Source organism: Telmatherina bonti (genome assembly GCF_933228915.1).
Source record: "Telmatherina bonti genome assembly, chromosome: 16".
Lineage (NCBI taxonomy): Eukaryota > Metazoa > Chordata > Actinopteri > Atheriniformes > Telmatherinidae > Telmatherina > Telmatherina bonti.
Window position 1 is genome coordinate 26,422,378 of NC_136614.1, and position 67,435 is coordinate 26,489,812.

A 67,435-nucleotide genomic window follows, 5' to 3' on the forward strand; every position below is an offset into this window, starting at 1 on the left:
ACAGCAATAAGAATGATAGTAATAATAATGAATGTAATAAAAACAAAAGCAACAACAAAAATCTTAAAACAAATTAATGAAAAAAAAACCCGAATAAAATAGTTTAGATTTGATCATTTTCTTTTGGGTCAAGGACAGAGGGGAGGATCAGGCTGACAGACAAGTGTTAATAAAATCTGAGTAATCAGTGCGAGAGTGCGCCTCATTCACGTCTTTCAGTAGAAACAAACAAATAAACAAATAAAATTACACAGACACATCTGGGTTGTTACAGCAACGTTGCAGCGTTGCTTCAACACCACAGTTGAACACAATGAGTAGATGTCACAGTTTGGGCCTCTCTTCCTGACTTCTCCTCTTCTTAAGGCCCACAGCAGCTGCTGCAGGAGCAATGGTTTGAAAAAAGTGGTTCATGTCTCCGAGTTGCTCTTTTAGATTATGTCGTGCTGACTCGACTGAGTTCATGTCTAAGGGCTGTGAGGAGAAAAACATGGGAGAAAGCTGGGTTGAAAATGAAGGCTGGGACACAATTTCCCAGCTAAATACAAAGAACAACATCACCCACAGTAAATTTCTGAGATATGATCATAACACCTTGCTATAAATAAATAGTTAAATATTTAATTACATTTCTATGAAATTAAACAACAGTTCATCAATACATGAAGAGAAATTGTATTAAATTTTTTATAATTATCCTTTTGTTTACTTTTGCTCTAGTTAAACACATTTAAACATATCTAGGATGTTTATATGTTTGTGATTTCTAAAGAATAAAAAATGATCATTACTGTTGATATTTTACAGCTTTTCATTCCAGTGTTGAATAGAACAATAGATCAATTATATTGCTGCATTTCATAATTAAAGTCTAGAGATCTATTTATAAGGCAGGTATAACATCATTTCTAATAATCATCCCTCCCTCCATCTATCTATCCATCTGCCTGTCCATCTATCTATCTATCTATCTATCTATCTATCTATCTATCTATCTATCTATCTATCTATCTATCTATCTATCCGTCCGTCCGTCCGTCCGTCTGTCCATCTATCTATCTATCTATCTATCTATCTATCTATCTATCTATCTATCTATCTATCTATCTATCTATCTATCTACTGGAGCCACATATACCAGCTCATGTTTAATATGTTATGTGTGCATGTTATGTATGCAGTTATATCTATTATGAGTGTGTTCAAATGTTAACGATAAAATTAGATTTTTATTTTAAGTTTTATGAAAAACTGCATCATTTTCCACTCCTTCCAAATGAAGGAAGGAGAAAAATTTCCACTCCTTTTAGCAACATTTTTCACAAACCTTGAAAAGAAAACAAACATAAATGCTACCTTATTTGACAAAATGATGATTAATTGCTATATATTTACTAAACTTGAAAGCATTGGAGGATGAAACTGTTCAGTTTTCCAAAAATCTAGTGCAACCTAGTGGTTACAGCTGCACATTACTACCAGACTCAGATGACCCACCACTGATTACACTATTTATCCACTTGAATATTCACAGTGCTCATAAATGCTGACTCTGTACACCTCAGTGTTTAAGAGAAAGACCAAAACCTACCATCAAGGATTTCATCCTTCACTTTGTGCAATTCACGGAAAACCTCGTCCAAAATTTCCTGTTGAAGTACAAATAATAATAATAAATAAAATGAGTCTACATTAGAAAAATCTGTTCACAGGAAGAGTTAAAAGGTAATATCTACTCTCTCAACTAATGAAATACAAATAATTTTTGTGGTAAAATGCCAAATAAAAGAGCTGACTGCATTTTGCTTTGATAATTTAAAGATTTGTCATACAGTGTTTTATGTTACCTGTTTCATCCTGTCGAGGTCTAACGAGTCTGTGTCGCTACAACTTCCTGCAGGTCGTGCCCTGTAAGATGATGACAATATATAATAATAATAATAATAATAATAATAATAATAATAATAATAATAATAATAATAAAAATCTCTGTTTCATGGCTGTTGTTTCTCAGCTTAAGAAAAAATCTGCTCTCACCTTGAAACCATTGACCTGTCTGCAGAATTAGCTCGGTCCCAAGGCTTCTTTGCACCATCTACAATAACAGCAAAACACAGTAGGAGGGAAAAAATGGATTAAACTTCAGAGCAGTGCCATAAATGAACAGATAAACAGTGATAGGAGAGTTAAATCATATAAAGAGTAACTGGGATTTTTAGAGGACAAAGTAAGTATGCTAGGGTATTAACACACGTGGTCTCAGCAACATACATATTTTTAAATGTAGCTGAGTGTTTTGTTTTTAGTTTCGATAAACATGAACACTATAGTGTTTGTTTATGTTGTCATCAGGTAAACGTGTTTCTCTGTATTGCTGTAAGTTTCTACACCTGATCACATCCTGTTTGTCAATATTTTCTTATCTGTCTCACAATCTTCTGAAGTTTTTCCTTTTTTCTGTCAGAAACAACATCAACACTCATTTACATTAATTAATGTTAACTCAGCCATCACATGCTTACATGTTTATAGGTGTACATAACTTATTATATGAAATACAATGTGTGTAAAAAGGTTTTAGCAATGACTTTCTCAGCTTCCTTTGTGGGGAATCTTGTGGGGAATGTCTGTGTGTGTATTTGTGTGTTTACGGAATTTTTCTACCTGTGGAATTCTGTCCACTCCGAGTGCCGGGTGATGGATTGTTTGGGTCATCCTGAATAAATAATATAACAGGAAAGAATAAGAATCACTAAAACGTATTCCATTGTTTAATGTCTCCTGCATTAAACCAGCACAGTCACATTAAACACATTTTATTTTAAGAGCTGAAAATGTTGGTTTCATTAAACTGAGCTGGAAAAAGGTTTTAAAAATGTGGAAAAATAGGTGGAATACCATCATCTCATTGATGAAAACCAATCATCTTCATCAATCACAGTTCAACTTTTTCATCCAGCAGTTAACAAATTTACCCTCTTCCCCCCTTCCTTGCCACGATCTGTGTGTTTTAGTTCTGTTTCTGGTTTAGTTCTTGTTTTGTTGTTGTGAACTTTGTCTTCTGTCTTCTACCAAGCTTTCACTTCTTGCTCCCACAACACACCTGGTTTTCAGCTGCTGGTTTGCACACCTGCTCCTCATTTGTCATTAGACTCTCAGTTTATCTTCTGCCTGGTTTCCTTCGTTCTTTGTCTAGTCATGGTTTGCCATGCTTGTCATTAGTCAGTTGGTTTTGTCAGTCAGCCCAGAGTTCTCCTCTCAGTTTAGTGTTTCCTGTGTAGTTTCCTGAACATTCATTCATTCATTCATTTTCTTATCAGTTTAGTGTCACTGGGTAACTGGAGCCTATCTCAGCAATCTCTGGGCGAGAGGCTTGGTACACCCTGGATAGGTCAGCAGTCCTGAGCAGGGGTTTTCTGGACATCTTCCCTTTATTATCAACGACCATGGAAATGTATTTGTTTTCTTCAGGCAATCACCCTGCTAGGCAGAGGTGGCAATTCCAGGTCCAGAAAGTACTGCCTGTCCAGCAGATGTTCCGACCAGTCACCAAGCAAGCTGAATTTCATGAGCAGAGTTTATTTGCCAGGTAAACGAGCCTGTTAATGAAAACACCTGTTCTAAATGTACAGGTAGATCCAAAAACATTTATTGCCACCTCTGCTTCTAGGTACCATTGGATGTGCACCACAAACTCAGAACATTTTGCTGTTTAAATTATTGTATCATATCAAATTCTTTTTTTCAGAAAACAGCTGAATGAACATCACGCAGGAATGATTGTGCAGTTTTTTTTTCACAATTAATCACTCAATAATACTAATAATACTAATACTATTAATAATAAGAATATTAGTAATAATTAAAACACAGTCATGCAGATGTAATCACTGTCAACATTTTCTAAATCTATACCTGAATCATAAACCTAATTATGTCCATAATCAGATGAATATCAACCAATGCTTGTTTTCAGTTCACTCACATTTTGGCTGTCCTCAGGCCTCTCTGAAGCTGCTTTCCTTCTGGGAGAAAACAGAACCTCAAATAAGTACAAGAAATTTAATTCCAGAATTAAACACTGATCAAAGGCTTCAGGAACGAGTTACACCTAGTTCAGCTGCAGTATGTTGACATAAAAGACATTTGTGGGACTTTTTGTAGGTGCATTTTTCTAACCTTCTTGCCAACAGAGCATTCATCTCCTCCATCAATCCTCCACTCCCCCCACTTGTTCGGTTGGCATCATTTTTGGCGCCTGAAGAGCTGTCCTCAGGCTGTGGAGCAGAGTACAGAGCAATGTCAAGTGCATCAGTGAAGTTCAGATGAGATAATACAGTAATATCCTGCATGACAAACATATTTTCCATCAAATCATGAAAAACAAAAACAAAGAAAGTTGGACCTTACTCTTTGGACACGACGCAATTTGGCTCCAGCAATCATGGCGGCAAGACCAGTCGGTGCAGGTGAGTCATCCCCCTGACCACCTCCTATGGGCAGCGGAGGAGGGAGGGGAGGCTGGGGTGCTCCTGCAGACGGCGGTGGAGGGCCTGGTGGCGGTGGAGGGGGCGGAGGGCCGCCCATGTTTACTGGTGGAGGTACTACGGGTGGGGCCACGGAGAGCACAGCAGGGTGGCCTTGGAAAGGAGAACCTGGACAGAAGACCATGCAATGAAGAACATAAACCTGAATTTTACTTGCACTTGAGAGGAGATTTTACTTGAATAATGCAAGCATTTTTTATGTGCAGATGAGGGAATGACCTGAAACCTGGTGTGTACCTGAGTTGGAGGACCGTCGCTCCCGCTCCATGTGTGCCTGCATCTGCTGCTGCTGTTCCATCATTTGCCTGAAAGAGACAAAAAAGTGGTTTGTTTTTAAATATGTAAATACAAAATACAGTGATTTGTAAATAATCGTGTAACCATTTTGAATGTGAAACTGTAAAAACAACACATTACTTGCTGAAACTCAATTTTTATGCTTTCATTTAAAAATGTGCTCATTTAAGTCTTTTAAAAAGTAAGTTAGAAAAACCTGCATGGACAGATTTTTAGGTATAAGAATAATGTTTTTCAGTGTAACATGGCAAATAGATTTCCTCGTCTATGAGGTGGAATAACTTTTAAAAGAAGACACCAATTCAAAGCCACGAACAAATCACCACAACTTTTAAGTGGCACTGATTTTAAAGACAGATACATTGCTGTAATGGTAAACTTTGCACAGACTCAGGAACAAGTCTGAATATCTCTTTTTTTTTTTTCCCAAAAATGTAATTTTAAATTATATGATGCAAAGAAAAAAGATAATCTAAATAAAATACAAAGATCCTCCTAAACTGATGAGTTTAAGTTCAGTTAAAATAGACTGGATGAAGTGCGAAACTACAAACATCATGGATGCCATTTCCTCTGCTGCAATCACTGATAAGATGATCAATTTAATTCTTGTTTCATATATTTTTCCTAGACAGTCTTAACAGCATAGTTAGTCTGCTTCAAGAATATTGAAACTCCTCAAAAGAGCTTCTCCTTCGATAAAAGGAGAAAAAGTCTAATCAAAATCAAATCCAAAATTAAGTAACCTGACCTTGTCTTGTTCAGTAAATTCACTTTGCTGCCCCTCTGGCTACTGCTAAGACCTAGGTTACTAAAACGGTTATCTAAAATCTTTTTCTTTTTTACATTTGCTGTTGAACGCTGACAGCAGCAAATATCTTAAATAACTTCTTTATGACCCCTTGAACTTTGAAGGGGAAAATGGTATCCTGGTAGTTTCTGAGGACTCATGTTGAAGTCCCTGGTGTGCAAGAGGGAGCAGAAAGGGCCTCTGTGCAAGGCCGGTAACCCTCCAACTGCACCCTGGGTGTCGACCTATGGCAGCCTAAAGCTCTCTGTTGTCTAATTGAGATGGATAAAATGCAGAAACTAATTTCCTAATCGGGATTACAAAGTAAAATGATTTTTACTCTTAAACTGAAGCATGTTTAAACTCATTCACGTCTCTAATATTTGTGATCCATGGCAATATCACTTGTTTGTTCTGTGACTAGTTATGAGTTTTGATGTGTTTCTGTCAGATTTTCACATCTATGAAGGCTACATGCATTCAAAATGGGTGTGTATATGTGATAAACAATATATGTGCATAGGCAGGTATATATAAGAGAGTATATTGATAGGTGTATGACTACCAATAGAGGTATAATTTTTTTTTTTGTCTTTGTGAGTGTATGTGGGTATGCATGTGTGTATGTGTGTACATGTGTACATATTTATGTAGATGTGTACATGGTATGGTTGTCTATAAGTCTATATTCATTAATTAGTTTTTGGTATTTAGTTATTTTTGTCTTGAAAAAAATAAAATAAACTGACAATTAAGGGATGAATTTAACAAATGCAAGGAAGAAAAGAACGTGGTTGTAAAGGGGGCAGGAATAAAGCATTACTTCATCCTACTCCTTTTCAGACTATAAAAAATGTTACTTTAGTTTAACCTGTTGATTAAATTGTGGTATTTTTTTTGTCAAAAATAAAGAAATATCAATATCAAATACTGTACAGGATTTGAACTTTGAATATGCTTATATTCATATTAAACCTTATATAGTTTAACAATACAAAGCCGGAGCATGCCTCATGTATAATGGCACAGTAAAAAAGTTACAGTTACGTCAACTCGATAATTCACAAAGTAGTTAAGAGGTTATGCAGTGCAGCAGAAAGGTATCTCCTTAGTTTTTTGTGACGTTAGAAGGGAATACATTCACATACACAATCTGGAAAATCTAGTATTTGAATGATTTGCAGATTTGTGCCATAGTTTTAAGATATGCATGCAATAAAAAAATGGAAACGCTTCACAAAATTTTAAAGTTTTAAAATTGCATTTTGATGCCATGATTTCATGCAAAGCTGTATTTGAATTCAGGCTGATGTCTTCACATCAGTGAGTTTTCTAAAATTCCCACAGAACAATTTAAAAGTCCCTTTATCTCATCCATCTCTGCTTAGCGCCTTACCATCTCTCTTTCTTATTTTCATCAAACTTTTTTTTCTTTTCTTCCCTCTCATGTCTGCTTTTGACAGGAGAAGCATATGTATGTCACAGCCCAGGAGAGAAGGGAGGGAGACAGCTCGTGGCGAGGAAATGGATTGTCTGACTGTGAGTTGGACAGGGGAAGTGCTGAGACAGCAGCGTCCCTGATGTGACAGCAGCACACACAGCAGGAGGAGCAGAGTTGCTGAGCAATGCCACCTCGCCACTACTGGAGATGGTTCAGTTGAATCATTAGTGCCTGTGCACACAGATCTGAAACGTGCGGCGTACGCAGACGATCTTCTGTCACAGGCCATAATCCTAGAAACAGTTCATTCGACATGGGATCAGACTGAGCCATAACTCTCATCATATTTGTTCTCTTGCCCTAAATGCCCTGGCATTTAGCATTTGGATGAGCCAATAGGCTGAGTGGAAATAGGTTTAAAAACAGCAGCAAAGACCTAGTTGTGCCTAGATGAGAGCAGAACAGCAGCTACAGTACAAATAATGAAAATAATTCCAAGCACACTCATTTTTTCATAGGATTGCTCAATGTGCAGATGCAATGGAAGGAAAAAAATGGGGATTTCTCATGCTTTAGCTATTTTTATAAAAGAAATTAGTGGATATTAACGTGACAGGCAGCATTGCTTATCTCAGTGGCCTTCATTCATATTTGCTATGTGGCAGGTTGTCAGACACATGGGATTGTATTTAATGCCTTAATCCGAACCACGGGTCCCATCTGCACAGAGGTTCCTAAAAGTTTATCCCTCGGATATAATTCACTGAAATATCTGGAACAAAAGTCATCATGCATGTAGTAAAGTACAAGAGCTCTCGGTGGTAAGCAGTAAATGTCACATCACTGCTGGGGACCTCTAAGTATAGCTTTAAAGTCTGTTTTCTTTTACAAACATCCAGTCTCTGGAGTGTCTGCTTCTATTCCAGTGCTAATTTACATAGTTTGTAACCTGCAGTTGGTATTTTCAGAAAAGTCCAAAAATGCGGTCGGATGACATGTCAATATGATGCAGATACATGACAATGTTGCTCTCATTCATTTCTGTTAAATCAGTATCTATGGCTAATATGCCAGTCAGAGCTGGAATGCGCTTATTTTTTCTTTAAACCACAGTCAGAAACCACTGTGAGCATTTTAACATCTTTCAGCTCATTGTTTGGTTTTTACAGTCCACAGCGGCTGTACTGACTTAGCTCTCATACAGTTACTGTTAGATCAGTAAAACCCTCCATAAATTAACTGCACTCTTCCCACCAAGCAGATTAAATGTAAATGGGATCACATAATCAGATTTGAAAATTAATCGACTTTACTCTGGATTATATCTGAAAAGATAATAAGTGTATTTTTATTTAGATTGTTCAGGATTACTTTATTAGATTTCCATTCAGTGTTAAGACTTTGTTCTTTACCAAAGCACATGGTGAAAACTCCTGCTAATGGAGACATTATGGGCTCCATGGACCAGAACTCAGAAAGGCTTTGAGTTGTGATCAGTAAAAACGATTTTTACCTTGCTCTTTGAGCTTCTATCTCATCTGTAGTTGGGCCATTTTGGACTTGTCGTTGGAGAGCTGGACCTAAAGATAAAAGGAAGAATTAAAAAATGATCACAGATAAAAACAAAGCTGGCCTTAATGATCCTTTTAGCAGAAATGAAATGTTAATTAGAATTAGTGCCAGTCAAGACAATTAACTACCAAATGACAGGGAATTAAACAGGAGTTCATTATGTCACCTTTTTATTATAATTGAGTAATGTATGATGAAAAGCATATTAATCCTTTAAGTAAATGACTGTAAATTGATTCATCCACTTGTTCTGTTGAGGAGAAGAAGAAGCTCTCCAGCTCGTCAGCTAATAGAGACACTATCTGATTCTTAATGCTGTGAGAACAAAACACACATCTGCCACTCTGGGCTGCTGCCTGTTCAGCTAGGAAATTCAAACAAAAGTCGAAGAGAGCACAAACACTCAGAGACACATAGATAAATATCAGCCATAGACCAACGAGGCCTGGATTATGTTTGGATTATGTCTCTGCTGTCTGCTTTTTTTTTCCAAAGCAGACAGATCCAAACTAGAAATTTTGTTTTTGGGGTAAAAGCTCAGACTCTTTTGTTGAAAACGTCCCTAGATTCAACTTCTTTCCTGATTTCAGTGAAATCAACAGGGACATGTTCGCGATAAAAGACCTGTAGTCAGTTTATTTTGCAAAGAGAGCTCAAGAGACTGTAAAATATAAGTATGTGTACTATCTGTTTCTTAAGATATGAGCTACAAGGCTTCTGCAGTGTAATCCGTTTAACAGCATTAGTGTGATCTGCAGATGGAGAGGCAGATAAGGAGTGTGATTAGAAGTGACACGATGAGATGAGTGAAACTCAGTGATTATGATCAAATCAGCGGGAATGATCAATTCATGACCAAATTCTTCTGGGTAAAATTAAACTTCATTGTTCTTCCCAAGAACCACAGAGAACATTTTCAGATTTATGACTGAATTCCTAAACCAAAGCAGAAACAAAATTTGCTCTTTATTTTCTGACCATCTCCTGATCTATTTAATGAAAAGTAGGCTTTATGTAATGGTTTTACAGCTCTGCAGTTAGGCTGTGTTCAGGGTCAATTCACAGTGACGATACTCTCCACTGCTCACATCTCTGATGGAAGCAGCTTTTTGCCATTGTGTTAATGGCTGCCATTGATCAAGTAACAGAGTTCCAAAAATAACTCGGGATAACAAAGAGCATGACTCCTGGCAACTAACAGATAACTTATCCTTAACACACAGTTACTATGTGGGCAGTGTCTAACCTGCAATTACATTTATTCATCATAAAATTATGACACACATGACATGTTTTATGAAAAAGATTTGTCAAAAGTTTTCCATCCAACTAATGAAATAAAAAATGTTTTCCATGGGATTATTGGATTTTTTTCACATTACAGTGCCTAAAAACTATTCTGACTGAAAAGAGAAGCCTAAAACACATAACCCCCCTGTTTAGACGGGCAATTTCTAGACAGATTTAGGAAATATTCAGAGCAGAACTTAACTTGCAAATTAACAAAACATATAACAGCAGCTTTTTAGATGTGTGCCCTACTGGTCTAAGATCACATTTAATTTTGTATCTTTGAAAATTCCACTCAAAATGTGCAGTTTTTGTTGACACAAGTATGTATGGATTATAGGACAAAATATACACACTGATGTCTATTAGAGTAGGAAAATGGAACAGGATGAGTAGGGTCTAATCTATAAAATACCCTCCAGTCAAATGGGCACTGTGATCTTTAATGGACAAACTAACAACTTTAAAGATTTGTGCACATGTTTTCACACAGATACATTCTTAAATGTCTTATTATTTAAATCAAAAGTTATTCTGTTCATCTTTTTACTTTTTCTTTTTAGCCAATAACTTAATTTATAATGCTTTTTTTTTCATTGTAACCTTTTACATTATTTCTGAGTGAGCTTGTCAGTATAAACATACAAAATTATTATAATTATGCAAATAAAACTTTGCATATGCACACACAAATTCAAAAATGCACGTCATGCAAGATGTAAGCATACAAACCCACACTCAACAAGCATTTTCTACCTACATGACATACTGAAGAAGAGAAACCGACTGTAGCAGACACAGAGGCACTGACAGACCCACTCTCTCCTGACCATTTCTTGCCTTTAGCTACGCTTCCTCCTCCTCCTGGTCTTCCCCATCCATCACCCCATCTCACTGTTTGCCTCTCGTCTCACCTGCCTACCTCCCTCCCCTCCTCTGCATCCTCTAGTTCAGCCCCAGTATCAGCTGTCATCTTCGCGTAACCTACACCAGCAGCGGCGGCAGCAGCGCAGCGAGCATCTCTGGATAATGTTTCAAAAGGTCTCATTTGTCTTCAGGCTGCTCAGCCCTTACGCCACTCAGCCAAACAACTATGACAGTGAGACGTTCCATGTATTGCTGGTTTTACACTGAGACTCACGCATGGGGGCTGTTAGCAAGTCTCATCAAAAATGTAATTCTCTGGTGTATTTAGACAGAACGAAACAAAGAATTAAATCTAAAATAATATTATGAAAATGGAAAGTATTGGTTAGTTAGAATAAGAACAGCAAACATCTTCTTTATATTTACTGCACATTTGTGTAATATATTTTTTTAGACATCCAATTAATGACAAAACAAAAATCATACCTGGAATGAGGCTCTCTTCAGCAATCTAACAGAATTTAATCTAGATAGTCCCTGATTTTGAGACAAAATGTGATTTTTAAAGTGACATTTTGCAGTTTCAGTAAACAGTTTTCTTCACTGTAACCCAGTGAATTTAGGGTTGTGATGCTGTATTTATTCTCCATTCTCTAAGTGTAAAAGCAATGTGTAGAAAAGGTTTCAACCTCCTTACCACTAGAGGGTGTCACTTTGACAGCAACGAAACACACACACTGTGGTGAATTTAGGCATGCTGACTGTGTATATCGACTTACGTAATGAGCAAGAGTGCACAGATATACTTAAATCATGCCCTTCTCCTTGTGTTTTCTGCAGTGCATGTGTGCAGCTGTGCATGAAAGCTGCATCTCTTGGTGCAGCTGGGGTCACTGCTCTGCTGCAGATAGACAGCAGCATGATTTATCTGTGGAATGTGTGCATCCTTATGTTTGGTCACTGTCACTCGAGCCTCTATGTCTCATGTTATTAGGAAGATGAAAAGGCCCGCTCGGTTGCATGAAACCCGGGGGGAGATCTTCTCAGTGACTCATTCTAATTAGGAGACTGGAGGGCGCTGCAAGGAGGGGGAGACACTCTACTGCTGCTGCTGCTGTTGTTGCTACTAGAATGAGTGGCATGCTGGGAAAGTCACTCTGCCTCAGTCTCATTCTGTCATTCCCCAGTTTATATTTGTCTATCTCTTTGTGACACACATAGAGCTCTTTGAACCCATTGCTTGTCTCATATATGCATTCACGGCTGAAAGAAGTCTTCAAAAGGGCCATCAAACATTCTGACTTGAAACAGGACAACACTAACAGGAGAAATAAAATTAACAGCTCTGTCGATGTGACCTAGGAAGTCACAGCGTGAGCCCAATTAAATTAATCCGTTATTGTTATTAACTCCACTTATGGACATAGCTAATGATGATAGACATGACTAGTTAGAGTAACTCTGATCCGCTACAGCTACACCTTGACAGCTACTTTCACACTTGTAGGTGTGAGAATCAAGATGATCTATTTTACATTTAGAGACTTGACAGCTCAAAGGAATAAATGGAAAAATTAAAAGGATGGAAAGATTAAACTGAATAAACACACTCCCTGTTCAGAGATGTCTATTAGCTGCAAAAAATGAAAGTTGTAGCTACTGTTCAAATCCTTATTTGCTCATATCTGTAAGTGTGTAAAGCCATACCTCCATCCTGAGCGCTGAGGACATTGAGAGCAAAGAGCATAGCATTGGAGAAGGTGGTGGCCTCCTCCTTGCTGGCAAAGTTAAGACCATAGACCTGCCTGGCGTCCCTCCACTGGTGGAAGGTTGGGGTGGCTTGGTTGTACTTGAGGCCCTTTACTATTGAGTAGTTGATGACCACCTAATGGAGAGGAGGAAAATCAGGTAACATAAGAGGCAGAGTGGTAAAAGCAAAAAGAAAAGGTAAAAGATTTTCACTGCAGAGCACCATTTTCAAACACTCATTCATCTTCTTTGCTACATTTGCTGAAAACAGCACAGGGATATAAATACAACGCTAACGCTGCTCTCATGATTCTGCTTGTGTGCTGAAAAAGACCTTTAAATGTCAGAGAATTCATTGCTCCGAGTGTGACAGGGTTTGGGGATTTTGAATCAATTCTGTTCCCACAGGAAAGATAAAACAGCCATATTTTGTTGTAGCTTTTATTGGCAGTACGGCCTGAAACAGTCTTTGGATTTGTTGCTGTAACAGGCTTTATGTAGCTTACATCATGGACTGTAACTTAGAGCAAAAAATACTATACACAGTTATTAGTTTTGATTTAACATTCAGCCACACAGCATTCAGTCGATGTGTAGCATCTGCTCTGCTGGCTCTTGTTAGTATTCTTGGAGAATGTTTGTCTGTTTGTGCTAAATAAAAAGTCTAATCTGTGGCCTCTGAGAGTTATGTAACGGATATGCACACAAGTCTAAAAATCTTTTTTCAATGTGTCCGACTTGGACTGAAGACACTGAACATCACCAGAAAGTCCTGACTTTAAAGACCACCTCAGCATGACGTTACCAAAGAACACATGCTGCAATGTCATCAGTGGAGTCTCAGCTTCCTTAATAACAAAGATGCCTTTGTCCGGTCCTTGATAGTTACATGTCTAGATTCATCCCATTTCCAACACATTGGAATCAAATGCATGGCTCATGAGCAGGCCTCTGCAGATGACTTGCAGAAGAGCGAAGGGATGCATCTAAGTTGCAGGGTAGAAACTCTTGAGGACGGGACTTGGCCACCCCTGCTTTAGAGCATCACGTATGTTTTACTATCCCCTTCTTTTGCCAGTTATGCCGTTTGCTAAGATGTAGCTGGCACAACCTGGTTGCCCGTTGAAGGTCATCTTTGAAGTGTGTTCAGATACTATTGTCTTTCTTCAGATTTTGGCAGTGTGAGAACACATTTACATTTACTGCACTGAGATGCACAGCAGTACTGTGGTTTTAAGGTCTCGTCTCGTCTCTCGTCTTCGTGCCGCTTATCCAGGGTCGGGTCGCGGGGCAGCAGCCTAAGCAGGGAAGCCCAGACTTCCCTCTCCCCAGCCACATTTGCCAACTCTGCGGGGGGATCCCGAGGCGTTCCCAGGCCAGCCGAGAGATGTAATCCGTCCAGCGTGTCCTGGGTCTTCCCCGGGGTCTCCTCCCAGAGGGACGTGCCTAGAACACCTCACCAGGGAGGCGTCCAGGAGGCATCCTGACCAGATGCCCGAGCCACCTCAACTGGTTCCTCTTGATGCGGAGGGCAGCAGCTCTACTCTGAGCCCCTCCTGGATGACCGAGCTCCTCACCCTATCTCTAAGGGAGAGCCCAGCCACCCTGCGGAGGAGACTCATTTCAGCTGCCTGAATACGAGATCTTGTTCTTTCAGTCACGACCCACAACTCATGACCATAGGTGAGGGTAGGAACGTAGATCGACTGGTAAATCGAGAGCTTCGCCTTCTGGCTCAGCTCCTTCTTCACCACGACAGACCGACACAGAGTCCGCATTACTACAGACGCCACACCGATCCATCTGTCGATCTCGCGCTCCATCCTTCCCTCACTCGTGAACAAGACCCCGAGATATTTAAACTCCTCCACTTGAGGCAGGACCTGACTCCCGACCCGGAGAGGGCAATCCACCCTATTCCGGCTGAGGACCATGGTCTCAGATTTGGAGGTGCTGATTCCCATCCAGGCCTCTTCACACTCGGCAGCAAATCGCTCAAGTGAGAGCTGGAGATCATGACCAGATGAAGCCAACAGGACCACCTCATCTGCAAAAAAGCAGGGACCCAATCCTGAGGCCACCAAGCTGGATCCCCTCAACACCTCGGCTGCGCCTAGAAATTCTGTCCATATAAGTTATGAACAGAATCGGTGATAAAGGGCAGCCTTGGCGGAGTCCAACCCTCACCGGAAACGAATCCGACTTACTACCGGCAATGCGAACCAAGCTCTGACACCTGTCGTACAGGGACCGGACAGCTCGCACAAGGGGGTCCGGTTTTAAGGTCTGACTTTCAATTAGCCACTAACACATAAATGATCCCCTTAACCAGAATAAAATCACATTTTTGTTTTGACATATGTCAATAATACCAAACTTCACATTATGCAGACTTATGTACACCTTTATTGCAGTATACCAGTTTATTAGAGATTTCACTGCATTTCATGATAAACACTGATGTTCTGTGAGAGCATAAGATAAATGAACAATACTGATAGTGTTTGAAGGGCTCTGGATATTAAGTCTCCGCAATGTATTGTCAGCTGTCCAGCCAATCCATGTCTGCTAAATTTTTAAAACTGTTTTACAATCAGTTTGAAAGTTTTAAGCGGATTCAAACTTAGGAGTTTTGGCTTCATAATCGGGATCATTTTATTTTGTTCTGTAAAATTATGTAAATCCTAAATTTGGCCTCCGCTATTTGGTCTGAAGTGCTTTGTCAGGAACCCTTTTCCCAATCTGAGCTGAGTTCGTAACAATACCATTATGCTTTCTTCGTCACTTCACACACCTGCACACACTTATATCAAAGATCTCACTGTTAATAAGTTGTTACATTTGGAGAATTTAACAGAAGAGCAACATTTTACTTGAACTAACAACAGAATTGTCCAGTTAAAGATCTTAAAGGGGTGCTATTATGGTATTTCAAGTTTTCTGAGCTTTCTACAGTGTTACAGTGTTGAATCCTCATCAGACATGTGAACAGCACTCTTTTCTAATCACCTAAGCGCATGTTTGAGTTTGAGTTCCAGCACTCTCTCCGTTCGGTTTCCATGGAGACGAAAATTGCGCCGTTTTAGAGAGTTTTTTCTACTTGGAAATCCTTGTGACGTCCAGGGGTATAAGGTTCGGGTATTGGTTACCTTCTACTGGTTAACAAGGACATGTACAAATACATCAGGCGGGTGGAAAACGTCGGATAAAGTTATTTCCAACGATGGCTGGTGAGTTTACCAAAGAGAGACATCCTGCTGCATTCCTTGCTGTGGGTTGGTGTTTTCCACTTCGTTTTCAGGGTCTGATTCAGGTTCCAACATGTAGGGCTGTATGCTATGTGTTGACATTATATATATATTTTTTTTTAATTGAGTTCATATTAGCCTAATCCTTCTGTTTATGAGATGTTACAATGACTGCGAAAGCAGGTGCGGTGTGCGCTCCCGATGTAGTGCAGTGGCGGGAGGCGGGGCTTAATGTGGAAGAGTCTCAATCCACTCATTTTGCCCACAGGCTGATCTGACAGCCTACGGAGAGGGTCAGTCTGAAGTAAATAAAGCGATTTGTGACAATAACTAGATCAATCCCAGCCCTTCTGGTCTCAGAAATAAAAATAAATTAGCCTGAAATGCACATAATAGTTCCACTTTAAATAATCATTTCAAGCACACATAAACACATGAGCTGAATTTGCCTAAATCTACTTCTTCTAGAAGTTTCTTCAAAATTTTGCTCTTAGACACCAAGACAGCTTAAAATAATGAATTCTAACTCATCTGTCTTTAAATGTCTATAGAGCTTATTGCCAAGGTGTGTTACCTGCTGGTCCTGCAGTTTGACGCCCACCACTCTGAAGGTATTGTTGGCAGTGTTGTGGTAGATGTTGATGCGACTGAATCCCTGCTGCCCAGGCTTGATGGGCACCCACTTCTTACTGCTGTCATCATAGACCATGACTGAGGCCCGAGCCTGGCAGATACTCTGCTCACTGGGGAGGACATGAGGAGGAAGAGACAAAGAAGAGGTTTGATCGTCAACATACAGTTCAGGAAATGTCTGCCTAATTGCTTAGTTTGATTTTTTCAATGAAATATTAGTCAAATGGTCAAGTTCACAGGTCAAGATTGAATCTGTTTATTGTCCTTGATGAGAAACTTGATTTATGGACAAGTTCTTCAGAAATCACACAATAAATCCAGTCACTCACAATAAAATAATAAATAAATAATTACAATTTTAAATAAAAGAAATGCTTCAAAGGGATAAAAACACTCCGAGAGATAGTAAAAAAAAAAAAAAAGAAATATTACATTAACATAACATATTTCTTCATATAAATTAAAGATTAAGTAAATCAGTCCTAAATTAAGTGACATATTTAAGTTAGCTATTGTGTTAGTGTTGGTCACTGAAATCCCAAAGGAAAACTGGTTTATAATCTGTTCAGTTTGTCTAAAAAAAATCATGAATGATATGAAAGGGGCACAGTGAAAGAGTTTGTGCACCAAAAGACATTTAAATTATTTGATGAAATTACTGAAGTATTTACAAAGAATGGTTGTATAGTGCAAATTTCAGAGCCTCGTGTCTTATTACTTATATCTTAAATTTAGTAACATGGTTTACTCAAGATAATACCTGGAGGAAGGAAAACTAAAAGAATCTCTATAAAGCTATAAAAATAATACGAATTTAGCAAAGTGTGTTTAGGGCTGTAAACTCTGTTAATGTTATATTTCAAAAGCTGCAGTGAAAGTAATGGATGTTAGAGAGTTTGTGTGTAATACTTGTGAGCATTTCATGCATGAGTCAAAGCACTTTGAGCCTGGAGGATTCCTGAAAGGTAAGTTAAAGCTAAGAGCTTTTTTTTTTTTTTTTTAACATTTGGTAACTTAATTAAAACAAATTAAATTAACTTTTAACTTTAGCAAGAATTATATTGAGGATTTTTACACTGTCACATCTGCAACATACAGTTACACTGACTGGGTTTATGGAACACTGTCCATGTTGCACAGTTTTACAGATTGCTAACCAAATTGCTACACAAATGCTGAGAACAATTGATGACAAAATTAAAACTATCGATTTTTTAAAAAAAAAATCTATCAAAATAATAATAAAAAAAGAATGCTCTGACTGTTATCAGCTGCATATTAGACAATGTACCTTTTCACACATCGTTTATCAGAAAATAAAAGACATCCTTGTAAATCTGATGCAGTTCCTGTATTCATATGTACCAAATAGAGGCAACCCAGCGCCACATCAGTGTATGCTTCCACACATTAAACCGGCCATGTCATATCAGCTGTGATGAGACCACAGTTGGTTAGACTTAGGAGTTTCAAAATGTAAAAAATAAAGCTGGTAACGTCTCTAGAAAATTCAAGAGGACAAGTTTCCAAATTAGCCTCTAAACATGCCTGATGCATTTTGGGAAAACACTTTTCTTTTTTTCTCTGCACTGAAACCAAAGAAATACATGAAAAGAAAACTTTGGACATCTGTCATGGAAATGGATCAATCGTATTTCAGACTTATGCTACAATTATTGGCACAGGGATATTTCTAAATTTCTAAATACCCCAAATAAGTAAGCATCAGATCAACTAGAGCTGAAGATGAAAGTAAGTGCCAACAACAGGACAGTAATTCTGAACACAGTTCAAAATACACATCCATACACTCCTTTTATCAGTAGTAAAAATAGTTAGAAACATTTTGAATAGGTCACATATTCTTTTAACTGTAAGATTACAGACTACGGCATGTGTGTATGTGGGGATATAAATGAGAAAATTATAGTGAATAAGGCAACAATTCAGTCTTCTAATCCTCCGTTTTAGTAATGGTCTAATCCAAATGTAATCAAGCGCTTTTCCAGCATCTGTTGATGTTCTTAATGAAGTGCAATTGTAATGTTTGTGTGTGTCATGAATGTGCGTAATGTGTCTATGTAGATGTGCATGGCCTTCAGTGCATGGTTTGACTGCTCCCCCATCTGACAGCATTTATCACAACCCACTAAGGCTGCTGCGATTCTTTTCATCACAATAACACACACACACACACACACACACACACACACACACACACACATACACTAATATCCTGTAAGTGGTACTGTCCATAATCAGAGCAATGAATCATTACCTTGATTGTGTGTTTTACTGACAAAAAGGTCATGCTGAATATATGCCCAGTAAACAGAGGGAGAAAATCCTGAAGGTTGGTTTAAAATATATAACAAGGACATTTAAAAAACAAAACAGAACCAAAAACAAACAGATTTGACTTTCAAATGAGATTAACAGGAGCAAGCCCCATCTGTGTCTATTTCTCCTTGCCAGTCTAAAATGAGTGGATCAGGCCTTAAGGCATAGTGAAAGAGCTGTGTCACAGAAGGAAAGAAAAGAGGGAAAGGGGAACATTCTTGGCTTGTCAAGTGTGCGAGTGTAGCATACTGTACAATGTGAAAGCAGTTCACATAGGCTACATGACTCATGATAATGAGATACTTATTGTTTTATATATAAAAAAAAAAACAAATAGCCTAAAATTTTGTTTCAAGTTTCATCATTTTCTGAACTGCTTAGTCCAATTAAGGGTTGTGGGGAAGCTGGAGCTTATCATGGCAATCATTGAGCAAGAGGCAGGGTACACCCTGGACAGGTCACAGGTCCATTGCAGGGCCACATAGAGAGACAAACAGTGCTAACCACTATGCTGCAATGCAGCTCTGTTTCTAGTTTGTAAGTATACAATAAAACAGACACAAATTTCATGTTTGCATGCTGAAAATAAGTTACAACCAAAAGAGCTTTCCCCAATATGTTGGGATGTAGTTTCACTGCTCAGAAAAATAAAATCTACAACAAACGGAGCATTTCATTGAGCATGTTTATATTACTTTAAAAAAAAAAAACAATCATTTCGTCAGACTTGATGGGTCAAGTCTGACGAAAACCATTATAAAGAGTATTTGAGTTTATAATCTACTATTCTGATATATTTAATCCATTTTAAAGTGGCTCGTTGGGACTTAGCCAACAGCTCCAATTTCTTTTATTCACCTCCAGGCCACCTCTATGCATGCAGCACAGTTTAGCAAAACATGTTAAGCAATTCCGCTTATAAATCTTAGTTATATAGCGCAAATACTTAGCATGAAAATATTGAACTTATTGAATGGAGCTCTATGTGACTGAAATGACTTAAAAGGCCTTTACAAAAAACTACTTCAATGATCCCAGAGTATAGTTAACAGTAGCTACAAGCTAATGAGCTTAAGTAGCTTGATTTGAGCACAATTAGGAAAAAATAGACGCTTTTGTTGATCTATTGTGATAAAATATTCATGAAAAGAAGATGCAAGGCTAAGAAAAAAATCTCTTCAAAGTGGAAAAGCAACAGCTGAGATGTGCAGGAACTGACTCAAACGTAACAAAATCCTCACACTTAACTGCATTTTGTGCAAAAGATTTAAACTAATTTCGTCCCACTTGTGCCTAACTATTCACACTTATACCACATTAGTCATTTAGAAGTGCACTTGAAATAAACCAGCAGGGCAATAATGTGTTTATTTTAGTTAACTTGTCGAGTCAAGTTAATTTTTAAAACCGTGTTCTTGGCAGCAAGCTAAAAGTGGCATTGAAAGCCCACAAGCATGAATAAATGAGGTCCTTGTGCTAAAAGAGACCCAAGCAGACAGGCAGAAGGAGATCAGGTGGATGAGGGGAAAGGAGATAAAGCAAAAAAGTAAAATAAATTTTACACTGACTGACAGTTATGGAACACACACTTGCCCAAACACAAACATGCAAATAAATTCAGTAATACTGTGGAGCGCCCTGCGATGGACTGGCGAGCTGTCCAGGGTGTACCCTGCCTGTCGCCCAAAGCCAGCTGGGATAGGCTCCAGCTTCCCCGCGACCCTGAATTGGAATAAGAGGTTCGGAAAATGAATGAATGAATGAATACTGTGGAGCTTGCGTCATAGCATACATTGAAAAATGAGCAATTACTGCGCAGGGCATAAATAAATGAGATATTTCTGAATTTATCATGATGGCACACATTTGTGCATTCTTATATGAAAGCACACACACAGACAAAGGCACACTTAAAATGTCACTATCCATGCTCTGTAGATGACTAGCATTTTTAGGGGTAAATCAAGCCAACAATGACTGACAGAAATCTCAGAAAGCAGAAATTACTACAAAAACATCTCAATAGCAATGCAACATAATGTTATTTTTCAATAATTGTGAACTATATAAACAAGTAAATAAATAACTTGAGGATGCAGACAAAAATGGGTACATTTATAGGCAGCACAGCCACTGAGAGCAACAACATTCAGAATTTATGGCTGCTGTTCTTCTTCTTCGAGGTTGAATCACTTTTAGCTCTGTGACTGCTGCTGCAGTGAATTTTCTCTACACTAAAAACAAGCCTATCAGGCTCAAACCACTGAACTTAAACATGGCACGCTGTAGATATTCTTCATGAAATCATTTAAAGAAATAAGAAAGCTAATAAAGAAAACGACTAAATGATTTTTTATTCCTAACTTAACTAACATCAGAATCTCTGTATAATTAGCTTTTACATCTAGTTTTTTGTCTCATTCCGACTGATTTAAAATGAATGAGGGTCTCCAGTGATAAACACATAAATGATTCATGCATAAAGCTAAATTTATGTAGGATAAAAAAAAAAAAAAACTCAACTAATTATTGCTCAAAACACACACTAGTGATCTCCATAGTCATCTCTTGAAAATGAACATGCACAAAGAAGACTGTAGACACAACATATCCATTAAACTCTTCTCTTGGGTTAGTTCAGTCGATTAAATTATGTTTTCCTGAAATCCTTTCCCTTCTATCTCATGAGACCCTTTTCACACGCAATTTGTTTCTTAAAGTCCTTCACTGCGGGGCACAGGGAGCAGGTTTCATAAGCATCCTTCTGTTCTTTAACCTCACTAATATGGTCATAACACTCTGCTTGCACCTGGTCCCGTCACATTCATTCTCTCTAACTTGCAGTGCCAAAGCATTAAATTTCTCCTCTCTATTTTAGGTGCCAAACTTCCTGTCTGCTTCCAGTAAATTTACTCTTCTAGCATCACTCCCCTGATCCAAAATGAGCAGCGCAACCACAAGCTGTCAGAGGTAAGGGATACACTGTTGACTCACAGAAGAATCACAGGAAGGGGAAAAAACATTCACAGGAGACAGAGTTATTTCAGGAATTATACAATAAAATAAATATAAAATTTAAAAAAAAGTGAAAAAGACCCTGAAGCGTGAAGCATAATTAGAACTTTGATCTTCTCCTCTGCTGATGACTTGCTTGAACAGAGGAAGGATTAATTTAAACACACAATAACTGCTTGGTAATGGCATTTTTGTGTAAGTGTGTAGGCTGAATTTTCACATTTCCAGTTAGTTTACTGTCATCATTTGAGTTGGTACTTAACTTTGATCCCTTTCAAACTGAGAGTTACCGCTGATCAATTTTCACTCATGTTCTCTGTTTTTAATGAATCAGCATCAGCCAGAGGGTGAGGCATCTCATGAAGAACTACCTATAACTATATATACAGCTCTTGTATCCCATATTTTTACACTCAAGCTTTAGTGCCGCTGTGTAAACTGTTGTTAGTGTCCGTAGCTCTGAGCATTTGCCTGTGCCAGTCCTAGTCACGTCTCCAACAGTAATCTATGCTGTCCGAGGGTTTTGTGTTTATGTCTGTGCATTACCCTGCAGAGATTACAACATCAAAGATATTGTGCTGCTCTACTTCTGGGGCCTTGGTGCTCAAGGCTCAAAGACGGAAGTGTACAAACAACAAAGAAGAATTTGCCTCCCTAAAAAGCCATGCACAAAGCTATATGCTAATTTTGCATGCACGCACCACAGATTCATATCTACATTAAACCTTAAGAGAAGACAATGAAAATTAAGCAGCAGTCTGTTCCATACAATGCAGAGCTTGAGAATTCTTTACTTAGTTTCCTGTGGGACACCCTCTATCCCACCCCCTTCCACCCACCCAAACAACACATAACAGATCTACCGGTTTAGACAATGTATACATCAGTAAAGGGGATGTGCCAACAAGAAAGGATTAAATAATATAGTGACATCTAGACAAACAGCATTAAGAAGCATCTTAACTCCATCTACTCCTTTTAACCAGTTTGAATCATAGAAGAGCTAACATGGTAAAGTCTAGCTGAAGATAGTTCCAAGTAAAGGTCATCCAACAGGGTGTATAACCAATGTTTTATTGAGAGGTCACGGGAATGCAACCGCCTCAGAGGTATGAATTTTTTAGCAATCGTCATGCAAGTCAACCACAATTTTTAACTGTCCAAAGTAAGAAAGAAAGCAGGATCTATGGGAAACTCAGTTAACCTATTAATTGCAAACTGTGTCTACTACCTCACACCAAAACAAAAGTACTTCTGGACAACCCCACAGAGAGTGTAATAAAGTGCCAACTGAGCCGCATGAGCAGCGCGTATAGTACAAGATGAGGTGCTAGCCCCATCAGATATTGTTTCTGTGGAGTCATGTAAGTACAGCCACGTATGTTAAAATGAACAAATTGATGGTTTGGGTTTTTAGACAAACTTATAACATTATCCCTTACAGAGTCCCAGTATATGTCTATCCACAAATTGTCCATATCTTTTTATTAAAAGCTAGCCTACTGCTGGTTGGCTTTCTAGAGCAATAAGACAAACAACACCAGCACTGCTAGTTCATGTTGTGGTGTCTGTGAACCACGCCATGAACTAGCATCAGGCTGCAACGAATATTTTAGTGGCCAGCAAAGAACCAGATGACAGTATTGCTAATTGTGCAGCAACAGCATGGAATTCAGCATAGTCTGATTGTGCTGTTTCACTTTTCATCCTGCTGTCACACCCACTACACACACAAACATGAGACCAACAAATGCTGACCTATGGCTATGCTGCAGCTGCTTGCTAAGCTAAACAGAGTAAAAGGAAACTCATCTCTGGAGAGTTTCTTCAGATGTAGGAGAGATTAAAAGGACACTTTACAAAGTTAAAAATGCAGAAACAGCAGAAGCAGATAAAAAAAAAAGAAAGCTTCTTTTAACAGGAAATACAGAGTCCTACCTTTAATATCATTAATAGATCAACGCAGCCCTCAAACTTGGTGCTGCAGAACTGATTTCCTAAAGCTTGGAAGCTTTTTTCTGTTTCCGAATGGCTGATTCTGTCTGTTGCCAAGAACATATGACGGATAGAGTTGCAGCTAACAATCTGGCACTGGTTCCTCTTTCAGCTATCACAGCTTCAAGGTGAATCAATGAAATACCGGAGGACATCAGTGTTGGTACAACTTAATGAGTCACAACAGTATGCTATTAATGCAGTCAATGAGTGCACCAGTGTTGAATAAAGGCAATGTTGATGGCTCATGCAAAAGAAGCATGGTTTTAAGGTTGTTTTCGTGGCAGTAGGGTATTATTTTAGTATTTATGCATTACCCAAACCTGCTTTACAATGAACAAAGTTCAGGAAATTTCCCTTTCTACAGTATGGGACCTTCAAAGAACCTATACAAAGCCAATTTACAGGCATAGCAGGCATTATGCAAATGTGTTCAATGATGCAGACAACTGAGGGAAGAAAACAAGGTGGTTCAACATCAGTGTCTATGTAAGATGAAATAAGTCTTTGATGTGAAGTTTTTACAAACATAACAAACCATATAGCACACTGAAGGGAACGAAATTCAGGATCTCTGCAAAGAAAAGAAAGCTCCTGTGAGAGCGGTATAGTTACAGCAAACACACTTAGCTAAACTTTCGCACAGCATGACACAGACCTCAAATTCTTCACCAATGTGAAAGAAAATAAAGGCAGAAAACTAGATAGCACACAACACCACCTTCGAATATATTAAGGCCACCATAGTGTGCTTTAGGTTAGTTTTTAAAAAACTAAACAAATATTTTTTATTAAGAATAACCATGAAAAATAGTAATCTTGAAGATTAATTGCAAATTGGTTTGTTTTAACATAAATTCAAAAAGTTATCACATTGGAATGTGGAAAACCCAAATTACTCTGTATTTAATGCAAAATGCAGCAATATCATGATAAATGTTTCAATATTACAAAGTCAATTCACTTAGCACCAAAACTGTTGGATCCATGCATTCATATGTTCAAACATGCCTTTTGCATTTCTTAAAGATGTCACATATGATAAAAAAAATTATTTAACTACAACATTTTTAATGAAAAAGAATTGTGAATGGCTCGGTTTTTCCTTGCAAAATCTTACATGCTTGTTTTTGGCATTATGTGAAATTTTTACACCAGTGATATCAGATAACTAAAACGTTACAGTAGTTAGGGGCTTTATACTGCAGACTGGCATGCCAATACGACCCAACAACTTTTTATTTTGTAAACTTTACGGTCAGACACAGCTACGAAAATGAAGGGGAAAAAAACTAACAAAGTTCAGCTTATATACGTAAAAACTGTCTGTTCCAGGTTCACCTCATATCAACCTAAATCTGCACATAAAACAGGCAATGTAAATAGTTACCATCTCACAATTTGTGTATTTCCTTGTGACAGTCTTTGTGCACACATGTAGCAGTCTGACAGAAGTTTACTGTAAAATGTATCATTTGCTGTAGTTGAGAATGTTGAAGGCAGGTTAAAGTTAGGGTTTGGTATAACCTGGATACTGTTACAGGCATTATTCAGTTTTTGGAGGATTTTTGTTTTGTTTTGTTTTTTGTCCCTCAGAAAAGTACCAAATAAGAACATTTTAAAACAGGTAAAATGTGAAAAACATCACAGTAGTTTAAAGAAAATTACTTACAGTAAATTTTACACAACAAATTAGCTTAGATGTCCTGTCAGATGTCTGCCTTTTGGCCAACCAGAGAGTCCTCGACTGCAGTTGAGTGATGGTAAAACACTGACTGAACATTCATATTTTATAAATCCTAGCGCTTTTCTAATTTTCCATTCTGATAGAACTTTCTGCTGTTCTGGTGGTTCAGCAGACATCTCTCCTGTGACCGTATCTGTTCTTTTTTTAGGGAGAACATGCTAATACATAGACATGCTTGTGGTTAATGACAGTGCAAATAGAAGCATGCATGTTTGCAACACTTGATCATTGTTTACCTTCATGGATTAGATTTTCTTTTGTATTCATAGCTTTGCAGCAATGAAAGAGAAGAACAGCATATCACAGAAACTGTCTTTGTGTCCCTCAGCCAGCTGCTTAAAGGGAACAGCCAACTCCCCAGAGTTAGCTGGCAAGAACAATCGTCACCATAAGTTGTTTGTCTCGATATCTAAGGCCTTCACAAAATGTTCTCTGTTTTCCTAGACAAGAGGACAATGATGGAAAATCCTCCAGCTTCCAAACTAGCCAGAAATGGGGCAGTGTGAAACTGCTTGTGTGTGCCACCAAGTATGTGTGTTTCTGTGTATTTGTGTATTCGGTGCATGAAACATCAAAGCAGCAGAAAGAAGAACAGCTGAAAGCTTAAAGATTTATAGGCACACCAGAGTAAAACGACATGAGCAATGAGACTGAGCCTCAGCTCAACCTTAGCTTACAAAGAAAATGCATTAAATGGTGTGAAACTGTCTCCGCACTCTAACATTTGGGGCCATTTGGCATCATGTTGACGTTCTTTGGTTGACTTCATTAATTTCTGGACCCATCTTGGTACCTCAACAAGCAGTCCTCTTCAGGAAAGTTGCTCAGGCTCTTGCAGAAATAGTCTGGCCCAGTTCTTGCTGCTGTGGAACTAGAGCAGACGCTGTTGAGTGTCAGCTCTGTTTGCTCTGCAGAAAAGTTTGAGCACTTGTGAAACTTTGTAATCAAAAAGGTTGAATATGCATGTATTCTCATTGAACATCTCTGCAGTAAGGATGAGAGATTTCACCAGATGGTGGCAACTAAACAAATTTCTCTTCCACTTTTTTCTACCTCAGTTCATTTCTGTGACATAGCAGTTGCAAACGATAAACCAGTAAAGCATGACAGTGTGAGTACTACCATACTTCTGTCCTGTCATGCAAATCACTGCATGTTTGTGGTGGAAAGTGTGGGTTGTTTGGATTTTTCTGTGAAAAATGGGCTCAGAGAAAGTAAACTGTTTGGCGGGTTTTTGTCCATTCACATAAATAGCTTGCTTGGTTTTGCATTTTGGGTTTAGGTGGTGCTGGGAGGTGGAAAGGCAAGAAGCATGAAGAGTTACGCAGATGAAGGGGTGGGGGTATGGGCCTTAGCTGACGGCAGACTTTTAGACAGCCTGCCAGCTCTAATACAAACAGCCATAAAACAAACCAAATAGGTCAACTTAGAAAAGTGAAGTCTAAAAATAACTGGCTATGACTGAACCGAGTTCAATGTCTACAAATCAGAATGTGCAAATTTCGATGTTAAGGGGAGAAATGTCTGAAACAAGGAGGAAGAAAGACAGTTCATGAACAGTGATTCATGGAAAAGTTGTAGTGTGTCTCAGTAATACTCATTACTGTGTGTGACACTGCATATTAGCACCAAAAATAGAACAGCGGTTTTTAAACTCCATCTCAGTGGACCCAGTGTTAAATCATCTCTTGTTCTGACCCAGTTTTTGCAAGCTAACTGTGTCCAGTTTTAGAGCACTGATACAAACAGAAGGACATTTCCTATACGAAAAGCCTCTCATGTACAAAACGTAATCATCAAATGGAACAGGCCAATGTTTTCAGCATGTTTAATTACCTTAATTTACCAATTACAGAGACAGATGGGGTCAATAAGAAAGACACGTGTTCATAAAGCCATGTCAGTGAAAAACTAAGTAAGTCTGCATCCTTAGGCAAACAGGTGCTGCTACCTAAATTACTTCACTAACTGGCTATTACCAGTTGTGAACACCTCTATGAAAGCAGATATTTTATCATGTTGCTGATTTGGACCACAGAACATGTGCAGACTAAAGAAAATATGATACAGAAAGGACTGAGATGGTTTAAAGCTTCACATTGATTCAAGTACAGCTTGAACTTTCAGACCCTGTACAGGGTAGCTAAGGAGATCTTTATTTTAAAAATCAAATTCAGTATTCTGGCAAAATCAGGACTGATTAAAAAATTGAAGAGGGCAAGTAACTTTTTTTTTTTTAGTATTTTTCCTATCCTCTCTGATCCAAACACCTTACTAGTTTGTGGCGGCAATACATCACTACAACATAGTTTGTTAATTGCCCAAAAAAACCCAGAATAAGAAGACTGCTGCTCTGGAGCGGCTTTCTCTAATGCCCAGGAGGAAAGCGGTAATCTTAAATTCCTGCTACTTATTAGTCTGGGAAGGGTTTGCAGGTGATTGCAGGACAGTTGGAAGTAAGAAAAGAAAAACTACCCGTAAGTGGAAATCATTCAAACATTTTTTTTAGCAATGTCCAAGAAAGTTTTCCACTTGTGTTAGAAATGTTCAGAAAAAAACTGTACTATAAAAATGAGCAAGATATAAAAGATATTAAAGTTTTGAAAAGAAAAAAAACCTAAACAATTATGGTTTGTTGTGACTTGGAAAAGAAGGCCTATTAGAAAAAAAAATTGGCAGACCAAATTGGAAATATTTAAAAACCAAAAGGCTACATCTCAGACTTTTACAGGCATCTGATAGCATGTTAACATGTAAAATACTTCACATAAACTGTAAAGCACGGTTGTAGAGAGGTGATGACTGGGGTTTGTTTTGCACCCTGGGACCTGGACACCTTGCAGTCATTAAGCAAACAATGACTTTTCTGCAAAGAGTTAAATGTAAGAACATATGTCTGACAGCTAAAGCTTGGCTAAAACTGGGTCATTCAACACTACAACACAGCAACAAACCCTACAGCAGAATAGATTTAACATAATACGATATGCTGTTCTAATAATAATGTTGCAGAGACTCAAAGCCCAGACCTCTACCTGACTGAAATGCTGTGGTGGAACCTTATGAGAACTGGGCATAAAGAAAAGTCTGCATGCAATTCCAAAAAAAGAGTAGGCCAAATATCCACCAAAACAATGCAAGACATATAAGCACATACAGAAAATGATTGAGACCTCTATGACGCTGAAGATCGTTCTACAAGCTATTCAGTCAGGGTGATTATTCAGGTTTTCACACACTCCTTGCACAATTTGGCTTTGCTTTTGTCAAATAAACAACAAAATTGTGTAATATGTTGTGTATAATTGTGTATATGCTGATTATTACAATTTCAGATTGGGTTTATTACATTTGAAGACTAATAAGGACCAGCTGATTATAATTATCTCCTGATACGTAAAACCTTAAAATTAAAAGAGGATGGACGTTTAATTTTCACATGTCCATATATTTAGCTTGACTGTATCTAAATGAGTTTCAGAGTATGAAGACCCTGCAGAGAGGAAATACACTCAGGCTGAACAACACGCGCAAACACACTCTTAGACTCTCCTGCTGACTGCTGAGACCACGCTAAAGCACACTAATCTGTTGGCATGACAACTGGAGTGGAATATTCACTTGGCCTAGAAAATATGGCTGAAAAGATGAATGAGCAGCGAGATATGAATAAAAAAACAGCGACATAAGCCCTCAGACGGCATGCTCCGTAATTACAAACCTCACTGTCTTTGCCACAAGACTGAACAATGTCCTGTCTCATTGAATAACTGTCTCTTGATGTAGCCACTGTACATTTGCATGGTTGTATGCATCCATTCGCATACACAGGAATGGTTGCATCTACTGCTATGAAATATGGTATAACGTCTAACTGCTTTGAGGAAAAGACCGACAACACAGCCTCTAAACTGCCTTCTGTGCCTACATGTTGTCTTGCTTTGGAGGTTTTGTAATTCCCTATTGAACTGCCAAATGAAGCACTAAAAACGAACAGCTCATTGAGGTCAGCGAGGACTTCCAGAGGGAATAATACCACTTTCTGTTGCCATAAATTTGGACTGAATTTATGGTTATATTTGAGTGAAGAGCTTGGTAAGAAAGACCAAGACTAAGGTGTCTTTGGACGCTCCTCTGCATTTTCACATAAAGCATTTAAAGGTTTCTTTTCCCCTAAGAGCTGAGTTTGAACATCTAAAAAGCAGTGGGGAATCTTGTTGGGCAAGGCAGGACGTTAAATTTGAGATCAAGTTCTCACCACTTTCATGTTTGGCCAACATTTTAATATATTATTTATCGGGATGACCTTAAAAGTGTTTAAGAAGTGTGTTAGTGGTTTACAAAGACTGTTCTTTCATGTTAAGTTGTTTATCTTTACATGGTCTTGCATGACCATATGAACCCTCATCTCCAAGAGAAGATGCCTGGTGGAACAATTGCAATTAAACAGGTTTGTCTGTGTCTGACCCTGTTTCTCTTACATATTTATTTTCTACTTTGTCCCCTCTCTCTGTAAGCCTCAGCAACAGGGGATTTACACTTTGAATGGTCCTTTATGTCTGCAGAGACATTGAAATCCTCTGACATAACAGAAGTGTCAGCAGACAGAGCACAGGGTCAAAGATCCCTGATGAGTTGATTGCAGCTTTAAACAAACACAGTTCATCTGCTGTGAACTCAGTGAAACCTAACCTGCAGATGAGATTAGATAATATGCATGAAAATGAAACAGGAAATCCTGCAGATGCATGAAAACGCTATTTAAAGAAAACTTAAAAGCTGAAGACATAGAGCTACGGCTTGAGCTTACCCTTTGCCACAAAGCCTGCATTATGTCAATGTTTCATTCTCACAAGTCCTGATTACTCCTGCATGTTCTTAATATGAATACACCGGGATCAAGTGCTAATAAAAGTAAACCTATTGATGCTTGTTTTCAGGAGATAGCTGCAGAAAAATCCAAAGATCTGTCCAAAGACATGCGTGTTAGGTTAGTCAGTTAATCTAAATTGTCCTTAGGAGTGAATGTGAGCATGAATGGTTGTCTCTTTGTGTTAGCCCTGCGATGGACTGGTGACCTGTCCAGGGTGTACCCTGCCTCTTGCCCAATACCTGCTGGGATAGAGTCCAGCTCCCCCGTGACCCTTACTCGGACTAAGCGGTTTGGATAATGAATGAATAATGAATGAAGTTCAGAAAAATCACTGTTCTCCAAACCTTTAGTAAATCTTTCAGTCTAATCATTTACTTATGCAAAGAAGGCTTCCGCACAGCTGACGGAAAAGAATTTATCCTATCTATGCTATCACTACATTTCCAAAAAGGTGCTCTCCAAAGACTCGTGGTTTTACTTACCTGTTACTGCCTGAATAAAATGCAGCTGAATAAATAGAAAATTTTAGACAAAGTGTTTGATGTCTGGAATGAAAACCAAAAATGTACCTGTAGTCAGATAATGTAAAGATCAAGGCTGGTTAATTGAAAAGAAATGAGGCTGATAACTAAGAAAGATCTCAAATCAAGCATAAAGCTAGTTTACACCTGCACAGGCTAGAAGTCTTTGACTTTTCTCTCTTTGAGAAAAGAGAAAGGGAAGTGAGAACATCCAGAGTGGCATAGATTCAGATGGGAGCTGTAAAGATCACAGATCTGATGAGAGCTCTGGAGATATTTGATCATGTCACAACTGAAAGAGGATAGGATGACGTTTTATGTTGTTGCTTGTAGGGAAATTCATGAAAATCAAAAACTATTTTAAAAAGGCACTTAGATTTAAATGCTTTTATTTACACTTACAAAAACTGGCAAGTGGAAATTCTGATTGGCTGGGAATCTATCAGCCACAGATACCTGTGATCAAACAGGCCTGTATAAAGGACTGTGATGCATGCCTGCAGAATGCCAAGCATAAAAAAATGGAAATCATCTGATCAGTCTATATTTTTTCTTTTTATGCTGAATACTGGATTGGAAGAACATTACTGCTGTCTTTTCTGAAGCTGCTGATGATGCCTCCATCATTATTATTAAGCCACAGAGGAGAAGATGGAATTGTTGAGTAATTATAGATCTGGTTTCTTTCAAATCTTTAAGCTGGAGGAAGCTGCTGAGTGCAATCTCAGATTTATTGTGAATTTTAGAAAGAAGCATTGATAGTCTCATCAGATGTTAAACAAACGTAAATAATGTCACATTTCACCCATAAAAAGCATATCATTCTTGTTCCAGGTGCAACATTAATGGCTTCAACATGATCCCAGACATTCCAGTTTACATTGTTCGTGAGAATCTTGATCTCAACTTAATGAGCATTTTCTGGAATGTTAAATATCATGTCCACCCCCTGAGGTTGTTTTCATCTGCCCAAACGAAGCCATTCACTACTACAGACACGTTACAATACTCAAACTTCTACTTGTGCACGTGAGGATACATTCAGGGAGGTCAGGTCAGTCAGTTGCTCTCAGTCAAGTGAAGCACGAACCAATGAACCAAATGGATGAGCACATGCACTCAGACCCCATGCCGAGAGGAGACAGAGCAGAAACAAGAAAGAATACAGTATGAGGAGAAAAATGCAGGGAAAAGGAAAGAGAGAGACACAGAAGACATAAGAGGAAGATGTGAGAAGAGACAATTTAATTAAGGCAAAGAGGAAGGTAAATTGAGGAGAAAGACAGAAACAACGGATCAGTGGCTTTTGAAAATGCATGCATGTCTATTTGGAGAAAAAAAAAACTTTCCATTAACATTAACATTAACAGTTGTATTATAAAAGAAACACTTGAATAAGGAAAAAAAAAAAGAAACTAAGGTATTGTTGCAGAAAATTAAGCTGATGAGATACCCGGAGGCTGCGTCTTCCCCATGATGCCATTTAACAGCTGCTTTGCACTGTGGAGCCACACACACACACACACACACACATATATAAATGTATACATACATATATATATATATATATATATATATATATATATATATATATATATATATATATATATATATATATATATATATATATATATATATATATATATATATATATGTATATACCCACACACACACACAATGCTAAAAAAAAGTAAAGGGAACACCCAATCAACACAATGTAACTCTAAGTCAACCACATTTCTTTGAAATCTAACTGTCCACTTAGGAAGCAACAGTGATTTACAATCAATTTCACATGCTGTTGTGCAAATGGAATAGACAACAGGTGGAAATTATAGGCAATTGGCAAGACACACCCAATAAAGTAGGGGTTCTACAGGTGGTGATCACAGACCACCTCTCAGTTCTGATGCTTTCTGGCTGATGTTTTGGTCACTTTTGAATGCTGGCGGTGCTTTCACTGTAGTGGTAGCATGAGACGGAGTCTACAACCCACACAAGTGGCTCAGGTAGTGCAGCTCATCCAGGATGGCACATCAATGCGAGCTGTGGTAAGAAGGCTTGCTGTGTCTATCAGTGTAGTTTTCAGAGCATGGAGGCACTACCAGGAGACAGGCCAGTACATCAGGACATGTGGAGGAGGCCGTGGGAGGGCAACAACCCAGCAGCAAGACCGTTACCTCCTTCTTTATGCAAGGAGGAACAAGAGGAGCACTGCCAGAGCCCTGCAAAATGAGCTCCAGCAGGCCACAAATGTGCATGTGTCTGCTCAAACAGTTAGAAACAGACTCTATGAGGGTGGTATGAGGGCCTGACGTTCACAGGTGGGGGTTGTGCTTACACCCCAACACCGTGCAGGACGTTTGGCATTTGCCAGAGAACACCAAGATTGGCAAATTCACCACTGGCGCCCTGTGCTCTTCACAGATAAAAAAAAAAAGCAGGTTCACACTGAGCACATGTGTAAGACATGAGTCTGCAGTCGCCATGGAGAACGTCCTGCTGCCTGCAACATCCTCCAGCATGACCAGTTTAGCAGTGGGTCAGTAATGGTGTGGGGTGGCATTTCTTTGGAGGGCCGCACAGCCCTCCATGTGCTCGCCAGAGGTAGCCTGACTGCCATTAGGTACCGAGATGAGATCCTCAGACCCCTTGTGGGACCATATGCTGGTGCGGTTGGTCCTGGGTTCCTCCTAATGCAAGACAATGATAGACCTCATGTGGCTGGAGTGTGTCAGCAGTTCCTGCAATATGATGGCATTGATGTTACGGACTGGCCCGCCCGTTCCCCAGACCTGAATCCAGCTGAGCACATCTGGGACATCATGTCTCGCTCCGTCCACCAACACCAAGTTGCACCACAGACTGTCCAGGAGTTGGCAGATGCTTCAGTCCAGGTCTGGGAGGAGATCCCTCTGAAGAATATCCACCGCCTCATCAGGAGCATGCCTAGGCTTTGTAGGGAGGTCATACAGGCACGCAGAAGCCACACACACTACTGAGCCTCATTTTGGCTTGTTTAAAGGACATTACATCATAGCTGGATCAACCTGTAGTGTGTTTTTCCACTTTAATTTTGAGTATTACTCCAAATCCAGACCTCCATGCGTTGATACATTTGATTTTCATTGATAATTTTTGTGTGATTTTGTAGTCAGCACATTTAACTATGGAAAGTACAAAGTATTTAATAAAAATATTTCATTCATTCAGATCTACAATGTCTTACTTTAATGTTCCCTTTATTTTTTGAGTGTATATATATATATATATATATATATATATATATATATATATATATATATATATATATATATATATATATATATATATATATATATATATATATATATACACATATATATATATATACATAATGTTTACATGTTTACATATGATCAATTTTCAATTTTACAATTGGGTGTTTGATGGAGGCCATTAGGCTAAGTGCTTTTTCATTTCAGACACCATTGGCCCCTAATTATATGGAGAAGAAACACTCACAGGCATCTGCAATTAACCAACATGCCTTCCTGTTTACGCTGCAAATCATGAGTTCATGAGTTCATGGATCCACTGACCGAGAATGTTTCACAGATATTCAGCAGTAGTGTCTTATGCCTGACATATACATGTGGTATTTTCCACTTCTAATCTGTCAGACTAGAGTTGTTTCTGGGTGGAATAAAACAGACATTTGGCCTCTTCTGGGAATCCTGAAAAAACAAAAGGCTTCTCCACCAGTCCAAGACATAATCCTCAAGCAATAACTTACATTACAGCAGCTCTTGGATTTAAGTTAAAGGCTTTTGAGGTAAATGAAGAGAGGGAGCCAAAGGGGAGAACATCCCAGGAAAACAAAGAAGGCAAGAAGAGATCAGAAAATCTAAAAGAAAAACATTTTGTAATTTAATCTGACATAAGTGTAATTAATTGTTTACTTTTTCTTTTAAGCAGAGAAAAAGCAGCAAGAATAATTTGGACCAGTTTTTGATTTATAAGAACATTGATGTCAACTCAGCTTTATTTGATTAACATTTAAGTAATCTCAGGGAATAAGAGTCAAAACCACATAACAATGACACATAACAAATATTGACTAAAGCACTCATTATGCAAACCCTAAAGTGCACTGAGATATTTTAGCTTAACTGACCACAGTTATATTTTAAAAGACTTGACTAACATCAACCTCTTAGTGCTTAACAGTGTTACAGTCCTCCTGCCTCTGAGACAAAAATATAATTTTTATTACTTTTACAACAATCTCGGGTGACATTATTGTTGAAAAATTGCTTTAGCTTAGCTTCTTAAAACAAGAAGCCACAACATAAAAAAAAAACAACCTTCTTTTATGCTACTAAACTGCACACATTTTACATCTCTGATCTATCTTGTTGTCTTTCTAAATGCATGATCTAACTTTTGTGAAGTTATTGGGGTCTATTGGTGTACTCCTTAAACTGAAAAAGCAGACCCTTGACCTTGCTTTCATAACTTTATCTGCATCCGAAAACACATCTGCAGATGCTAACATAACAGAACACAACTCCTCCCTCACTTATAGATTTTCTCTTTAACTGAAAGCTGCTCTTCTCAACTTTTACATATTTGCAAAACATTTCACTTGAGTGATGTCTTTTGACATTTGAAGACTACAAATAACTGATGGGATTTGTGTTCTTTGTAAAAAAAATTATCATATGTTTTATTTTACCCACACAGGAAAAGGCATTTACATGGTCTGCCAATGAGATGAAAGTTATAGATTTTGCTGTGACTTCAAAATCTGAATCAATAACTGCAAAGCTGGAGGCAACAATTTTGATATGTCAAGCCACAACAAAATCGTGTATAAAATTACAAATAATTATTGGTGAGTAATTAGTTTCAGCAAAGTAACTTTCCTGTTTTATCAGCATTAGCAGAGGAGTGAAAGTGTTACAAGCATTACAGATTGTACAAAAATCCACTTTTCTAACAAAAAACTAGCTAATATTAGCAAACAATCAAAAACTCAACCTATAACAAATCTCTTCCTCCACTTACTGACTGCACATGATAGCTCTGAAGTTTCATAATCACAGAGGAGAACATACATGTTTATTTTTCCAACAATACAGTTTTGGGGCTGTGAAAGAAGTTGTTAGCGTACCACTAACAATGTGCTGCTAAATGGTAATGTTACAGTAAAACATTGTAACTACCACCAACCCAAAACCACTGATGGAGTTTGTGTGTTATGTTTGTTTTAAATGACAACTAATATTTAGGATTTTGTGATTTTGAGTATTTTTTTGTGTACTAGTGTTCCACAGTGAAAATAGTAGGAAGTCCACCTATAATATTTCTTCTAGTATCTTATGAGCAATACATGAAGATTTAAGACATGATTTTCACTCATGGTAATCACCAATGAATTAAATTCAACAAAATATTAAGACTAAAAACCATTAACATTACTGGTTTTCTGCCTGCTGTTGGAAGAGCTAAAGGAGACAGATGGTCTTGCTCTCTGTATATAAGGCAGCTTTCTGAGTATACATGAACTGTATGTGTAGCTCTGGTCGAGTGGATTGACCAGCACTGGTTGTCATGGTTATTATGCTATCATGTGGCTATCCTGTGGTAACCATGGAACACAGGCTGGTGCTAATATCCCAGCATTGCCACCAACCCCAAATGTTTTTCCAAGGCGTATGCTACACCAAATTCAATGTTCAAACGTTTTTCCCCCATTACACCAGCGTCTCCTTTCTACTCCAGTTCCACCTCCATCCATCTGATGCACATTTACAAACTGCTGTCTCTTCGTTTTGCTTAGCTTTGCTTTTCCCACCAGCCCTCCCACCCTCTTCCCCTCTGTCCCTTATTTTTCCTCCCCCCTCATCTCATCTCTCTTATCAAATCTTTCACTCCTCTCTTGGTTTGAAATTCTTCTGTCTCCCGTCTCCCCTCTTCCTCATCTTTAATGAGCTCAACTGATTAATAATGAGTGTAGATGCTGCTGTATAAAGCTGTCATTTTCATTGGTTTCTATTCTTATTGTACCTACTTAAATAATAATGAAAAATGAGTAAAAATGAGTAAAACTGATTAATTCTGCACAGAAGCAGATCCAGCTTTTATGGAAACTCATTCCTCTGCATACACACATGGGATGTATGAGTGTGTGTGTTTGCCTTCCTTGTGTGCTCCTTTTGCTGCAAAGAAGAGGTGTGAGGCACAGCGCGAGACAATGGTTTTTCATGAGGGTTGCAGTCTACAGACACATAAAGCTCTGATATTTGCTGATATTTTCTGACGTTTGATGATGTAGTTATTTTCACACAAGGCCACTTGGGTGAGAATACAGTAAATTATTTTCTTTTGGGCGACAGCAAGTGTGAAAATACCCTTCACTGAAATACTTACCTTCCTTACTTACTTAAATACTTACTTTAATTATTTACATTATCATCTTTTTTAATCCTAAACTATTTGGTAAATAAATACTGTTCCTCCTCCCATCGGTGAAGCCCAGCTGTGACAACGTCAGATTCCTGTGGCGCCATCAGGGAGCTCAGCCAGGCCGTGACAGTGACGCTTTCAGCCCGACATAGCTGCCCTACCAGCTTGAGGCCCTGGACCAACTAAAAGCTGCTTAGGGTGGCAAACTCTGGCTGAGTCTCTTAAAGCTGCACTAATCAGAGCTGTTAGGAGAGGAATCATCAAATGTATTGCATACGAGATTACAAGGACATCTCAAGCTATGGATGTAAAGATTGATGATAGCATGGGTGGTGATGGATACAATGACAGATGGCTAAAATCAAAGTGTTTCCCTAAAATAAAAGCTTTTTTTTTTTTGCTTTTCATTGATGTCACATATTGTTCACTGATGTCACAAAGCATGATCTCTGAGTTTTTGCACGCCAGAGTGCATCAGCTCCAGCCACCACAATTACATCTCAACAAGACAAAGAAAAGGGAAGCTGTTGCTTGTCTGAGCATGCGTCTTCACGTGCTCTGCAAGCATGACGGCAGCTGTCGGCTGTGGATGCAACAAGCCACCCCTCAGCACTTTAAGCCATGACTGGAGAAGAAGACTGAAAAAAAACCCAGAAGTCCTACTGTAGAGAACAAAAGACCCATGCAGGTGCCCAATAAGCGGGTTAAAGATGGATGGTGACTATAACACAACTGTGGCACTGTCTGTCCCTCTGTCTAAACTTGGCAAGCTCCCTTAAAGGCCATCAATGCTTCTCTCAGGAGACTATGACTTTTTTTGCACAGCTAGCCAATACATTAGCATGCAGCCCCATCCCCCTGCAAGGGCAATCAGCTTCTCACAGCAGCACTCATCATACACAGAATCGCCTTATATGCAGCAGCAGCAGCTGGGGAGCTGTTGGAAAATACAATAATGAAGCTTTAACCAAATTTTCAGTGATTAGGAAAGGCAACTGGTCGTAACATAAACCAGTGGAGATGACAGACCCCATCAACAATAAATTATGGATTTTTAAGTTATTGACAGATGCAGTGTAAACACCTTTCCCAGCATCAGAAACCTACCTGACTTTGAACTCGGCGAGCTGTGGCTGCACCCCGGGTTCAGCACAGTAGATCTGGGGGAAGTAAAATCGGTGCGACTGAAGGTTGATGTCCATGGTGTCCAAACAAAGCAAGCGCACACTGTTCTGTGACTACAAAAACAGGCAGAACAGATGTCTGTATTTGCTGCCTCAGGTACTTTTCTCTTTGTCTGTCCTGAATTAAGTTGCTGACACTCCTGCTAAAGGTTGGAGTCAAGCGGAAGCATTCCAGGTACCTTCTCCGCCAATGGTCGCAGGGCTACAGGATGCTACCGCCAGAAAGGCATTCCCCTCCTTTTCATCTCCTCCGTGCACTGAACATGCAATCACCTCTGCTGCCCGGCACCAGAACAGGCACACTAACCTATTTCCCCACAAGCAGCTACTGCACACGCTGCAGCTGTGAGCACAAGAACAAAGATAATTCCAGCAAAAGATGCTGCCTCCTGACGAGGGGCAAAAAATGAAAAATCCTGGTTTTCAGTCACCAAGTCATCCTATAGAAGGTAGAGATGCCACTTTAGGAAAAACATGAAGGACTATTCTGAAATATAGGTAAAAGGCAGCATTTAGATCTAAAGACACTCTTCAGTAACATACAGAGAACACTCAATGAGAAATGAGAGTCGTTTGGTTTTTACGCCTCACAGTCAGAAGAAAGGGGGGGGTTAGAGAGATGGAGAAAGAGAGAGATTCCCGGTGCTGTGAGGCGTTGCCCTTGCACTGCCTCTCCCGTCTGTGTCTCATTGGATTACCTCCTCCCTCTCCATGCACCCTCCTCCCTCTTTCTCCCTCCCTCCATCCTTTCCATTCTCCCCTTCCCAGCTGTGACAAGAGAGATGGGCTGCCAGCCCCAGAGGCTGCTGGTTCTGCCCCTCCTCCTCCTCATGCTACCCACAGTTCCCCAAACCTGACTGCCTGATTGGCCGAGGAGGGGATGCGTAAGTCTGCACAGAAAGAGGTAACAGAGGCGAAGGGGAGGAGCAACAGAATTTAATTCATCTGATGGCTCCCGTCTTTTCTCGCGTATGATTTGACATGGCTTGCCAGGCTTGGGTGGAGCTCGAAATATAACACACACACACACGCGCACACACACACACCGGTATGAATATAAGCTGCAAGATCAGTGCATATATATATATATATATATATATATATATATATATATATATATATATATATATATATATATATATGAGGTATTAATACAAATAAGGCATTAAAAATTAATAAATCCTAATGTAAAGTCAATACACTATCAAAACAATTTGCAACAAAAAAAAACTAAAGAAAAAGTGCTGCTATTAAATGGCACTTGATATTCTGCTATTAATTCATCCAAATGCATATAGATTAGAAGTGATCAAACAGAAGGTGATGAGAGGCCGCACTCTAATCTCCTGGGTAGACTAGACATCAAAGTACTTTTCCCGTTAGGGACAAATCCCTCACATATTTACTGTACATTCTTTGACATCCCTGGAAATAAAATCCCATCCCTGATTTCTTTTTTTATAACAACTCAGCCAGCTCACATCACCCACATCTGTCCTGCTTTGTTTTGCCAGCAGGCAATTTCATTGATTGTACTAGCTAAAGAACTGTCGGATGACATGGTTTGTTCTGTAATCTGTAAGGACGGCAGTGGGCATTGCAATGTAATGACTGTGTTTTACAGTTTTATTTATGTCATTGTGACAGTATACTTCCATATAGTAGTTGTGAAGAAAGAAGGAAAAAAAATACTTACTAAATAATTACTAATACGTACTAAAAGGGAGGAGGTTGGGGTAGATGAATGGGTAAAAAACATAGGACTATAGAAGGCTGCAGTGTGTTTCATGTTTTCAAACCAAGAATCAAGTCATGTCCTTGTGCCTAAACCTCTGGAAATATAAGCCATATTTAAGCTACTGGTTCATATTTCACAGTAGGGTTAAACAACATAGTACAGTTCTAATGATATGATAAGTAGTGATAAATAGTAGCAGTAACATTGCTGCTAAATGCAGTCGCTTGGAAAATTGATGCAATGTTGGGAGTAGTGGTTTAAGAAAATATTGATATATCCAAATATTGCAATATTTTGTGTGACAATATTATATCAATATTTAAAAGTATTGTATCGATTTTATTAAACAACCTATCTATACTGATGAGGCAGATTTTCATTTCTTTATTCAACTTGTCATAAAGATCAGTGTTTTTGTTTATTTTGCAATAAAATGTAGATCCCTGTTCTTATTCTTAAAATTGACATATCGCAATATATCGTATTGTTGGTCTGTATTGTATCCAAAAGTACAAAACTTTTTTTGGTTTGTATTTTTGTTGTTTTTGATTGTTATCCCCTGATAATAATCCATGAGACAGACTATCTACCTTGATTAAAATATTTGGTCCTCCAGGTGAAACATACAGAAAGGGAAAAAGAAGGAACCTGTGAGTTGTTGTCAATCAAATTTTCAAGTCCACCTTCTTCTCCAGGCTACCATGTTCTGTTTTTGAGTGACAAATGCCTGTAATAATCATAGAACATACAAATTTTACACAAAAAGGCCCAGAGCAGGACTTTTTGCGAAAAGCACTAACACTAACCAACACACTACCACACCACACAATGCAACATACACAGGAATATAATTTCTTCTAAATTAATTCCCTCTATGATGGTCATCACTTATCACCATTGTTGTTTTTCAAGCAAATGTTAATTATAAAACCTGTTACTAGTTCCATCCAAGTTCACATCACCATAGCTATGTCCATTACTGACCACAAGCTCAATATTACTATTCTTAAGTCTGACGGCTACCATTGTCTCACTTACCTTTCTCTGTTGTAATAATCTGGGGATTTGATTTACTTGTTTATTGGGAAATTACTTCCTCTTTATTGTAACCCACCAGCCTGTGCACAATCAAGATGGGCCACTAAATCAAAGAAAAGATCTTCTACAACCAGTTGATCTCCTTAAGGTAACTTTTTGTGAACTTGTCAGGGTTTGCAGAGATGTGGTGACCCTAATGCAGGACAGAGAGGCAGGAGACAGACAGAATACAAGAATAATAGTTTTAATCTAACAGAGAATGACCAACAAAACTGGACGGAGGAATATGATAGGTGATCTGACAATGAAAACTGAGAACTAAGGAGTATAAATACACTGAGGGACTACTGCGGGAATTGGTGAAGTAAAAAATGGGAAGTAAAAACAGGAAACAATACATAAGGCTAAACAGGAAAAACTACAAAATAAAATAGGAAACAAGAACTAAAAACTACACAAAACTTCCCACCATGACAGAACTGGCATAATGTGAACACAATTACAATAAATCAGACTAATGAAGGTTATATAAATTGATTTAATGGGATTATAATTAGATTTTAACTTTGTTATGGTGGATTGGACCAAGGCTTGGACATAGAAAGTGATTAAATTTGGACTGGACTGCATAGTATAGAACAGGCGTGTCCAAAAGCAGTCCTCCAGGGCTGATGTCCTGCATGTTTTCAATGTATTCCTGTTCCACACACCTGGCTTCCATTCAATGCATCCAACAGCCAATGAAGTTCTGCACTATGACTGATTCATATGATTTATGTGTCTGAGCAGGGATACATGGAAAACCTGCTGGACTGTGGCCATCAAGGGCCGGAGTTGGACTCTGGTTTGGAACATCCCAAAGATGACTTTTGCATTAATTAGCACTATACAGATAAAACTGAATTGAAAATAATTAAACATCATCTGACATCATATACTTTAGTGACCAGAACTAAAATCAATACACATAAATTAATTTTTTTCTGTTCTTTGAAACGGTAAGAAAACACTACTTAATTCTCATTAAAATGACACTTCAATTAAAAAAAAAAATTAATTAAGCTTTCACCGGGAGAGTATAATTTACTCTGCACTAAGCTGATGGGGAGAAGAGTTTGAGTCAAGCACCTGAGAGCAGAAAATGGGCAGATAAGTAGAGAGGGTTTACACATGAGTGGGACAGAATTGAGCCCCATGGAAAGAAAAAGAGAATTGGATGAGTGCCATGATGTGAAGGAGAACAGGGGACAGAGCTAAAAAGTAAAAGATGGAGAGAGGGAAAAAGATTAGATAGAAGAGGAAGAGTAAAAGGAAGGGTGAAAGGACATCCAGTATACACCCATCCCCCACCCTCATCTGTCAGGTCAGACCCAGCAACCGACTGTATTCTAATATTAAACTACACGGCTCTATGTGCAGCTGAGTGCAAGCACTACGGAAGCAAACCGGCTATTAGCATACAGCAGGAGGGTTGGCCTTCTGTCTGACACACAGCATGACTCTGTGTGTGAGCAAGTGAGCCACACAGAAAGAAATGATGAAAGTGTGATAGAGCTTTGGGTGGAAATGCATGATTCACAAAGTGCAAACATGGAGAGAAAAAGCTTTAAAATGAAGAGAAAGACGTGGGTCCACATTAAAGTTTGTTTTATACAGAAAGTGTAAAGTTGTATCACAAATAGTCCTGCCTCTCTTATAGACTGTGCAGCATTGTTTAAAACCCATTTAGATTTTATTTACAAGATATAAAGTTCTCCGACAGCAATAGTTATTTCAAATAGCCATAAATTATTAAATGGTAAGTTGACTTTTTATCCAGCAGTGTGGTCTATTATGAACATTACCTAACATTACCTGGAATCCTCTTAGGACAAGACACTGATGTAATTTGCTATATGAAAATGAAGGATGCTGCTCAGAAAAACCAATCTGACACGAGGTAACGTGTCACATGCACGAGGTGCAATATTGACTTAAACACTGGAAGTGTTCATGCAAACAGGAAATCAGAAGTAAACACAATGGTAGATTATCTTAAAGAGCCCCTCTCAACCTTGTTTACTACTACTGGCATTTGCCTATTTAGCAACAAATTGGTAGTTATTTACCAAAAGGAAGTACAATCTTACCTGTGGATTGACCTTTTTACTGGTTCAGTTTCCTAGTGCTGCTTTCTGGCCCCATCGCGATGACCATCAGTAATAAATGTTGTGGTCGCGGCATGCTTGCATTGTATTTAGCAAGTATATATACAGATGTAGCTGTACATTGCTCTTTACAGAAGGGTACCCTGCAAGTATATGGGCTGGGATATACATGCTGTGTACGCTTGCGCTAGTTCACATGAGTGCCTCCAGTGTTCAAGTTAGTATTGCACCTTGCACACACATCAATGCACATAGCCTATGTGCCAAAGGTACGCTCAGAACATGTGTGCACCATGATACATACACAAATGTGTTGCAAGCAGCAAGTGTATTCCAGGGTATACCATTTTCTGTAGCAAGTAACAGTAATTTATCCAAGTTAAACAGGAGGATAAAGTAGGATTACCTGCCCTGTTTCTGACAAAAAGCAAAAATAAACTTTACTGTTAGATTGAATTAATCTGCCTGTCCTGCCTGCAAATTCTGCATCAGTTTTAAAGCCCTTCTCCCTCGAGAACTGTTTCCATCTAGTAAAAATGCTACACCGATGTAGACTCTCATTTCCTCCCAGTTAAAACCTCCACCAAGGAGGTTTTGTTTTTACCATAGACCGTATAGTAAAAAGATGGATGGAGCCTCCGTAACGTCACCCACAGGTTTCTGTAGAGCTGCATTGAAGCTCGGTGGGCGGTTCTGACCATCACCATGTAGGCCACGACACGACCCGGAAAATACAAAAATGGGCAAAGAGGGAGAGCTAAGAAGGGCAGCTGTGAGTGTGTCGTGGACGATTGACATCCAGTGATTTCCGACCTGCCTGTAGCTAAAAGCTAACTGAGCAAACCTGGAGCTAACAGGAGCTAACCCGCTAATGGAGGTAAGTAGGCAAAAGCTAAGTCACGCTGCTAACGGGATAAAAACCCTGGTTGTTTTACATTTCTCCTTCTTAAAGCGGGTGATCAGGTACCTGTTGATCAAAAGGACCCGCCCCTAAATATGCCAAATTTCAATATAAAATTTCTTAAAAACGAAGGAGTTGGAAAAAAATTCACTCCCCCCACAGTTGTCATGAAGGTAAACCTGACTTATTAAACCAAAAATAGATTTTTTTAACCATGCTGTAAACATGTTTATTTCTGCTGTGAAGTTGGCCTTTTTAACATGTGACTCTACGGGGATTTGCTCTGTTTTGGAGCACCTAGTGGATGAAGGGGGAACTGCAGTTTTGGCACTTCCGCATAGACTTAACTTTTAATTGCCGGAGGTTTGCACTTGGTTTTTACCCGTTTGTTTGTCAGTGTTCAAGATAACACATAAAGTTATCGATGGATTTCATGAAATTTTCAGGAGCTGTTGGAAATGTGAAAAGGAAGAACTGATTTAATTTTGGTGTTGATCCGGATCACTGTTTGGATCCAGGAATTTTTAAAAGAATTCTTTAACATTGTGCTTGGCGGAGGTTTGCGCTCTCCGAGTGCTTTTCTACTTCTTTTTTTTTTCTTTTATTGGCTATTATTTCTTCCCTCCGGTGGGGCAGAAAGTAAAGACAGTTCAATTTCATTGTAAAATAAGTTGAATGATCCATCAGCTTTGCCTGGATGTTTGCAACCATGGAGAGTCCCATTAAACACTTCCCAGAAGAGGGCTCAGCACTTCAAAGAGACAAGGTAATGACGTGGTAGGTTCCACGTTTATGGAATTTTGCTCATTATCCCATCTGACAATTTATGGGATTATAATCCTGCCATAATCTGACACCAAATAAATAAAAAAAAATTATTTTTTTTTAAAACTTGAAAGTCAGTGTTTGAAAATTGGAAACCTGAAACAAAGTTTTGCAAGTCTAAAAATAAGTTTTGAAACATATTTTGAAACTCTGAAAGAATAATTTTGTGCTTGAATTTGCATATTACAGTTTCAGCCTCACATTTTCAGAGATTCAAACCCCTTGTTGCAGCCTTGTTATTTTCAAGTCAACACTTTCAGAGTTTCAAATAAGGCATTGTTTTCCTACCACATTTGTTTGAAAAAACCTTTGAAACCTTCTAATATGGGACCTAAAAACTGCTGTCTGCATGCTTGCAAAAATAGTTTTAAAACGCTGAAACTTGAGATTTGAAAATGTAAAAATCTTGTGCAAGCATCATTTTGTATGTTAGCAACATGGCTTTTTGTTTTTTTGTTTTTTTGTTTTTTTTTCTAGAATTTCAAACATCCAATCATCCCTTACATTTTTAGAGTTTTGTCCACACCACTACAAGGTTGCAGTTACGTGATTTTAGGCAGTGTTCTTCTGTTGCTTTAGTTTGAATCTCTGACACTTGAGAACTCTGAAACGATCAGTCGCAAGCACATGCCGCCTTGTAGTAGATTAATTATCTCATATACACAGACACACAGCTGTGTATACAAAAGCTTCAGGGTTTGAAAATATAAAATTATTTCATAAAGGTTAAATATTCCCAAAAGCTCAGATGCCTAAATTAAAATTCTTTGCTTTTAAACCCCTGATTCCACTTTCAGAAAGCTGAAAAATGAGTTGAAAAGCCAAAACAAAACTTTCTATATTTTTTCCTAAATACTTTTTTAGAAGATGTTTATAGAAGATGATGATGCAGGATATTTTTAATATAATCTAAATAAATCATATTAAGTACTTTGCGGTCATTTGAAGATCATCCTATTATACTATTAATCGTATTTCAATATGTTTTATTTTTCCACCGCATTTGTAATAGATATATTACATATTAATGTTAAATCCATCATTTAGTTATAAAGCATTTTTTTTAGCCAAGGGCTACACGAGGTGCTTTACATGATAAAAAAGTTTCCAAATAACAAAGTAAACAACATAAAACAACGACATGAAAAATTTAAAAACACAAACACAATCATTATTTCTCTACAGTCGGACATTTATCTACATACATGCACATGAAAAACAGCAGCAATTCCTCCCATTCTCCAAAAACTGGAACTCCCTAAATTGTAGTTTCTGTTTCACCCCCACAACCTCCCAGATCAGGGCAAGCCAGAGCCCACACCACAGCCAAAGGGCTGCAGAGCAGGACCCCCAACTGTCCTGATCAGTCACCATGGCAGCAACCTCCAGACTGAGCTGGCAAAAATCCTGGCACAATGGATCCCCATAGGGACAACATTGGAGTTAAAAAGTTAAAACTGAAAATCAAACAACCCTTTGAGAACAATAATACAAATATGAGAAGAAATTAAATATTAAGTAGAAATATATATTTGTATACATATATACACGTAAAATGACTTAATAAAATGATAAAGTAAAAAGGTAAAATTGAATAAAACAAAATATCAAAAACAAAACTTGAATTAAGATCAAGTAGAATTAAGCTAAAACCTAAGCTAAAAAAGGGAGGTCTTGAGCCTCTTATAAAAATAACCGACAGTCTCTGCAACCATGAGGCCCTCTGGCTGGCCAGAGTCACAGTAAAACAAAAACTTATTTTGATTTATTATTTCTAATCCAACAGCTCACTAGAGATAGAAAGCATAACTAAATAAATTATATGATGAAATTACAAAAAATGTTACTCAGTTTTCAATCCAGTCATGTTATGGTGTGAAATCCGATCTGATTGACCTCCCACTCCCTCCCCTTAATAGCCTGATCCCACCTGAAACTGAAGTGATGAGGAGGAAAGAAGGGATGAAACAAGCATGAAAGGTGTGACGGAGAGGTGAAAGATCTTTGACATTTCCTGTCTTCTCAGTTAACTCACACAAGCTCATCCTCTGTGTGGCAAACAAACACACACAGACATGCACACACTGTCTGACTCACATGAGCCGCTCCTTTTAATTACGCACCAATGGGAGCTCGCAGGATTTACAGAGGGTAAAGGGATACAGCAGGGAAAAAAAAAACTGGAATGATTTTCTACTCATTCACAAAGATTTTATTACCCCTCATTTAAACACACTCAGACATGCATGTGCTGTCTGTGTCAATCAGCCTGACAGCTCTGCCTCTGGATCCCTCAGTGCACATAATTATGACTCATAAACCACACTACTGTCACCCAAAATGAACCGCTGTTGTACTAATTCATAACAGTGTAGAGATGCAGCCTCACACCTGACACCGGATGCATCATCTTCTCCATTTTGAGTTGTCTGTTGGACTGGATGTGGATGAATGTAGCGTTAACTCTTTGCTCGAACAAACAAAGAAAGTGAATTTGATCAAGCAGAAAGACAGAAACACCTTTCAAAACATTGACGCTTTGTCTTTTTGTTTTGGTTTGTATTTTTATTGTGTTTGGCATCTTCATGTGTGTCTCTATGCTTTATCCCCTGTGTCTTCAATGCTCCCTGGTCTTCGCTGCCATTTACATATTTTTCTGAATTTAATCCTTGTTTAAGCAGGAAATAAAACCCTTGAAATATAAAATTTCTTTTAAAAAAGCATTTTTGGCAAGATAGGGAACAGCACGGGTCAGACCTTGTACACCCACTGTTAGAAAGGCTTCTTATGTTGCATGTCTTTTCAAATATTATTAGTGCAGCACGTAACAGAATCAAAAGTCAGTCACCAAAAAGTCAAATATATAATTAAAAACTGTCTTCCCATCAATATTTAGTAACTTTACTAAAATGACTGTTGTGTTTTTTTTTCCGGGCTGTCTAAATAAATGACTTGATGTAAAGACAATACGAGGAATTAACACATAACTTCTTTTTTTTTTTTTTTTTTTTTTTAACTAATTTTGACTCATTAACACCCTAACACCACCCTAACACCGCACAGTTCATCCTCCTTATTTATGAAGATTATATGTTCAAGCCTTATATTTAAAGGATGGCTGTGGATTTCATTCATTGATTCATTAAACAGTTAAATGCCATCCCAGTTGGTGGCTGTAATACACTAAATCACCGCATGCCTCACTGAAAATAAGAGCTCATTGCATATAAATCCAGCAGCTGTTTTGTGTTTTGCACAAGTATTAGTATTACGTAAGTATATTAAGTTTCATGTTGGACAGAGTAAAAGGGGTAAACAAAAAGAAAAAAGAAAACAAAATAAATAAATAAATTTAGAAAAAAATGTATGTATGTATATATATATATATATATATATATATATATATATATATATATATATATATATATATATATATATATATATATATATATATATATATATATATATATGAACACTTTTTAATCTGACACTAAATTTTACATATCCCTGTTTCCTTCAACTTGAACGTGACAAAAAGAAGTAACATTGGTTATGCTATTTCATGCTAACAGATTAAGAGACAAGGGGATGCAGTGTTGTGGAGAGCCTGATTTGAGAAATATCGTGAATTGTAATGTTATTTGCTCTTATCAGGGCAACGTTATCGTTATTTTCTTTGTTTGTCTTTCAGTAAACCAGTTATCTTCGTAATTAAAGCCTTTTTTGTGCATGTGTTCTGCTTCATCAGCCTGCATTTGAGTCCACATCCTCCACAAACTCTGACAGAATGAAGTGGACAACCTGACCCAGCAGGTTATCCCAGCATCACCTCCAGTGAACTGGTAAGCATGCTGCTGGGGGCTTGATCTGGAGCCAGGCCATGCTCCAATGTTGCCATTCTGGGGGCCTAGGCTGGCAATCTGGACCCCTCCTGGGAGGGCCAGCTTGCCTCTGCATGCAGCTTTGGTGTCCAGGTGGAGGCAGAGCTCCAAAAGAAACCTTTCCTCACACATAGCTTATTTGGTAGCATGATGATGACCTTCTCAACATTAGATGAGAGGTCACATCATGGCGGATCAATCTGTGTATGTTCATTTTTATTTTACTCATATTTAAACTACTAGCTACTAACACTGGACAGATATGAATTATTACAGCTCTAAAATGAACTGTGTTCATACTGTCATATCTTAAGGCTCAGACTCTTTAGGTCACATGGTCAGCTGGCTCCATTGCAGGTTTAAATTCTCCATAGATACTTGTGTATTAAGTCTGTTACTGAAAGATCCATCAACTGGCAAAACCAGGCAGAATGAAGTTATAGCTCTACAAGACCTTAGCCACAAACGTCTAGACAATAAAACGTAGATATTTGTTTGCATTTATGATCACAGCAAAAAAGTAACCAGTGTGTTTCAGGTGTTCATTTAAAGCTCACACATCAACAAATCTCGACATCCAGTCACATTTCGCGTGACTCTGTTTCTAGAGATGACCTGTATATTATATTCTGTGAACATGTAGCATTGATTTCTGTGTGCATTTGACATTCTAGTAAATGTAGGATAAGTGCAGTGGCCACAATAAACACGCAGATGCTAAATTTAAAGCAGTTATATTCTCAAACATTGCAATTCTCCCAACAAGTCAAAAAGAAAATGAGTAACACAACCTGATCAGAATCAGAGCTCACAGATGTGCGCCTGAAACAATGAGCTGAGAGAAATCTGACCTCCACCGGTGCTTAAAGCTTCCTGGAACAGCAGGACATAATCCATGACATTTTTCCTGATTTATTTCATTCAGAGACCAGATGTACTGAATATTGGTTTACAGTCTCAGTGTAACATGGAAATGTACATTATCCTCATCACACAACACCAACCTCTTTGATGTTGAACACTTGTATTACAACAATTCATCACTGGTAGATAGCACATCTGCTAGTTCAGAGGAGTGTGTATGGTTAAACTGGGTGCAGTTCTGTGGGTTTGCCTTTCAGCAGTTATTAATGTTATTGGTGACACACATTCTACCAACTGTTCCTGTCAATACACATCAGCCAACGCTGTTGGCAATTTGATCGACTGATCTTACATTCACTCTGAAAGTATAATGAAACAATCCAAGACAATCCAAGCAAATGGAGTTTGTGGCAATGACCATAGATCAGTCAAGGCTGATTAAGTCAGAGTACACCAGTGTATTTAACAAATAGTTTGTCAAAGTGACACTTGTGTAGTCACGTGCAGTATATTGAATTTTCAGTTGATATATATAGAAAATGTTAATTATTTTGGCAACATGTATTTTCATTTGTCCAAGTGTTCATGGTATAAGAATAATACAATGGCTTGTAACTACTGTAACACAAAAAAGCAACAAGGAAAAGGATGGTATCAATTATTAATTATAATAGATAAGATTTTATATACTTTATATATAAATGCATTTTGCCAAGCATGGCATTCATTATTATGATGCATCAATTCATACATTCTTTAGTACATTTAGCTCATCACCAGGCTTTTTTTTTCTTTGCAAGTATCTAAAAAGTAATTAGCAAGTTAGTACCACTGCTTTCTTGGCTAAGTCTGCCTTTATTGTGCAAAGAAATTCAAGATCTACACAAATCTTTTTTATATTAAACGAAGGAAATAGTACCACACACAACTATTACAGCCAAATCTAGTAAAAATATCCATACCGGAAGGTGTTTATGAATATGGTCAGTTGGTGCCCAAAAATTGCATTCATATATACTATAGGTACAGGTACTTGGATAAAGCTGTGGTTATACAAATAACTGTGCTCATGTGTACAATGCCAAAATCAAAACCCAAAAAATATTTTGTTTTTCATTTTTGTTTATCTTCCCGAGATAATAAGTGTATTTTAAGTGGCATCTAGTGGTACATTTGCAAACTGCAACCAAATAAATAAACTTTATCTTATTCTCTTCTTTCAGAATATCATTTGAAAAACAGATCTTCCTAAAATTAAAACACATTTCAGTTTAAAAGTCCATCATGTTGTCATTTTTGTAAAATTAAACAAGTAAAGACAGTAATTCACAATGATATACGGCTTTGTAAAAACCAATCTAGCATTTTATTAATTGGTGCTTATTACAGACTATTTCAATTCCATTAGGCCCCTCTAAAGTGTCTATCTACATGGATAAGTTCATAAATACTAAATATTAAATTATACAAAGGAAGAAATTCTTATATTTAAAATATCAGCTCTTAAAGAAATACACTCAACAGGTTTGGGCAGCCCCAATTTTAAAGTTCTACAGTTCAATATAAGAGTTGGGGTTTTTTTTGGTTTTTTTTTTAACCTTGTCTTGTCCAGCATTGAAGCAAGCAGAATGATGGTCTGGGTGCTGTGTTCTGCTGAGCAAATTTGCTTTACCAAGAAGAGCTTTATAGATATAATTATCCCCATATTCTCGATTCTTACTTTATTTTTCTGTTTATTCTCAATAAGTGTTTGTATTACAGAGTTTTTATGGTATTGCTAGACCTGACGGGAGAGAATAGAGACAGGATAGAATATATATAAGATGTTAAGAAGTCATTAACTGTAATCACTATCGTAATACAACAAATGTAACAAATATCCAAAAAAAGATTAGTTTGCAAAAGAAACTACTGCATTTATAAATTACAGTCTTAAGCAGTTAGTGAATAGCAGACAGGAACGAGGAGAGAAATATAGTCAGCTACTAGTAAAGAAATCCATCTACCAGGGATCAGTCCTTTCACCCAAAATCCACAGAAGAACTGCCAACCAGGGCTTTACTGTTCCAAGGATTTTTTCCACCTAAGAGACCTGCGGCACATTCCTCTTTTCCACAGCTGGACTTCAGTGAAACTAATATGTCTAATTATAAAAAATGAGAAACAGATTCACGGTCTGAAGTCTTTTAGTGATTGGAACAATACAAAAAGACAAGTATCACATAAGTCTTTTCTTTACTTTGTTTTTACAGAACTTTTATACCTTTTACTGTTTACCACCAATGAGTTGAAATGCATTCATTTAAATAAAACATTATCAAAAAGTACTTGTTTCCAGTTGTTTGCATTTGTTTGCATTTGTTTGTCTGACTTTGACTGATGTTAGTTTGAAACAACAGCTAACTAAAATCAATGTCCATTAAATCACAGTTAAAATAAAAGAGTACAGTTTGTGTCATACTAACATGCATACAGTAATAGCACAACAAACACAACTACGCAGGACAAAACACTCACATGCATCCAGATGACCCACATCAGGCTCCTCTGAAGGGATAGTGTTTTATGACAGCCTGTGTTGCCACCTACAGAGCAGCCTCACGTAGCACAAAATCCCTTCTGATAAATCACAGTTCTTCGTTTAAAAGACTAAAATCATAAGATTGTTACAAATATAATCATTATTAAATCCATTGTTTCTCAGTATGTGGTTGCTGGGCAAATTGAACTGCATGATTTGACTGAGAATCCTCTTGGGATGCCAAAGTTGGGAAATTTATGCTTCCACAACACATGCATCAGTCTAACAACACAAACAGCAATTACAGTCCACCTCATGGTCTGGTAACCCCCCTTCTTTCTTCATTTTCCTTTATGTTGAACCTCCTGCAAGTGCTCCTGCCTCACCCACATCTGTGCATCATGAACCTTCCAGCTGACTGGTTGGAGAATGCCTCTGCAAGTAACACATTTCCTCATAGGCTCCCGCTGGCAGCCAGTAAACCCAGCGTTTGCATCCCAAAGACAGCTTGTGTCTGGGTGCCTCTGATGAATACTCGAAGATGATTGGCTGTTGGGCAGGGAGGTGTGTAACCACGCAGGTTGCGTTTTATCAGTGCACACACATTCGTTTTCATGTGGGACAAAACGCAAGCGCTTGCTTTGTAAAAACATACACAGGTAGTTAGATTAAGCATATTAGATCACGATGCTGCAGCTCCACACGTGTTGTGTGTGGTTTCTATGACAACAATTTCACTGCAGGCAACCTCCACGTGACACATGGTAGCACGAGCAGAAGTCAGATTTTAGCTGGTGTCACATCAAAGCTTGCTCTCTATGTATTTACTGCTCATAATGGTTTAAAATAAACATCTTAATTATCTTTATATTGCAGGTGATACTACCGGGTAATACAGGCGATGTTCCTGGGACTCCCGGGCTGAGATTGTGATGCAGAGGCATGCAAATCACAGGCCTCCCTCAAATAAACTGCGTCAATAACTCCAACTGTCTGGTTGCTAATAAAAATGTTTGTCTTGCAAAGATATCTTCTGACATAGTGTAGCACATTCACGGCTTTCTGTGCGGAAAAGGAAAAACACATGCTCCTTACCTCATCTTCCTCCGCAGACCGTTTGAATGAAACCAACTATGTTTTCTATCTTCTCTTGTTTTCTCGGTTCTTTGCGTCCTTAACTTCGGCCCTGACCCAGTTCCCACAAATGCAGCAGTTCTGTGCGTCTTAACAGAAAACAACAAAGCCTGCAGCCACTTGGATGTGCAGATGTTGAGCGTGGAAAAAGATGACAGGGTGTGGGGAAATGCTATAGCCACGGTTAGGCTCAGTTTTCAGGTCTGTATTTTAAGAATAACTATATTTGGTATTTGTCAGGCTACTGGTGGTTCGCTCGGAGCCATCTCGGGAGGCAGCACGCCGCTTTCAGAGGGACAAGAAGCCGGGCGGAACGGCTGAGCGCGGCTTCTGAGGTGCCATCTTTTCCTGCCTCCAACCACTGGGAGGCTGGATGGAGGAGGGGGGGATGAGGGAGCGGAGCAGGCTGCTGAAATATTTATGTCATGCTGGTTTTGCTGCACAGCAGCGCCCTCAGTTTGATTATGTGGAAACTGTGCAGGCAATTCCTCACACTGTCTATTTGAAGAAAAAGTTTGTAGTCATTTAAACTGGAATCCTTGCTGTTTTAGATCAATTTGGGAAAAAAACATAAATAAATAAATAGATAGATAAATAGATAGATAGATAGATAGATAGATAGATAGATAGATAGATAGATAGATAGATAGATAGATAGATAGATAGATTTTATTATTTTCTATGCTTTTGTAGACACGCTCACCACAACATGCCACCGCCTACCCCATCTCTGGTACGGCACAATGGCACATACTGGGGTAGTTTAGTACGGAAGCGTAGAGCTGTCATCCTCATAAAAAAAAAGTTTGGGCCTTATTACGTTATAACGTGATAGTTTTATTGTAAAAACGTGAAACGTATCACGTTATAACGTGATAGTTTTATTGTAAAAACGTGAAACGTATCACGTTATAACGTGATAGTTTTATTGTAAAAACGTGAAACGTATCACGTTATAACGTGATAGTTTATTTTAAAAACGTGAAACGTGAACGCTGGAGGGATTACATCTCTCAGCTGGCCCGGGAGCGCTTGGGACCCCCCGCAGAGTTGGCGAATGTGGCTGGGGAGGGGGACTTCCCTGGTTACGCTGCTGCCCCTGCGATCAGACCCCCGATAAGCGGTAGAAGAGGGATGGATAGATGGCACTTGGATTCTCGTGCCGCTCAAGTTTCAATGAGAAATGATGCCACGTCATGGGGACTGGACTCATTTTTTCTTCTGTACAGACCCATGCCTTTTAAAACTGTTCTTAAACTACGCATATTTATTATAATGGATCGAAAGTGTTCCAAAGCACCATAATTTCACAATGTCTCAACCCAAGTATGAAGAAAAACTCTTTCAAGTCCTGTAAATGAGCCATTTGTGATCTCCTATCTGCCCCGCACACAATTTCCTCATCTAAAGTCTAAAATTACTAAGTTCACGTTTTCAGATACATGATATGTTTCACGTTTTTACAATAAACTTATCACGTTATAACGTGATCATTTTCACGTTTTTACAATAAACTTATCACGTTATAACGTGATAGTTTCACGTTTTTACAATAAAATGATCACGTTATAACGTAATAAGGCCCAAACTTTTTTTTTTTTTATGAGGATGACAGCTCTACGCTTCTGTAGTTTAGCAATTTGAACAGTAGAAATGATTAAATAGAAGAAGCCAAGTTAGGCAAGGTCAGACTCAAGTGGAAGAATCACAGTGATACCGTCTCATTGAGAATATCAGCTTGCCTTGCTGATATCTCGGCATGGATGAAGGTTCGCCACCTTCAGCTCAATCTGTCCAAGACAGAGCTCATTGTCTGTCCAGCCAATGAGTGTGAAGCTTGACTCTGTCACACTCGTTCCTAAGCCTGCTGCCCGGAATCTTGGGGTCATGGTGGATGACCAGTTGACCTTTAAGGTCCATGTTGCCTCAGTTGCCCGTACCTGCTGATATGCTCTCTACAACATCAAGAGAATCAGACCATACCTGACAGAACACACAACTCAGCTGTTGGTTCAGGCTCTGGTCATCAATTACTGCAATTCCCTACTGGCAGGTCTCCCTGCGTGCTCTGTTAAACCTCTGCAGATGATCCAGAATGCCGCAGCGCGTCTGGTTTTCAACCAACCCAAACAAGCTCATGTCACTCCGCTGCTAATCGCTCTTCACTGGCTTCCGGTTGCAGCACGCATCAAATTCAAAGCCTTGCTTCTGGCTTACAAAACAATAACTCAAACGGCTCCCGTCTACCTTCACGCCCTAATCCAGGCCTACACTCCCTCTCGACAGCTACGTTCCACCAGTGAAAGACGCCTCGTGTTACCACCACAACATGGGACTAAATCACTAGCCAGACTCTTCTCCTCTGTTGTGCCACGATGGTGGAATGATCTCCCAAACTCTGTCCACTCTGCAGAGTCCCTGTCTACTTTTAAGAGCAAGCTGAAGACTCAGCTCTTCAAGGAGCGCTTCAATACAGTATAGCTGTATTTATTGGAAAGTTGGAGAACTTAGCCTAGTTCTTTGCAACAAACTTTATGGTATTAATTCTTTGTATTGTAACATAGGTGATATTATGTAGTGGGAAGGGAGTAAACAAAAAAAAAAAAAAAAAAGCACCGTAGCACTTCATGCAAGGATCTGCATCCAAGTGGACAGTCCACAAGCATCTTCCTATGATGTCCTCTACTGTTTGATTTCATGCTTGTGTTGTTCTCACTCATATGTAAGTCGCTTTGGATAAAAGCGTCTGCTAAATGACTGTAGAATAGAATAGAACAGAATAGAACAGAATAGAATAGAATAGAATAGAATAGAATAGAATAGAATAGAATAGAATAGAATAGAATAGAATAATGTGTGCATTTTGTGAATTTTCTGTTGGGAAAATGCACCATTCATTGCTCCTGGCTCATTGTGTAGTAGTAGCCATCAGATCGGGTGGATTTGAGGATTAGTCTCCCTTTGGTGATTTTAGTTGCATCTTTTAATATACTTTTTTTTTCTTTTTTCTTTTTTTTTAAAATCATCTTTATTAGGCTCTCAACGTTTTTGAGTTAGCTGAAGTGCTGCATCTGGAAGTTTTTAATTGATTAGTTTTGATTGACTAGGGACTTCTTCTGCTGGTGATCCAGCACTCCTGTTTTAAAAAATAAATTTTTTTAAGTTGGTCGTGGGATGTGCGTGTGTGGCGTGCCTGTACATGGAACACATGGTGATGTTGTGGTTTGCAGGACTGGCCCATTTGTGCATCCATTTAACCGTTTATCTTGTGCCTCTCTTTTCATGGAGCCCAGCGACAGCTCCAGGGTTGGTGCATCTTTAGAATTTTTCTTTTCCCCTCAAATTTTTTCAGTCTGTCTTATCTTAGATTTCAAACTTTTATTTAGCCGTGACATTTTATTTTCACATTTTCATACATTCTTATCTTCATCTTTGGATTTAATGAATTCAATAAAAGTTTCATTTTCAATTTTGTTTTAAACACACAAAGAAAGGCCCAGAAAATGTTATCCTTCTTATTATTATGGTGTAAATTATTTGAACATGACCCAACTTTTTGATTCAGTTTGAATATGAGCTGATTTTGAGTCAGTTTTGTTTAAAATCTGCCACAAAAAACAAAAAGACAGAAATATTTCATTTTTAATATATTTGATGGGAGACTGAGATTGCAGAAAAAACACTTTTATGTGTGTGTGTTTTGCATAATAAGACATGATTAACTTAAAGAACATGATTGGGCATTATTGTAGCCATAAAATGTGATATCTACTTTCTTTAAAACTCACATACACACACTTATTCCAATGCAAGTAAATTGAGGCATGTAGCTTACATATTGGACATTTCACCTGTCACACACAACACCAATCTATAAGAATGTATAAACAAACACTAACATTCATGTTTTTGGGCTGTGGGAGGTAGTATCTTAAGAAAACCCCTTCTCTACATTGTACTAATTTTAGCTTGCTAGCCTTTCATTTTATCTGTTTTTCACAGTGCAAACTGCTTGTCTGTAGATTGCAATAGTGTTCATGGCATCATTTAACAAACTGGTTGGTGCACACACACCTGTGAGCAGACAGAACAGACCTGCTTCAGCATCTGTCCCTGAAGGCAACAGCCAGCTGCTGTTTGAAGAACAGACTGGGAAAAACAAAGCCCAGTAACTGGGGTCCTGCAGTCATTGTAGGTTCCTTAGTTTGTAGTGACCATTTGATACTATCTGGGAACATGATTTTTTTTTTTTTTTTTTTTTTTAGCACTGCACTGGCCTAATTATTTCTGTTTATTCAACATGCATTGGGAGACTTTTATAAAGGGTGGTCCTTCCAGTGTGTGTCAGGAGTGCTGCAAAGTCCTGGCTGATTTTCTGAGATCTTAGTTACAGTTTAGTCCACTTCTGAAGCATAAAATTAATGACATAAAATTAGTAGGTTAGGTAGCCACCATGTGGTGTGACATGGAGGCAAATGGATATTTGTGTTCAGAAATGAGAAAGTAAATAACCATCTGATGCAAAAGTAAATTTTTTATATATATTCTACTATATATTAATAAAACCACTTTTGATTACTTTTTTGTATTGAGTTGTTTTCAGGGGGTGAACATGTACTTTTCTTTGGCCATGCTCCTGGCTGCTAGCTCAGCATCTCCATCAGAACTACATCCTGCATCTCTAAATCGAGAGCACTCTGTTCACTACAGGTTATAGACTGAATACTCTTCACACAACCATAGAAAGAAAACATTTTTTTTAAGCAGTCCCTGCTATATATCTTATTTTGTCATTCATTTAATGTTTCAACACTGCGTTCAACAGTGATACACTCAGTTAACAGATGCACTGAGCCATCCGTAAAATAATTTTTCTGTCATGGCAGTTTTATACTGATGCTGTTTGGGCTTTATAACCACAAGAGGGAGCTGAAGCAACATGTATGTAATGATAACTCATTTTCTTTCATTGCACAAGGTTAAAGTAATTGTTCCAAATCTCTGCACCTTAAGAAAAAAGTATTTTTACAATAAAATACCAGAAGTATTTTAATGTACGCATTCTGGGCATTTTGTTGAAGTGACAAGAAAGTGTCCGCTTTAATGTTCATCCATCTGCGGAGTCACAATGACTCATGATTTTTGGAATATCATGCTCATTAAATTGGTCAGTGACCATTTGATCTTTGTAGACACTTTAAAAGTAATCAACTGTAAACTGCTTCATAAAAGCAGCTGCACTTTTCTTCCTCTCCATGAGGCCCATTGACCTTAACCATGCTAGAAAAATACAGTACAAGGATCTCTGTCACATGTCGAGAGGTAGATAATAAAATGAAAAGCCCTTCTGTTTATTATTGGTTTTTTTATTTTTTTTTTTCCCATATTTTTTTTTCTTTTTTGTGAGGTGGAATCAAAGAAGGAACATCAAAACCACAAAAAAAAAAACCCCAAAAAAACACAGCAAACAGACGTGGCGGCAGACTCATTCACATCAAACCGTTTCTCCCTTACATCACGCACCGGATGCTGACAGTCAGCTTCTCATGCAGAGACAGAGCATTAACAGAGAACACAGGCATTCAGGGAAAACACATGCAAGCTTCAGCGTGAGAGAAATTAAGCTACAACTAATCTGTCACTTCTGAGACGCTAACACTTCATTAAAGCTTTCACTATTCTCAAAATGAATGAACATAAAACACAATGTTTGAATGAATTAGTCAAACATGAACAGAAATGTTGCAAAAGAAAAGGAAAAGAAGGAGATTATTCTTTCAGTTTCAGATGATTGAATGAAACTTGCAGAAGTGTGGATGCTGAACATAAATGGTTAATTTAAAGAAAAAAGACAGACTTTTTCCATCAGTAACAAATCTGAAAGTACTGGCTGGGTGATTTTATGGGACTTTTGTAGCTGGATGTGTCCTGTGTCATGCCCTGGCTGCTTGTGGTTTTCTGGAGGTTTAAGGTGAAGGATGGGGTTGATTTCGTCATCTCTGGTTTGCTGCCCCGCTTTGCTTGAGGGTGTCCAGGTGGAGCCACAAACCTGCTGTCGGCGGGCATCACAGAAGCAGACTTGGCAGTCTCAGAAGACCCAGTCTTTCTTGCGAGGGGGCTCAGATAGATCTGCATAGTCACTAAGTGAAGTGGTGAAATGAGGTGAGGAGGGTTAGCGCATAGATGGAATGGAGGTTGATGGGGAGGAATTATAAGATATGATGGAGGTGGAAGGGCGCGGTGCATGGATAATTGAGGAGGAAATGGGACAAAAAAGGGGGTGGCAAGAGGTGAGGAGGGGCACACAAGTCATGGTGAGATGTGAAGAATGAAGAATGAGCACAAAAGAAGAGCTCACACACAATTCTATTAAATAAATATATATTAAAGTATTTCCTGTATGGTCAGGAGCGAAGCCTACCTTTGCAGTGTGTCACACGTCGTGTCCCTGCACCAAAATATCACACAAACACACAGGTAAGTCATTCATTCATAAACAGGGACCAATACCAGGGAAATGCCTGTTTTTTCATAAGTGTTTCTGCTATTTTCAGAAGTTGCACATTTTTGTTATCACTGAGGAAAAGCAGAGAATCTTTTTCTCTTACCTGCGCTTAGTGCAGCCTCTTTGGACTTGTTGCTACTATATGAGGAGAAGGCAGAAACAAAGGAGACAGTGATGGGAACAGAGACATGGGCAAACGTGAAAGAGATTTAAGCAGATTGAAGAGCACCACATTGACGCTCAGGTTGACTAAATATTTAAAGATCCACCTGTTGAAATGCTTAAAATCGTCCTGCTATTTTGTGTTTTAACTTTTTACATGTTTTCAATTAAAACAGAATGTTTGTTATAAAACTGAGTTTATTTCACTTTGGAACTAAAATAGCTCAACTCATAGAAATGGATTTATGCACCGTTACAGATATTAAACAATAGGAAGGATTTGAAATAAAATATCTCTTGAAGTGACATTTAAAGAGATATAATTTACTATATAATAATCTGAACTACTGGCAGTACAATAAATTCTTGAGTCCCCCTCATTGCTTCATATATTCCCAAAAAAAATAGAAGTGCAGCAAATTAATGAAACACATGTAAACATTTAGAGAAATACAGTGTAATAGACAAACAAAAAAGAGTTTTTGCAATTCTTGTGAACTTCAAATTCACATTTGACCATATTTATTCTCCAATTCAGTATGAAGCCTCTTGAACAAGCTTTCTTATTATTTGTTGAAGTAGTCTTTGGGAGGGGTTCTTCAGGCCTTTCTGTTCCTAGCTTTCATGTTCTCTGTAAAGAGGATCCCATACTGCTTCACTGGGGAGGATACATCACTTCACACGATCTGTTCCCACTGATTTCCATTCTACTTTTTGTGTAGTGTGATAAACCCTAATCTCTTTCTTTCCATCTCTCTTAATAAAAGCTGCTTGACAACGTTTCTTCCATGTAGACCCTTTCTAATGTGGTATCAGTGAACAGTAGCTGGCTCTACATGCATCTCTCAGGTCTTGTATCCGTTCTGGTAGTAGGACTGGAGTGATCTTGAGTGAAAAAACTTCCAATCTCTAAAGAAAAACTTTGGTGGACCTACAGAAAAACCTTTTGCTTAAGACTAGTTTTAGGGATTAAAGGAAAGTCAGAATCACTGAATGTAAAATATAACGCCTTTAACTAAAGACTTGTGTGCAGTAATGTTTGTGTTGTGTACAATGCAAAACTATCCTCTTACCCTTCTGGAATTTTCTTACAGGTTGAGGCAGCAGAGGCAGGCCGTGTTTTAGGAGTCTTACAGGGAATGTCTTTCACACTTCCCGGTGGGCTTCTCACACCACTAGACACAAAAAGAGGAAAATAAATAAAGACTCGGGAATATGAGATCAATTAATGCAGACAAAAGGTCAAATAAAAGAGGAGACAAATGAACTAGTGCTGCTAATGATGGTGCATCTGCATAGTTCATCCTAATGAACAGATAGCCTTGGGTGAATGGAGCTTTCCCTCAGTCTGTGTAATTATAGCAGCATACCACAGGTTTCTCAGCAGCACTTAAAGATTTCATAGAGAGACCCCATCATGCTCTACGACTAGCATTATCTAATGGCAGTATCATTTGAAAGGTAACTGAGAGGAAGAGATAATGCCTTTGAAATAAGGGCCAATGTTGGGATAATTACTGAGCATCCGTGTGCAGCGTTTCCAGGATAATATATGATGTCTGCTGCTTGCACCTTAGATAATGAGATTTTTAGCTTGAGATCTAAGACCGATGCTTCACTATGAAGCATCTGGTTAGATCATTTTCCTCTTAATAGTGAATGTGGCGGTTTCTCATCCCTCTGCTATTTATTGTTGATGCTGTGAGGAATCCACAGTGAATGAAAAAGGAATCACCCAACAACAAACTTCAAGAATTATTTAAATTGGAAAATGCGTATAAATAATTTTGCATATTGTCCAAATACATCATAAGCTGTCACCTAACTGGATTGGATGACGTCCAGCTCACTACTTGTGTGCAGAGCAAACAGTGTGTGCTATTACCTTCGGGGTGGCGTTGGGCTGTAGTTCCTGGCTGTGGCGCTAGAGGGCAGCGTCGAGCTCTTTTTCAGAGAAACATTACTCGAGGTCATCATGGGGGGTCTGGGGGGCAAAGCCAGAGACACAGGTCTGGCTGTGGAAACACACAAATACACAGACACACACAGAAAAATGATAATCTTAGTTCTATGGGATTTATGACTGGTGGTTGCAGGGACTGTGCTTGTTGTGTGCAAATAAAGCTCTTCCTGTGAGGCTTCTGCATGTGTATTCAAACATGAACGATTGTCTCTGGCTTTTTTATTTTAAAATATCAGAGTTCAAGTGCAATAATGTTATTCTGCAGCTATTTTCTTCCACCTGCCAAGACAAAGTGACTACATTTTCAGCAGGTCATATGGGAGAGATTGATTAATTTTTTTTTCTGCATTACCGTGTCTGAATTCCACATAAGTCTTGTCTGTCACATTTAATTTTGCTAACCGCTTTATACTTTCTCATTTTTTACCTATCAGTTGGCTAGAATAGATTGAGCCTACCACAAGGACTGGATCTGAAACAGTCATTCATACAAAAGATATCAAGAAGTGATGCAGCAATGTGACAAAATTACACACACACACACACACAGACAAAAGTTTTTTCAAATACTCATTGAAGAATGCGAACATTCTTCAAAATAAAGTTAATAATATGTACATGTATGCATTCTGGTCCATTTGAATTACTTCTACTTCTGGTGTCAGTAATTACTTTGTTAATTACAAGTCGCAGTGAACTCAGATCTGACCTTACCTTTAGCACCCGGTGCCCTCCTGCCTGCAGCAGCTGCCTGGTGCTCTTCAGAGATGTTAAGTCTCTTGAGTACATCAGCCAACGCCATCTTTAACAGCTGGATTTCATCTTCCTGCATCTGCATCCTCTGCTCCAAATATGTGAGACGGTCGGCCACATCCAGGCCACTGGCTGCTGAGCTGCGATCGTCTGCAGGGAGAACAGGAACATCTGCAGGTTAAACAGTTGCACAGCATTACTTTGAATAACAGAGGGCTTGATCCTTGAAGAGAGAGACTGTGTGATGTGTTTGTTAGGACACACATTGTATCACTCTGTCTACAGCTACATTACATAACTAATGAAATTGATGAAGTGCTGCACGACACTGAACACACTCCTCCAAAATGGGGGTGTCATGATATATCATCACTGAAAGTGCATTATTATTTAAGAAATAACAGGCATTGATATTGTATTGATGAGAAAAATAATGGGTTTATATGACTTAACACAATCATACTCATTTATCTATTCTTTTTCAAAGTCTGATTTTTAAAACTATCGCAATAGCAATGTTATTGTGCTGCTGTTGCTAATCGTAAAGTGGAAATGTGATTATATGACAGCTTTCAAGATATGACCCCCCCCCCCAAAAAAAAAGAAAAGAAAAAAAGAAAACTCCTTTACATGTAATAAAAACATGCATTCAACTGGCATTCACAGCCCTACAAAGTAAAATGAGAACTTGGCAAAAATATGCACAGTTGACATGTCAACAAGATCTATTAAGCTGTAATAAGAGAAAGGGTTGAGCTTTTAAAATCCCCTATTCATGTCTGTATGGCAAAAATCAAGCTAATGAGGTCACAACACAGCTGGAACCAACTGATCATCCACACTGTCATCATACAGCAGCATGTAAACAAGCTTTCCAGATCACTTTTGTCAATAAATTTGCTTTTCTTCTACCAGTTTCTTCTTGTCAGTCATTTATTGTTGGCAGTTTACAGTGTTATCATTTTTCAGAGGTAAATACCATGCGAGCTGCCAGATGCTGATGAGTGGTCATGGTGCCTCTGCTGCCCACTTGGACTGCCCTCCACCACTCCAGACATCTTCATCCTCTTCTTCTCTTCTCGTGAGCATACTCTTTCAATCCTCTTTCCGCCTCTGGCTCCAGTCATGTAGCCCGGCTCTCCATCCATCTTATTTGACTGGTGCCCACTAAGATTTCATCTCTTTCTCTTCACTTGCGTCTAACACTCAGGTAAACACACCCAGTCCTACTGGTGTTCTGTTTTCAGCTTCCAACGATGTAACATCAGCAGGAGGAGAGAAAAGTCCTGGTGTTGTGATGTCTTCAAGTTACCTTGATGGGTGCTCAGCGCACTCTGGGACTCAGTGACGTGTTTGACAGAGCTTAAAGCCTTTTGCTTAGGATGTGCACATATAAAGGTGGGGGTGGGGTTGATAATGCTTAAAAACTCAGCAGTCGTCCAATTCAGCCTGAATTGTCTGTGCTCGTGTGTGCATGAACTTGCATGTGTGTGTGTGTGTGAGTGCAGAGTACATTGTTAATCCCACAGACTGAGCCTCTTTGACCCCGCCCCCACACATAAGCCTTGTGTCACTGGGATGGAGACAGAAAGGAAACAGCAAAACCTAAAATTGCAACATACAGAGATAAACATCATAAATGATGAGGAAAATTAAATAGAGGGAGGGGAAACTAAAATATGCATGTATTTTTTTTTTTTTTAAAATAAAAACAAGACTTTGACAAACACTCAAAAAATGAGTCATCTGAAATGAGCACTGGGAAGACAATAATGTTTCTGTAGTTTTGATACTTCAACAACAAAAACTGGTTTTCCTCAAGACAGCTAGGGATAGGCGGTGCTTCTCCAGGTACCACCTTGTAGCTTTTGGAGAAGGTCAGCCGTTTAGTGAAACAGAAATTTCAGTTTGATTAAACGTGCATTAACTTAATGACTCAGGAGCATGCACGAAATCCCACCATGTCGGGCATCCTTTAAAACCAGTCAGTACGAGGAGCTGAAGTTCAATAAAAAGCTGAAAGTCCTGGTAATTAGATGTTGGTATGTTTGAAATAGAAAAGCATTAAATAAAAACCTGATAGAACATGTTAAGAGCTACAACAGGGGAGGACTGAATAGCTGCAGGTAATTTAAAAACTGCTGAAAGTGACTCCATCTCTTGTTCAAATGTAACGTTTCAAAATGCTCAAAAGGCAGAAGGAAAGCTCTTCCCAATAAATGAAAAGGGTTCTAAATTAGGTTTCATTTGGTTGCAAATCTGTTATGTCAATTTAAGCCCCATAATCCTAAACTGATCATTAGTTTATAGTTAAGTGTCTGACAGTAACAATTACCAGTACACTAAAAAAAATTAACCACTTTTTGCAAGCTTTATCGAGCTTGCAAAACTCAAAGTTCATGTTGTGGAAAAAAAAAAAGATCAGTAATATCACAATGTCAATGTATTTTGTTGGTATTATTTCAGATTTTTCATATGTGTTTTAATATGGAAAATAACAATCTGAATATGAAAACAGATCACAAATTTACATGTCTAACATGAAATAACATGAAAAATGTATAACTGTTAAAATATACCTTACTTTAAAAAAATGTAAATAAAGATGAAAATATTTAATTTCACATAAGTTTTTAATGAAAGATTTCTGTAATTCAAAAAAATAATGGCTAAGAGTTTAACAATGCTAATACTTAGTTATTCCACTATGAATTTATATACATTTTTATGTAGTAAAATGGTGTACCAAGAATACTAATAAAGTGCTGGCCTTAGAGAAGACTAAGACCCAATTTTAAATTACTAGACTGATACATGCTACTATCTTTCATTAAATATGAAAAACTCCAAATAAAACAAAGGATCCAATGTAAAAGTCAAGGTATAAGGTGTGATTTTTTTTTTTTTTTTTTTTAAATGTACAAAAATGATCAAAAGATGATGAAGTTTTGGCATAACTTCCAGAAACCAGACTGGACTGTGGAAACAGAGTTAGAATTCTAGGACAAATAAATCATACAGCATCTGATTTAATATCAAAGAAAAAAAATTATATTCTGCATAGAACTATAATAAATCATCTTAGTGTTAGAATCAGCAATGGTAAGGTTTGTATTTGTTTGTTTCTTTTGTTTTTCAGTGTTAAAGCCCAGTTTCTTAACAAAACCTAGAATTATACAAACACTTTTAAAAGCAAAATATCTGCAGTGGCAATTTACAAGTTAAGTTGTGTAGAAATACTGAAACCATTAACTAGCAAAGTTAGCTGACTAATATGTTCAACCTTTAGTGATTTAGATGTTAAATAGCAACATGAAATGTGTTTTAGTAAATCAAAAGCTGAAATATGAGTTAAAGTCAGAAGTTAGTGCAACTAAAAGATGTGTGGTTTAACTGAAAAACGAAGCAGTTCATTCAAGATCAATATTTACTTTCTGAAACATTAAAATGAATGATGATACCCATTTTACTGAATGCTAATAGTTTGTCTTCCTCCTACTGTAAGTCATTAGAGCTCTGCCTCCAACAGTGATGATCTGCTGCATAATCACTCAAGCATGTAGCCTGCAGTAATCTGCCTCTCATAGAGTTGTGATTCTGTGTAGGCCTATGATCTTCTGTTTCTCCTCTTGTCCTGGCTGTGTCATCATCCTCATGCCACCTCCACATACTCCATATGGGATTGGGATTAGAATAGCACATAATCCTTGTGCTGTAAAAGAGAATTAGCAAACCCTACAGCTCAGACTCTGCACTAACTGAGCTACAGCAAGAACAGATTGCCTCCCTGGATGTGTATTTTATGCAAATGCAATCAAAAACACGTGCATTAGGTCAAGCACTTATACATGTGCACACTGCCATGGCAGTAGTTGCAGAATTTTCTAATCTATTGGATTTTTTTGCAAAATAAAAATAAATAAACTGCAGCACGCAGAGCCAGAGTAGTTTTCTAATCTCTGTTCGCAGATGGCATCTCTTAAACAGCATCTGCTTGCTTACATCAGGACTGAGCATACTGACACACACAGACCACATGTACACATATCACTTGACTGATATCAATGCCCTCCAGGGGACAGGAAGTTACCAAGTAATTCATCAGTGGAAACTTCTTACAGCACCCACAATTTAACGATGCAACACACTTGATGTTTAGAAATATAAGGACTGAACAAGCTGTCATGCAAAGTGAAAAATGTCCTTTGATTAGCTGATCTGTGATCATCATTTCTGAATGTTTTATGATCCTCACCGCACCTTTTTCACCAAAAACTGGCATTAAGTTTTCATTTGAATGATATAGATGTGTTAACCCTTCCCAGAGAGGAACTGCTGGATGCAAAGTTATATATTACATTTATCAAAAAAAATACCTGTTGCATCTTAGAGCCATCCTCAGTCACTTTGGCAACTTTCAAGATATTTTTTTCAATGTTTTTTT

At 38.3% G+C, this 67,435-nt stretch overlaps 1 protein-coding gene across 1 annotated transcript; it reads right to left on the reverse strand.

The window, feature by feature from the left end:
* Positions 1-436: 436 nt before the first annotated feature.
* On the reverse strand, positions 437-38,577 carry evlb (Enah/Vasp-like b; the record flags this gene model as incomplete). Its single annotated transcript, XM_079255528.1, has 13 exons — positions 437-474; positions 1,592-1,649; positions 1,848-1,908; positions 2,038-2,095; positions 2,665-2,716; positions 3,986-4,025; positions 4,180-4,277; positions 4,411-4,655; positions 4,785-4,852; positions 8,589-8,655; positions 12,512-12,689; positions 16,376-16,544; positions 38,483-38,577. The coding sequence occupies 13 exons, from the start codon at positions 38,575-38,577 to the stop codon at positions 437-439; spliced, it is 1,227 nt and encodes a 408-aa protein (XP_079111654.1).
* Positions 38,578-67,435: the final 28,858 nt, after the last annotated feature.